General features: G+C 46.6%; 1 protein-coding gene and 2 non-coding genes across 6 annotated transcripts; all 3 read left to right on the plus strand.

The window, feature by feature from the left end:
* Positions 1-14,479: 14,479 nt before the first annotated feature.
* On the plus strand, positions 14,480-44,839 carry KANSL2 (KAT8 regulatory NSL complex subunit 2). Of its 4 annotated transcripts, XR_012227669.1 has the most exons (11): positions 14,480-14,618; positions 14,951-15,198; positions 28,395-28,573; positions 28,892-29,006; positions 31,929-32,092; positions 32,365-32,531; positions 33,956-34,052; positions 35,365-35,618; positions 35,695-35,880; positions 42,066-42,131; positions 43,115-44,839. XR_012227669.1 is itself a non-coding variant. In XM_073564981.1 (10 exons), exons 2-10 carry the CDS (start codon positions 14,951-14,953, stop codon positions 43,229-43,231), a joined length of 1,527 nt encoding a protein of 508 aa, XP_073421082.1. In that variant the 5' UTR covers positions 14,480-14,618; the 3' UTR covers positions 43,232-44,839. The 4 variants fall into 4 exon arrangements, 3 of the variants coding, with proteins under 3 accessions (XP_073421082.1, XP_073421083.1, XP_073421084.1); XM_073564981.1 differs by lacking the exon at positions 42,066-42,131; XM_073564982.1 differs by lacking the exon at positions 42,066-42,131 and having other exon boundaries at positions 43,120-44,839.
* Positions 33,710-33,846, plus strand: LOC141078156 (small nucleolar RNA SNORA2/SNORA34 family). Its single transcript, XR_012227672.1, has one exon. It is a non-coding gene; the product is annotated as a small nucleolar RNA SNORA2/SNORA34 family (small nucleolar RNA).
* On the plus strand, positions 42,911-43,045 carry LOC141078155 (small nucleolar RNA SNORA2/SNORA34 family). Its single transcript, XR_012227671.1, has one exon. It is a non-coding gene; the product is annotated as a small nucleolar RNA SNORA2/SNORA34 family (small nucleolar RNA).
* Positions 44,840-60,085: the final 15,246 nt, after the last annotated feature.

Below are 60,085 nucleotides of genomic sequence, written 5' to 3' on the forward strand. Positions count from 1 at the left end.
CACTACACCACAACATAGGGTGGAGATGAACTCAAGGCTCACCACTTAATATAAAAAGAGAGATCCTGTCAACAGGGCCCTTTGCTTCTGAATAATCAGTGTAGAAAATCCGTAGCAGAGTTCCATATAGATATGAAAAATCGTAACAGATATTTGTTTTCAGTTCGTTGCTGAAGAGAGAATATTGTATGAAAATGTAACTTTGCATGTGAATGTTAAATGCTACATTGAGGATTGTTGATGCAAGATGTTAAATTCATATATACTAAAAATCTGGCTTTTCCGTGCACTAAACTTTTATCATATATTTTTGAAGTCTAAAGTTCAGTGGTAAATAATTCCTTAATTTATCTTTGTATAGATCTGTACAAACATGATGCAGTGTTTTTTTTTTTTAATATCATACATTTTATATCAGCTCCTTGATATATATTTGGAATATAATAAAGGTTTTCCTCCCCACATTGCTCTGTTGGATGGTGTCGGCTACTTTACAAGCAGCAAGTGTTTATATCTAAAATAACTATGTTTAGACCTAAAAAGAATGTAATTATTTGGAACCTGTAAACAAATGTATATAAGACATGCATCATCACATAACTGGAACACATCATCAAGCTGTCATCAATAGTAACCAGTTTAATCAGAAATCTGAATTGTTGCCATGGGGATATTTTTATGTAGTTGGTGAAATTCTTGGTGTGGAGGATTCCGTGAGAAATGCATGTTTACAATAGTTTTTTACATATGTCCTTCATGCATATCGTTGATTTATTGTAGCAACGTCCATATCATTAAATGTAAATGAATTATCTAGTTTTGCCCCTGATAACTGCATAGTAAACATAAAAAGGTCTGACTTGATAATCTAGGAATAGCACTGATTAAACATTTTGTGCTTGTGTTTACTGTGAGCATTTGCTTTATTTTGAGTTTTTATATAATTTGTAATTAGTTGTACCTGTATTTATGGTTGTTTACTCAGTGACGTAAGTAGAGATTTCTGTACAAAAATGTTTGTTTTTACATTTGCCTTATGTGAGGGATGACTGAGTTGTCCCTACTGGAATGTGCCCCCACCTTGGCATTCCCCAGGCCATGAAAAGCCATGCAATGTTTATCTGAAATTAAAAACCAAGAACAAACCCTTTGAAGCTTGGTGACCACCAATTAGCACCAGGATGTGACCTCTCCTGCAGCTACAGGCAAACTGATTCAAGCACATGGGGACAGCGCGTACAACAAGTCACAGCAGGCTCTGAGGTATTGAATCTGGAAAATGACCTATAATAACAGAATGCAATATCGCTGAGCCTAGCCGAGCACATAATCTGAATTGGCATTCCTTTCATCACACGCCCATATCATTTAGCCACCTCCAGAACCCTGAATTATGGAGTTATAAAGCATAGCTAAGAGGATTTACATACAATAGGCATTTTCGGTCTCTATGCGCAGATAAAATCCAGCAGAATCCAGTGGCATTGCTGCCATTTCATTCAGAGCTTCAGGCTCCACAGTTCTGGACAGAAAATCATATGGGAGGAGAGAGGCTGCACAAGCCCAGGGGTGGGCACAAAGTGTGGGAGGGGACAGCCTAAAGGTACTGTCACACTTATCACTGGTTGGGATCGCTGGTGCATCGCTATGACGTGGTCAGGATCGCTGGTGCATCGCTAGGTGGTCGCTAGTGAGCTGCCACACAGGCAGATCTCACCAGCGACATCGCAGGGGTCGGGGGTCGTTACTTACCTGTCAGACGAGGCGATCCTGACGTCCTCCCGCCCACGTCCTCGCATCGCTCGTCTCCACAGCAGGAAGCGGACGACGAGAAACAGTCCAGGACGTTCTCACGCGATCAGCGATAACCAGTGGGGGAGCAGTCGGAGGAAATTATCAGACATAGCGATATCGCTAGCAATATCGCTATAACGTCACAAAAACCAGTGACATTATAGCGATATTGCTAGCGATATCGCTTAGTGTGACAGGCCCTTTAGGGATGAGACAGCTGCTCATTTTGAGCTGTTTTCCAATGGGCGAATATGTTAGCTGACACAGCCAGGAAAGCCTGTAACTAAGATTTGGATCTGTGATCCATCAGTGCCTCCCTGTGGTCACATGCTACATAACACGGTAATTGCAACCTATCTATACCATATCCTTGTGCTACATTTGTGACTGTATCTGTATATTGTTCTTGTAAATATATACCTGTATATTTCTAGTGCGTCTTTTCGGCGATTAAATATAAAATTAATCTTGAGCTGCTCTTTTCTCTCGATTCACGAATCCCCACGCTTGGTTGACCCAGCTTATGTCAAACAAGGAACTGGTGTCAGAATACCGTATTGTTTTAGTGAGGAAGAAACTCTGGCAGAGACGGCCGGGAGGTTTAAATATATATATCCCCAGGCTGGGCTGGTGATAACTATCCCCCCTCACTGGGAGCGCCTAACTCGTACCTATAAGGGAAGTCGCCCATAAGGCTATAACCCGGACAGAAAGGGACCTTCATCCACTATTTATAGTAGGAGGGTGAACGCTGGGCTCTGCAGAAGGAGACAGGCAGGGTTTGTCACACATAGACAATGTGTCTTACCTGGAGGTACCACAAACCAGGATTTTAAGGAAATGAGGGCTCCAGCGTCATTCTGTGCTCCTCCTCCCTCACACCCCCAGGGGGGAACCCCGAAAGGAACGCCCCAAAACATGGCCGCTGTCCCGGAGAACACCTGCTGGCCGCACATGCGTTCCAGCGTGGAACGTACCAGGAAGTAAGCCGCAAGCTCGGGTCGACGTCAACTACAGTGCCCGCGAACTCCTGGAATCAGCCGGTACAGAGAGAGGAGAATGCCGGGGAGCTGCAGGACCCCGGCCGCACATCATTGCCCCGCTTTACCTCCAGAGGAGGCGCAGGAGAGGGGTCCCAAGTCGCATGCCTCATGGAGACTGGAGCAGCCTTTAGAGGAGGAGAGCGGAGCCCCCGACCTCGGCTGCCCGGCATATAGTAGATAAGCTTCTAAGATGCTCCCAATTGCCGGCCACTGCAGCATCATCTAGGACCTCTTCATGCCCCTTAGGGTACAGGAAAAACACTGGTGGTTGTAGGAATGGGAGGGGTATTTACCCTCTTTGTGTTTCCTGTCCCCCATTAGGGCAGGGAGTCATCCTCCGATGCTGCTGTCATGGAAAGTGACTGGAGAAAACTTGTTGCATCATTCCCAAGAAAACGCACGGCTGTACTAGCTGAAAGGGAGCTTCTATGCAATACTGAGCAAAGGGTCTTAACACTTATGACCATGTGATATCAGGTTTTTTTCAGTCAAGATGGGGTGCACAATGTACATTACTGAGGAAAAAAATGAACTTTTTTGAATTAGCAAAATTGCTGCAATGAAACAAAGAGTGAAAAATTTTAAGGGGTCTGAATAAAGCTGCTTATGAAAAGCTGGATGTGCTGAGTTTTTATCAAGTACATTTGTCTCTTGTGCATGATGATAAAGTTTAGTGCTAAAAAAAAAAATGATGCAAATTCCTGAGTTTTCTGCACCAAATATGTAGCAAAACCTGATACTCATTGCTTTCATGGGTGAAAAAATGCTGAAAGAAGTGACATGCTTCAATTTTCAAAAACGCAGCGGTTTTCCAATTCAGTCAGGAAAAAAAAACGTGTACAGGTTTCTGAACTCCCTTCGCTTTTGCTGGTACTGTAAAACACAGCTTAAAATTTGCAAAAAACGCAACATGAACATAGCCTAAGGTCTCATTCAGACCTCCGTTTTTGTGTATAAGTGCTATCTGTGATTTTCATGGATAGCACTCGTACATATGATAGCCTATGGGGCCATTCACAAGTTCGATTTTTTTTTTTCCCTCGGATCAAGAGTTCTGTGGTAAATTACCAGTTTTAATCCGAGGGTCAGATCAAAAGAGGAAATGTAACTCAATGGGTCTGTGGAGAAAAAAAAAAAAATTGGACAGCACTTGGTTTACATACGAGTGCACTCTGATTTTCAAGTACTGTCAGAATGGAGATTTTCTTTTCCCCCTCCACATGAGAAAATCAGACAACACTCTTACCACACTCTGATTAATCTGATCAATCCGATTTTCCTGTATACAAAAAAAAAACCAAAAAAAACCCTGGTCTGAATAAGAAACTAGGTCTGAGCTGAAAAAGTAAAATAATGTGTATGCAAAATGTAACATTGTTAGTAAGGCCGAAAAAAGACAGTCCATCCAGATCAGCATATAAAATTCTGTCAGAATAAATCCCCAGATCTACGTCCTTCTAACAATAACTGTAAGATACAATATTGTTACGCTCCAGAAAGACATCCAGGCCTCTCTTGAACCCTTCGACTGAGTTCGCCATCACCACCTCCTCAGGCAGAGAATTCCAGATTCTCACTGCCCTAACTGTAAAGAATCCTCTTCTATGTTGGTGGAAAAACCTTTTCTCCTCCAGACGCAGAGAATGCCCCCTTGTGACCGTCACCTTCCTTGGTATAAACAGAAAATGTAAATGCATATAAAATAGAATTAGACTTACCGGTAATTCGGTTTCTAGGAACCTTCCACGACAGCCACCTTGGAGGTTGTCTCCCCGCCCTAATAGGGGTTAGGAACACAAAGAGGTTAAATAACCCTCCCCTTCCTGCTACCTCAGTGTTTTTTCTGAACATAGTAGCATGAATAGTTATTGCCAGGAATCATCAGGTAAATATCATATCGGGAGGGAAATTAGTGCCGTCGTGGAAGGTTCCTAGAAACCGAATTACCGGTAAGTCTAATTCTATTTTCTCTAGTCACCTTCCACGACAGCCACCTTGGAGTCATGCCAACGTTAATTTATTAGGGAGCGACTATGGCTTGCAAGACGTGTCTGCCGAATGTCAGATCCCTATTGAAATCCAGTCTATAGTGTCTAGTAAAGGTGTGCACAGAGGACCAGGTGGCCACTCTGCATATCTGCTCTGAAGACGTATTTCCTCTTGCTGCCCAGGACGTAGCGACTGATCGAGTGGAGTGGACTTTTAACGACTCGGGAGGAGAGAGATGTCTTGAAGAATATGTCAGAGAGATGGACTGCTTGATCCAGCCCGCTATCGTGTTCTTTGACGCTTTCTTCCCCTTATTTCTGCCTGAATACTGAAGGAACAGGTTCTGATCGATTCTCCAATCCTTGGTTGCTTCGAGGTAACGGAGAACTACCCTGCGGACATCCAGGGTATGAAACTTTCCTTCCTTCGGGTTAGAAGGATTTGGGCAAAATGAGGGCAACACGATATCCTGACTTCTATGAAAGTCTGACACCACCTTGGGCATAAAGGAGGGGTCTAGGCGTAGTACTATACTGTCTAAATTGAGTAGGAGGTAAAGTTCCTGTACCGTAAGGGCCTGTAGCTCCCCCACCTGTCTAGCTGATGTGATTGCCACAAGAAACACTGTTTTGATTGTAAGCATTTTTAATGGGATTTCTGACAGGGGCTCAAACGGGGCCTGTGTTAGTCTATTGAGTACTAAATTAAGATCCCAGGGAAGAACCCGATTAAGGAGCGAAGGGCGAATTCTGCCTGCCGCTGTCATGAACCGCTTGACCCAGCGGTGTTTGGCTAGGTCTTGGTCAAAAAAGGAACTAAGAGCAGATACCTGTACTTTCAACGTTCTTGGAGTAAGCCCTAGATCTAACCCTTTCTGCAGGAAATCTAGTATTTGGGCAATATTTGGGTGGGTGGCGTCAGGGGCCCCTGGAAGGCACCAGGAGGAAAATTTTTTCCATACTTTGCCGTAAATTGCATTTGTTACCGGCTTTCTGCTTTTTTGAAGGGTCCGGATTACCTAATCCGACAACCCTTTGGCTCTCAGAATGTTGGCCTCAATAACCAAGCTGCTAGACATAACTTGGTTGGGTTCGGGTGTAGTAATGGACCCTGAAAAAGGAGGTCGGTCTTCTGGGGTAGAAGCAAGGGACCTTCCTGGGCCATGTCCAACAGAGCGCTGTACCAGCTTCGTCCTGGCCACATGGGAGCCACCAGGATTGTCGTGACCCTGTCCGCTCTGATCTTTTGTAATGTTTTTTGCCAGCATCGGGATTGGTGGAAAGGTGTAGGCCAGTCTGAAGAGCCATGGATGGGCAAAAGCATCCATCCCCTGGGCTCTGTACGTGGGACTGAGGGAGAAATAGATCACTGCTTTTGTATTTTGCGCATTCGCAAACAGGTCGACCTCTGGGTCTCCCCATCGCGAGGCTAGAACCTGGAAGACCTCTTGGTTTAGACACCATTCTCCTGGATGGACGTCCTTCCTGCTCAGGAAGTCTGCCTGGATGTTTTCCGACCCCTTCAAGTGTACTGCAGAAATGGATAACAGGTGCTTCTCTGCCCAGAGGAAGATCCTTGCTGTTACCTTCTTTAGACTGGCGTACCTTGTGCCCCCCTGGTGTGTGAGATATGCCACCGTGGTCACGTTGTCGGAGTATATCCGAACATGATGGTTCTTGACAAGGGTTGATGCGGCCTTCAGTGACTCTTCCACCGCCGTCAACTCCCTTTGGTTCGAAGATCCGGATCTTATGTTCTGGGGCCACTGCCCCTGGAAGTATAAATCCTCGACCACGGCTCCCCAGCCTCTCAGACTGGCGTCGGTACATAATATTCTTAGAGGAAGCTGATCCCAGCTTACTCCTCGCTTCAGGTTTCGGTAGTTCAGCCACCACCAGAGGGTCGATTTTACATGTCCCGGAAGTAGAACCCTTTTTGACAGTTTGTTTGGATATTTCTTCATGTTTATCAGGACATACGACTGGAGGACTCACATGTGAGCTTGTGCCCAGGACACCGCCTGAATGCACGCTGTCAGGGAACTCAGGATGGACATGGCGCCCCTCAGTGTCGGCACCCTTTGGTCTCTGAACCGGATTATTTTCTGCCGAAGGTCTTTTTGACGATCTTCGGGAAGAAAGGACATCCTCTTCTCTGAATCCAAGAGAATCCCCAAGAAGTTTTTCCTCGGGGAAGGATAGAGGGCCGACTTCTGGAGATTTGGTATCCACCCTAGGTTTTCGAGTATTTGTAGGGTTCTTGATACGTCCTGGTTCAGTCGGTTCACTGATGGGGCGACGATCAGATCGTCTAGATACGGTACAATGCATATCCCCTGAAGCCGAATAGAGATGACTGCTTCCTTCATGATCTTCGTGAACACCCTTGGTGCTGGGGATACCCCACACAGCAGGGCATTGAACTAAAGGTGGCTGATTCCTCGGGTCGTGGGCGACCGCAAACCTCAGAAACTTCCGGTGGTCCGGATGAATGGGAACGTGATAATACGCGTCCCTTAGATCTACTGTCGCCATCTGCCAGCCTCGTCCAATAAGAGGAATCGCTGATCTCACCGACTCCATCTTGAACCTTCGGTACTTGATGAAGTGGTTCAGGGGCTTTAGATTTATTTATGAGCCTGTGTTTTCCTGAGGGTTTCTTTATCAGGAACAGGCGAGAATAACGTCCCCTGCCCTCTTCTTGTGGAGGTCCATACGAGACCACTTCTTCCCGTAGCAGTTCTATCTGAAGCCACAGAACTTTTTGCAGACTTGGGGATTGCGTTGGGGCGATCCTTAGGGCATGCGGGGGGGGGTGCTCAAACTCCAGTTTCAGCCCAAATTGTATAGCGTGCAGGACCCACTGGTTCGAGGTCGTGGCCTGCCATTGGGCGAAAAACTGTGTCGACCCCCTACCCAGGAGTCACTGCTTATCTGGGGGCTGCTGCTGTTGGGGCACAAGGATGTTTCTTCCTTTACCCCCTTTCGGGTAGCTCCAACGACCCGTTTTGTCCTTTCCTCTGAATGTCCTTTGGGAGGTCTGTTCCCTTGAGGGACGAAAAAAACGCCTTTTGGTGGGTTTCTGTTCCGGTAGTGACTTATTCTTGTCGGAAGCCTTCTCAAGGATATCATCCAGGACCGGCCCGAACACGTGGTGTCCCTGGAAGGGGATGGCACATAGTTTCGTCTTGGAGATGGTCGCCTCCCCATGACTTCAGTCATAAGGCTCTCCTGGCCGAGTTTGAAAGGACTAGGGACCTTGCTGCCACCCGTACCGTTTCTCCTGAAGCGTCAGCTAAATAGCCTGTTGCCTTCTGGAGGATTGACAGGGAGTCTAAGATTTCCTCTCTAGGGGTACCTCCCGAGAGGTGGTCTTCCAATGTACGTTGCCAGAGAAACAAAGATCTGGCTACGCAGGTGGATGCAATATTTGCTTTGAGCAGGTTCGTAGAAGCTTCCCAGGATATTTTAAGATGGCTTTCTATTTTGCAATCCATCGGATCCTTCAATTGGGAGGCATCCTCAAAGGGCAAGGACGTCTTCTTAGTGACTTTAGACGTCTATCTTAGGGATCTCCCAAATGGAACTATCACCTTCTAGGGGAAATCGATTTTTTTAGCTCAGAGGGCACCGTGCTCTCTCGGGGGAGGACCACTCCTGAGCTATTAAATCCTGTATAACCTCATGAACCAGAAAACCATTTCTACCTCTGGGTTTCAACCCTCCAAACATCTCATCCTGGACTGAGAGCCTGACCTCCTCCTCCTCCAATCCCATGGTATTTCTTACCATGGAGACCAACTCCTCCATATCCTCAGAGGAGAAATAGTATTCTTTTTGCATCATGACTGGAGGTGGCCGTGGAGCCCTCATTTTCCCAAATATCCTCCGACCCCGAGGAACGGGCTTCTCCCGAGTCGAGTCAGCTTCCATAGGTGCCCTTTTCCTCTTTTTTGGGGCAGAGCCCTGGGCCGGGGTTTGGGCTGCTATGGAGGTCTGAACCTCCTGTCTAATGAGAGTCTTTATGCTGTCAAACAGAGAGGGTTGCTCGGTACACAGGATATTTTGCGTACAAGGCTGGCATAACTTCTTTCTGTAGTCAGAAGGAAACCTGGCACCACATATACCACACTTTCGGGGGTTTTTAGGGGCAGAGGCCTTGTCTTCCTGCAAGAAGAAGAGAAGGCTTACTCAGACCTGTGCCACCAATTTGTTTGGACAGGCAAGGGACCAGCCCTGCTACTCACTGTAGGAGGGGGAACGCTGGGCTCCGCAGATGCTGCAGTTGAGGGCTTCTCACCGTCCATATCGGCACACACCACAGACACTCTGCGCTTACCTGAAGCTGCTGCACCCTTTTAAGGGTGATGGGGCATTCATTCACTGGGTGCTCCTCCCTGGGGAGGATGTTGCTCGACCCCCGCCGCCATTGTATTAATTTCCCGAGTCTCGCCGGGTGCCGGCGCACGTTTCCCCTATACAGGACGCCGGAGGCCGCAAATCGGAAGTGCTCGTCACCGCTACTTCCGGTCGACTGCCCGCCCCCTCTGGCGCGCGCGGCTCCAATGAAGCGCTGGGAGGAAGGAGGAAGCCGGGGAGCTGTGCAGGACCCCAGCAGGCACGATACCTCCCCGCTTTACCCGGGATGGCACAGGAGGGGCGGCCATGTCCCGAGTCACATCAGCGGTGGAGACGGGAGCAGCACATGGAGGAGGCGAACCCCCGCAACCTCAGCTGCCCAGCTTCTGTGAGTACATAGGGGCTCCGCTCGCTGGCCACGGCAGCCCCTTGTGACCTCTTCATGCCCCGATAGGGGACAGGAAAAACACTGAGGTAGCAGGAAGGGGAGGGTTATTTAACCTCTTTGTGTTCCTTGTCCCCTATTAGGGCGGGGAGACAACCTCCAAGGTGGCTGTCGTGGAAGGTGACTAGAGAAACACATGATCTTTACACAGAGAAAACCAAAACCAAAAATCCTAAAATAACAGTAAAAAATAAATTGCAAAAATGCATGAAGGTAGTAATAATAATAAGGGTATTTAGTAAACATAATTTTGATCAAAAGAATGTACAAGCCATCCCGCCACATCAAGGCAGCCCTTGTGGGACAGTCCTAACTCTTGTATTTAAAACCTTTCTACTTGCCGAGTGATGTAAATGTGAACAAGGACAGAGGGCCTGAACCACCAGTAAAAGCTTAGGCCAGACGGGATGAATTTCCCAACTCAGAAACAGGGCAGTCACACCCTTATATGCATAGAATGCACACTGCACTAAATGAGAAACTAGGTCTGAGCTGGAAAAGTAAATTAAAAAGTGTATGCAAAATGTAAATGCATATAAACATATGACCTTTACACAGACGACCCTGTTTCTGTCCTTGTTCACATTTATGTCACTTGACAAGTTGAAATGTTTAAAATACAAGAGTTAGGACTGTCCCACAAGGGTTGCCTTGACGTGGCTGGATGGCTTGTACATTCTTTTGATCAAAATTATGTATACCCTTATTACTACCTTCATGCAATTTTTTATTTTTTTTTATTTTAGGGTATTTGTTTTTGGTGAAGTCTGAATAAGGCCCAACACTGAGCAGTGTTCCACTGAGGGCAACGCACCAATTCCTAGCTAAGACATAACGGACGGTGTCTTTTAGGGCTCATACTCACTTGTGAGACCCTGGCCCTGCCGCCGGCACTCGGACCGGAGTGTGCGGCTGCATAGAAATACATGTAGCCACACGCTCCGGCCCAAGTGCCAGCAGTAGTGCCAGGTTTTCCGTCGCAATGGTTGTCTGCCTGTATCTTTGCACAAACTTCACCTGGATGTGTGCCCTTGGATGCACATTCAGCTGAAGTGTATTGTGGTTCAAAGATCTGTCAGTTTTGTGCGCGGCAAGACATACTGTCGGCCAATCAGGAGCCAGCAGCGGCGTGCATGACTGGAAAGGCATACTTACTCCACCTGCTGGCTTCAGGAGAGGATGTCGCACGGCCGGAAGGCATTTTTATGAATTATGCTACAGCAGCAGCAGAACAGGGGAAATACCGGCTACGGCTCAGGATGACAGATAGGGCAGTCAGATGGCTGCATTTCTCTTGCGAGAATTGCATAGTAAACCTCATCCTGTTGGCTCTCCTGAGCTTGACAGCTGCATACAAATACAAGGCAGGACTGTGGAGTCGGAGTCGTGGAGTTGGAGTTAGTTTTGGTTGGAGTCGGAAGAAATGTACCGACTCCGACTCCAGCTTTAAAAAAAAATGTATTAATATTTCATAATTGAACTTTCATATGAATTTTATAAATGTTACTCAAATATATATGTTCTATCAAACTATGAACAACAGTGATAAGCAGTTCTGCTGGAGATAGAGACATTTCTTACTTCTTGTGTGTCACTGTTCTCCACTGCCCTTATCTAATCTTATACTTGGTTAACCTCATGCTGCCCCAACCCCCCTACTTACAATGTATGAAACGGAAAGTGAAAATGTGTTGCAAATTCTTAGTAGTAAAGCTCCTCCTCTAGACTAGATCATACTAGGTGTGCGTCTTCCAAGCATCTCACAGCTGCCTGCTACTCAGAAGAGGAAGACTGTAAGAAGTATTATCCTTTCAACAAACTTTGCATCAGTTAACTGTGAGTACATGAGGAATAATAACAGTATTACTGACCACTATATCAGTTGTACGACCTGGCAATAATTTTGTACAATTGTTTTTAGGAAAAACAATTGTCATTTGGATTGTGAATGCAGAATTAAAAACCTGAGAATGTCAAAGAAGCATCACATTAAATCAGCTGTATTTGAACATTTCACCATCACTCAAGATAGAAAACATTATGTCTGTCAGTGTATGACAAATGATCCAGACGAAAACAAATGCTGTGAAGCCAAGATGAGTGCATATTCAGGCAAAGATAAAAATGCTCCTACCAGAGCTTCTAATCTAAAGAGACATTTACAGCGCTTTCATCCAGAAGTACTGAAAGCAGTGGATGAGAAAGACTGCATCCAAACCAATGAACCAGTGCCCAGCTCTTCCAGCCAAAGGAGCAGAGAACTTTGCAGCCATCAGTTGCAAGATATTTTGTCAGTGACAATGACAGTAGATACATTTAAAAAACAGATCATAGAGCTTGTTGTAAAGGATAGTGTGCCTATTTCATTATTTTCACGACCAGCTTTTATGTGTCTGAATGGGGAAATGGCCTGCAAGCTTGGTGTTTCTCTGGAGAGAGAGAGTATTAGAAAATTAGTAATCGAAGAAGCTTTTAAACAAAAGGAAGAACTTAAAAAAACTCTCAAGGGACGCTTTCTGTTTCTTAAAATGGATGCCTGCACACGTCACAGAGTGAACTATTTTGCCATCAATGTCCGATTTGTTTGTGACAAAAATGAAATAGTTACCAAGACATTGGCAGTAAAAGACACCAAAGCTCATCACACCAGTGAGTTTCTCCAGGTCTTGGTGGAAAAGGTTCTGCAAGACTATGAACTTAAAAAAGAGCAAGTTCTTTCTGTCGTAACTGACAATGCTTCAAATATGATAAGTACTATTAAGCTAATGAATGAGAGTAATGATGGTGACCAGCAGCTAGAAGAACATTCTGGGTCCACAGACGCAGAAATGTTTGAAATAGAGGAACACAGTATTGTAACTGAGGAGCAAACTGAAGTTGCTTCAGATGAACAGCAACATGATAGTTTAATGATCTTGTTGAAACTGTGTCAATATGTTCTTTCATTCATCACATGCGCTGTGTTGTGCATACGCTACAGCTGGCTATAAGAGACAGTCTGCAAGAAGGACATGCTGCTGCACTGATTGGCAAGGTGAGAAAATTGGCTACTGTTGCCAGAACCCCTAAAGTTGACTCAATTTTGAAGAGACGTGCTGGAAAAGGGGCAATTATTGATCAAGCCACACGATGGGGCAGTACTTACTTAATGATTCAGTGCTTGGTTGAACTGAAAACCTTTCTTGTAGACATGGCTAACCCTCAACTGACGCTAAATGAAAGTCAGTGGAATCAGGTGACTGAGCTGGAAAAATTGCTAGAGCACCCATTTACAGTGACTAAAAAATTACAAGCAGAGGACTTAACTCCAGGTATTTTCTTAAAGGAGTGGAAGAACCTGATGTTTCGCCTGTCCCAAAGAGGAGGGTTAATTGCAAGTGGCATTGCTACATCAATGAAACGGAGAGAGGAGCTACTATTACAAAATAACATTCTTTTGGCAGCTGTTTATGTAGACCCAATGCATCAGATTCTTCTAGATGATCAACAGCTAAGTAAAGGAAAAGAAGCTCTGTTTGAAATAGCAGTAAGGATGAAAGGGTTGCAGAACAGTCAGGAGGAACAAGAAGAATTTGGTCTTCCTGCCACATCTTCACCCTCATCATCAACTGATGAAGAATTTAGAAAAATATTTGGATCACAAGGACCGTGCAAAGCGTTCCCGCATAGAAGAAGAGTCATCCCCATCAAGGAACACAGCCAGTACATTTCAGCAGAATTTTTCATGTGCACTAAAAGAAATTGAGAAATTTGATCGTTCATCAAAAATAACAGTGCAACAAGCGATTCCTCTGTATCCTGACATTGTCAGAGATGTTGCCCGAGTGGTTACTGCTTTGCCACCAACACAAGTTAGTGTAGAGAGGTTGTTCTCTGCTCTCAAAATAATTAGATCAGATTTGAGGGCATCCATGAAGGAGGATCTGACAGAGGCAATACTTTTTCTGAGGACAAATTTATAGATTTCTTCTTATTAACTGCATAAAAGTGTTTATTGCATATTTATTTACAGTTTAGAAAAGTTTATAAAAGTTATTTGCTATATTCTAATTGTATTCTAATAAATGTAGTTTTTGCTCTAAGTGGTCTGATACTTATATGATGGTGAGAAACTGAATAAGCACGATGTTTAATATTTTACAACAGTAAATTTGTTGTTATGAATTGGCCATTTATGAAGGAGTCGGAGCCTGATAAAATCCAGGAGTCGGAGTCACAACTGTGGCTTACCGACTCCACAGCCCTGATACAAGGTGCTGTTTGCTCCGGTCAGGAGAGGTGGCGGCCAGTCCATGCAGTGCAATTCGATTCTCACATGCGTTCTACGGCCGTCTGACTCTGCCCATAGATATAACAGGATGGGCCTGGTCCAAATCTTTCATGGGTCCCACTGGACCGTAGTTACACCGCTGTTTACAAGTTTCTCAGCACAGGGACTTTTTCTTTAAACACATTCCTGATCACCCGAGAGCGGGCCTGCCCCCCACACAGGACGCCGGCTCTGCACGCCCTACAGCTCCCCTCATAGCTCTATACACAGCTGAGGCGGCAGAGTGATTCTGAGGTAAAAAATAGAGCCATCATGTAAATGGCACAAAAGCCAGTCAATATGGCGCCATTAGCGCAGAGCTGTCCGTCCTGAAGCACAGCCTTTCCCTCTGCTGCCGAGACCGATGATCACACGCTCCCCATTCTCCTCCTCGTCACCCTGCCGCGCACATCTTCCTAGGATCGCGGCTATAGTACTATAACAAACATGGCGGCCGTCCCGCCTTATCAGCGTAGCGTTTCTACTTTCTCCTTTGTGATTGGTCACAGTAATCTCGAGAGATTTGGCGTCGCCTATCAGAGAGCGAGAGGGCGCGGACAGTGGCGTCGTCTTGTGTGGCTGTAGCCAATCACGGCGGGAAGTTGGGTGCACTGCGAGCGATCCCGGCTCAGCCTCTGTCTCCTGCCTCAGTGTGAGGACTCGGAGCAGCGACCGCGCAGGTAAGATGGCGTCTGAGGCGGGAGCGCTGAGTCATGTGCTGCGCCCATGGGTGATGCCTGTGGTGGATATCGCGGGCGGAGAGGCGGCATTTAGCCCCACAGTGAAGCCGCACTTGCAGTTTCTGGAAAGTCCCTTCGCCTCCGGCTTTCTCCCGCCTGGTGCCTCTGTACTGTGTGCGGCTTGTTTGTGGGCTAGTGTGTCTTCAGGGCTACACGTGCAGTCCTCACCTGTGTGGCCCTACAGAGCGCCCTCCATGACAGTGTAGCCCACCTGCCTGGAGTCCCTCCTGGCTCCTGCTTCCTTCACTTCTGCCATTTTCTTCTTTCATCAGATGAACAGAATTCGGATCCACGTCCTGCCGAGCAGAAGCCGCCTGACTCCGGTGCCCCGGACCTACGAGGCCTTGTCCTGCGCCTACACGCACCGGCCGTGCTCTCAGCCTCGCCTGGAAGGCTACGAGTTCTGCATCAAACACATCCTAGAAGACCGGAATGCCCCATACAAGCAGTGCAGCTACGTCTCCAGCAAGAACAGCCGGCGCTGCGGCAGCGCCGCTCCCAAGCCTGACAAGAAGGACGGGTGAGTGGCGCTGGTGGGGTCGGGACATATTGGGGCTTTTGCTTTGGCACAGATTGAACAATACAAGAAGTTTTGTATCGGGTGTGTCCACATGGGACAATATCGTAGCAGGTTTTTGTCTATAATCTGCACGTTTTACATCAAGACTTCAACCTTTGGCCTGTTTAATGCTTTTATTTGACATCAGTCAAAATCCGCCGTTTTGCAAAACAAACGGATCTGCCTTTTTTTTTTTTTCTGCGGATCCGTTTTTTCCCATTGAATTGCATTAGCGGTGGATTTCGACGGATGGTCATCCATCGGATCTGTTTTTTGACGGATCCGCCAAAATTTTGGCATCCGCTGACTTTAGTGGACGGACAATGAAACTTTTTTTGCTTCAAAATAGCGGATAGCAACGGGTCCGCCGCTATCCGCCATTCGTTATAATGGTCGCCTATGAGCAGCTGATCCGTTGCCAGCCGGTTTTTGACGGAATCCGGCAACGGATCCACTTTTTCACACTGAGCATGCCCAGAAGAATTTCCTTGCGAGAAATTTAATCCCAAATTCCGTTCTGGCGGAAGTCTTTCTCTTTTTTTTTTTTTTTCTCTTTCTCTCGCTCTCTTTCTCTCGCTCTCTTTCTCTCGCTCTCTTTCTCTCGCTCTCTTTCTCTCGCTCTCTTTCTCTCGCTCTCTTTCTCTCGCTCTCTTTCGCTCGCTCTCTTTCGCTCGCTCTCTTTCGCTCGCTCTCGTTCGCTCGCTCTCGTTCGCTCGCTCTCGTTCGCTCGCTCTCGTTCGCTCGCTCTCGTTCGCTCGCTCTCGTTCGCTCGCTCTCGTTCGCTCGCTCTCGTTCGCTCGCTCTCGTTCGCTCGCTCTCGTTCGCTCGCTCTCTTTCGCTCGCTTTCTCTCGCGCTCGCTCTCTCGCGCTCGCTCTCTCTCGCGCTCGCTCGCTTTCTCTCTCGCTCGCTCTCTCTCTCGCGCTCGCTCGCTTTCTCTCTCGCGCTCGCTCTCTCGCGCTCGCTCTCTCTCTCTCGCGCTCGCTCTCTCTCTCTCGCGCTCGCTCTCTCTCTCTCGCGCTCGCTCGCTCTCTCTCTCTCTCTCGCGCTCGCTCGCTCTCTCTCTCGCGCTCGCTCGCTCTCTCTCTCGCGCTCGCTCGCTCTCGCGCTCGCTCTCGCTCTCGCGCTCGCTCGCTCGCTCTCTCTCTCGCGCTCGCTCGCTCTCTCTCTCGCGCTCGCTCGCTCGCTCGCGCTCGCTCGCTCTCTCTCGCGCTCGCTTTCTCTCTCTCGCGCTCGCTCGCTTTCTCTCTCGCGAGCAGTGTGAAACAGGCCTTAAGGGTGAAACTTGTGGTAACAATCTGGAGAAACAATTGGCTGTGTATTATGCATGTGAATCTGTAAATACATATTTTTAACAAGTTTTGTAAAGATCTCACCCACTTTGAGGGCACTGCGCTATACTGCGGCATATCTGCCCACAGGTAGGGATGGGAGAACGGGTTTGCGGGACTTCAGTCCAGCAGCCAGCTCTTTAGTCTGAGGCTGGGTTCACAAGTAGCGGAACTCTTGCGGAAATTACCTCGAGAATTCCGGAATTCCATTCCGCGGGAAAATCGCATTTTAAATTCCCGCGATTTTACCGCGGAAAAACTAGCATTTTGCAAGCGTAATTAGCTTGCAAAATGCTAGCGTTTTCCAAGCGATCTGTAGCATCGCTTGGAGAACTGATTGACAGGTTGGTCACACTCGCCAAAAATAGTGTTTGACAAGTGTGACCAACTTTTTACTACTGAGGCCGCCTATGCAGCATCAGTAGTAAAAGATAAAATGTAAAAAAAAAATAATAAAAAAAAAAATGGTGTTGTTCTTACCTTCCGACGTCCCACGCAGCCTTCCCGCCTCTCCAAGCTCCCGTTCCCAGTAATCCTTTGCTAAAATGCCCGCGATGACGTACGTTCTCGTGGGATCGCGAGACTTCGCGATCCCGCGAGAACAGACGTCATCGCCCACATTTTCGCAAAGCAGTACTGGGAGCGTGGAGAGAGGCGGGAAGGCTGCGCGGGACGTCGGAAGGTGAGATTAACAATATTTTTTATTTTAAATTCTATTTTTTACAGGGATATGGTACCCAAAGCCCGGAGGACAGTCTCCTCTCCTCCGGACCGTGGGTACCATCCGCAATTTTTCTGCTTACTTTTCGCATTGGTGTGCACAGCCACATGCGGGAAGGAAGCGGAACAATGCATTCCTATGGGTGCGGGATCACCGCGATTCCGCAAAATTAGTTAGCATGCTGCGTTTTTTACCGCAAAGCGATTCCGCCGCGGTAAAAACCGCAGCATTAGCACAGCATTGCGGAATCCCATAGGAATGCATGGGATGCTTATTTTTCACGTTTTCGCGGCAAAATCGCGTGGTTAAAACCGCCGCAGAAACGCGAAAAAAACGCCACTTGTGAACTCAGCCTGACAACTGGACGGGAGGACAGCAAACCTGTCTGGCACTATCATGTGTGTCATGCTGCAAAGATATGACCCAGGGTAAATAAAATCTCCTTTCAAGAAGATTTGCAGTCCGTCCCATCTGTCGAACACAGCTTGCTGATCATGCCGATGAACCAAAGACTATTGTCACATTTTTCACAACCTAAGGCTTTTTGACAAACTGACTAAAATAGCCTTAGGTAGTCAGTTTGTCAAAAAGTTTGCTGGAACATTTGTTTAATCATTGAAGTCTATGGACAACAATGTGTTAATTAGCCATCCATGGTTCTTCCCATTTCTGTCAGATCATTTTTTGCTTGCTGCATCTGTTAGCCATCAGTTGTTTTCCATTCCCAATAAATCCGTTCTCCAGAAATTTCAATGTTTGTCTTTTTTAAAAAAAAAAAAATTCAGAGTTTTTTTTTTTTTTTTTTTTTTTTTTGGAAAACAGACTAAAAAGTTGTCGTCACAGCTTTTTTTGCCAACGGTTTTCTGTTGGAACCCTTTTAACTGATCGTTGGACACATGAACATGGGATTTGCAGAACAGAGGCTTTCTTTATCTCTATCCACAAGGCCAGTTGAAATCTGCAGTCATTCTACTACATGTAAATGTGCCTTCAGGCTAGATTCACACATACACTTTTCATAATCCAAGGACCTCAATGTACATAATGGTGGCAGGATTCTTGACCTGAACTCATTGTGGTTCACATCCGGGCGAGGCATTGCTGTGCAGTTGGAGGTTTGACTTATCGACTCCACAGCCCTGGTTCACACTTGTTCTGTGAAAGATTGATGTGGGAAGCCAGCCTAAGGCTTTGGGTCTACTTACACAGCAAAATTATCATGATTGAGCGCTCCTAGGGACTCTCGTTTTGTAATAATATTTCAGTCTAAATGGGCAAATCACTCATTCATCGAGTGAAATGATCTGTTGTGCTTAAGAAAAGACCTCCATTTTTGACAGAATATCATGTATAAACAGGACTTTTTATACTGAGAACAGTAGGAGCCTACGCTCCTTGAAATATCTATTTTAGATCGTTCAGTGCGCATCTGAAGAGCGGTCTTCCTGTGCAATTGAGCTTTTAAACTATTACATTACTGAACGGATGTTTAATGCTGCATCTCAAATGGTGTGAACCCACCTATCATAGTTTTACTTGGTATACATTGGCAGACATATGGGCAGTTTTTATTGGGGCTGTGAGTCTGGGTCCATTTTGTTTGCGTTGGTATAAAGTAGACCAACTGCTAAAATGTATAATTTAGATACAGTATTTAAACTCAGTATGCACTGTAAACATTTTGATAAGAATTTGGGAAAGTTATGAAATGTCCTATAAATGTCTGTTCTGTGCCTGATTTAATGATCTCTGCTTTTAGCTGAGATGAATCTGTGCTGCACTTTATGTACATGCTCAGTAGTGAGGCAGGGCTGTGAAGTCGGAAGTTTGGCTTACAGACTCCACAGCCCTGATTTTTAGTTGTGATCCTAAGAGGTTTTGCTTATTAAAATTGGTAAAATTACAAGGTCTTTAAGAAACCCTAAATTATTTTTTGTTAAATAGGATTTTATGCTTGTATAGCTTTGCACTTATTGCCTCTGTTAGATTCACCTCTGCAATTTGAGGTGGCCAGTTTCCTATCGAAGGTGCCTAGCGCTTTCAAGCTCTTTGCTACAGTGTTCCTCTGAAGCCGACTGGATCTTTTTAGGTTGTGCCCCTGCTTCTTCTGATGCTGCAGAAACACAGGTGCCTCTGATAGCAGCATGGAAGTGTGCACAAATCATGCCAGCGGAACAGTGATGCTGCTGGTCTAAACTGTCAATCATTCAGGTGCGCACAGATTCCCGGGAAGATGAGGCAAAGGAGCGGTACATTGCTTAACCCCTTCACCCCCAAGGGTGGTTTGCACGTTCATAACCGGGCCAATTTTTACAATTCTGACTACTGTACCTTTATGAGGTCATAACTCTGGAACGCTTCCATGGATCCCGGTGATTCTGACATTGTTTTCTCGTGACATATTGTACTTCATGTTAGTGGTAAAATTTAATTCAAATAACTTGCGTTTATTTGTGAGAAAAACGGAAATTTGGTGAAAATTTTGAAAATTTCGCAATTTTCCAACTTTGAATTTTTATGCCCTTAAATCACAGAGATACGGCACACAAAAAACTTGATAACTAACATTTCCCACATGTTTACTTTACATCAGCACAATTTTGGAACCAAAATTTTTTTTTTGTTAGGAAGTTATAAGGGTTAAAAGTTGACCAGCGGTTTCTCATTTTTACAACACCATTTTATTTTTAGGACCACATCACATTTGAAGCCACTTTGAGGGGTCTATATGATAGAAAATACCCAAAAGTGACACCATTCTAAAAACTGCACCCCTTAAAGTGCTCAAAACCACATTCAAGAAGTTTATTAACCCTTTAGGTGCGTCACAGGAATTTTTTTGAATATTTAAAAAAAAAAAATGAACATCTAACTTTTTTTCATAAAAAAAATACTTCAGGTTCATTTTTTTTTATTTTACCAAGGGTAACAGGAGAAATTGGACTGCAAAAGTTATTGTGCAATTTGTCCTGAGTACGCAGATACCTGATATGTGGGGGGGAACCACTGTTTCGGTGCATGGCAGAGCTCAGAATGGAAGGAGCGCCGTTTGACTTTTTCAATGCAAAATTGGCTGGAATTCAGATTGGACGCCATGTCACGTTTGGAGAGTCCCTGATGTACCTAAACAGTGGAAACCCCCTACAAGTGACCCCATTTTGGAAACTAGACCCCCAAAGGAACTTATCTAGATATGTGGTGAGAACTTTGAACCCCCATGGGCTTCACAGAAGTTTATAACATAAAGCCATACAATTAAAAAATCATATTTTTTCCACAAAAATGATCTTTTCACCCTCAATTCTTATTTTTCCAAGGGTAACAGGACCCTAAAAGTTATTGTGCAATTTGTCCTGAGTACGCTGATACCCCACATGTGGGGGTAAACCACTATTTGGGCGCATGGCAGAGCTCGGAAGGGAAGCAGCGCCATTTGACGTTTTTGGCTGGAATTGAGATCGGACACCATGTCGCGTTTGGAAAACCCCTGATGTACCAAAACAGTGGAAACCCCCCACAAATGACCCCATTTTGAAAACTAGACCCACTAAGGAACTTATCTAGATGTGAGGTGAGCACTTTGAACCCCCAAGAGCTTCACAGAAGTTTATAATGCCAGGGCATGAAAATAAAAAAATCGTATTTTTTCCAGAAACATGATCAATTAGTCCCCAATTTTTTCATTTTCCCAAGGGTAACAGGAGAAATTGGACCCCCAAAAGTTGTTGTCCAATTTGGCCTGAGTACGCTGACACCCCATATGTGGGAGAAAACTACTGTATGGACACACGTCGGGGCTCGGAAGGGAAGCAGTGACGTTTTGGAATGCAGACTTTGATGGAATGGTCTGCGGGTGTCATGTGCGTTTGGAGAGCCCCTGATGTACCTGAACTATTGAAACTCCCCACAAGTGACCCCATTTTGGACACTAGACCCCCCACGGAACTTATCTAGATGTGTGGTGAGCACTTTGAACCCCCAAGTGCTTCACAGAAGTTTATAACACTCGGACGTGAAAATAAAAAAATCATTTTTTTCCACAAAAATGCTATTTTTGCCCCCAATTTTTATTTTCCTAAGGGTAACAGGATATATTGGACCCCAAAAATTGTTCTGCAATTTGTCCTGAGTAGGTTGATACCCTACATGTGGGGGTAAAACACTGTTTGGGCGCATGGCAGAGCTTGGAAGGGAAGGAGCAACATTTGACTTTTTCAACTCAGAATTGGCTGGAATTGAGATCAGACGCCATGTTGCATTTGGAGAGCCCCTGATGTGCCCAAACAGTGGAAACCCCCCAATTATAACTCCAACCCTAACCCCAACACACCCCTAACGCTAGCCCTAACGCGAAAATGGAGATAAATACTTTTTTTTTTTTTAATTTTATTATTTTTCCATAACTAAGGGGGTGATGACGGGGGGTTTGAGTTACTACTTATGGCGGTTTTTATATTTGGCAGCTGTCGCACGCTAAGACGCTTTTTATTGTAAAAATAGTTTTTGCATCACCACATATTGAGAGCTATAATTTTTCCGTATTTTGACCCACCGAGTCATGTGAGGTCTTATTTTTTGCGGGACGAGTTGACGTTTTTATTGGTACCATTTTCGGGCACGTGACATTTTTTGATCGCTTTTTATTCCTATTTTTGGGACACAGAATGAACAAAAACTAGCGTTTCATGAATTTCTTTTGGGGGGGTGCGTTTACACCATTCCGTGAGCGGTAAAATTGATAAAGCGGTTTTATTCTTCGGGTCAGTACGGTTACAGCGATACCTCATTTATGTCATTTTTTTATGTTTTTGTCGGTTTTATGCAATGAAAACTATTTTATATAAAAAATAATTATTTTTGCATCGCTTTATTCTGCGAGCTATAACTTTTTTATTTTTTTGCTGATGATGCTGTGTGGCGGCTCGTTTTTTGCGGGACAAGATGACGTTTTCAGCGGTACCATGGATATTTATATGCGTCTTTTTGATCGCGTGTTATTACACTTTTTGTTTGGCGGTATGATAATAAATCATTTTTTGCTTCGTTTTTTATTTTTTAAGGGATTCGCTAAAGGGGTTAACTAATTGGGCAGTTTTATAGGGCGGGTCATTACGGACACGGCGATACCTAATATGTGTACTTTTATTGTTTTTTTTTTTATTATTATTTCCAAAAAATTGATTTATTGGGGGAATATTTTTTTTTTCTAATTTATTTGGCGATTTTTTTTTTTTTTTTTTTTTTTTTTTTTTTTTATTATTTTAACACTTTTTTTTTATTTTTTTTTTTTTTACTTTATTAAATAGTCCCAGGTGGGACATCACTGTCCTGTGACAGATCGCTGATCTGTCACATCACAGATCACTGTGACAGATCAGCAATCTGACACAGGCACTGCAGAAGGCTTCCTCATGCCTGCGCTTTGCAGGCACTGAGGAAGCCAGCTTCCTCAGGCCCCCGAAGGCCCCCGTCGCCATCTTGGATTCGGGGGCCTGGAGGAAAGGAGCCCCCCGCAGATCGCGGTGTGCAAGGGGTTAACGTGTCGGGGGCGGTCCGTGACCGCCCCTGACACATTGTGCCGGGTGTCAGCTGTGATAATCAGCTGACACCCGGCCGCGATCAGCGGCGCTCACCACGTGGGCGCCGCTGATCGCGCTAGACGTACTATCCCGTCCATGGGCATAGGGGCCCGGGTCCCATGGACGGGATAGTACGTCTCATGTCAGGAAGGGGTTAAAGGGAATCTGTCACCCCATTTTTCGAGTATCAGCTGCCGGCACCGCCATCAGGGATTTATCTACAGGATTGATGGATTTTGGGTGACAATGTAGTACCCAGTGTCAGAAAGCTGGATTTGCTTCCCTAGGTCATGGATCTTTCAGCAGGACAATGACCCCAAACTTCAAGAAGCACCCAGAAATGGATTTAATAATGCGCTGGCGAGTTCTGTAGACAGCAATGATTCTGGATATAAATCCCATTGAACACCCGTGGAGAGATCCTAAAATTGCTGTTGGGAGAAGGCTCTCTTCAGATATGAGACCTAGAGCAGTTTGCAAAAGAAATGTGGCCCAGAATTCCAGTTGAGGTGTAAAGCCCCCGTCACACACCGATCTCGCTAGCGAGATCGCTGCTGAGTCACAAGTTTTGTGACGCAACAGTGATCTCACCAGTGAGATCGCTGTGACACTTAGGGTACCGTTACACTTAGCGATGCACCAGCGATCCCGGCAACGATATGGATCTCTGGTGCATCGCTAAGTGGTCGCTAGTGAGCTGCCACACAGGCAGATCTCACCAGCGAGAAAGCAGGGGTCGGGGGTCGCTACTTACCTGTCAGACGCGGCGATCCTGACGTCCTCCCGCCCGCGTCCATGCGTTGCTCGTCGGCACCACAGGAAGCCCAGCAGGAAGCGCCCGACGAGAAGTGGTCCAGGACCTTCTCGTGCGATCAGCGATAACCAGCGGGGGAGCCGGTTGGAGGTAAGTATCACATGTAGCGATATCGCTAGCAATATCACTGCTACGTCACAAAATCGGTGACGTTACAGCGATATTGCTAGCGATATCGCTATGTGTAACGGGCACTTTACCAGTGACCGACCCCTCTGTCGGGTATCGCTGATCGTCCTGGAATGGCCAGGACTTTTTTTTTTTTTTATCGCTGGTCTCCCACTGGCCAGCACGCATCGCTGCGTGTGGCAGGCGGGAGATCAGTGAGCTGGCGCTGGTAACCAAGGTACACATCGTGTTTCTAGGTGCCGCTTAGAAACCTGATGTGTACCTTGGTTACCAGCGCGCTGGTAAGTGAGGTACACAGTGGGTAACTAAGCGACGTGCGTCGCTTGTTACCCGCGTGGTGCTGATCGCTGGTGAGGCTGCCTATTTGGCAGCTCACCAGCGATCATGTAGCGACACACCAGTGATCCTGACAAGTTCATATCATTGTCTGGATCGCTGATGCGTCGCTATGTGTGACGGTGCCCTTAGAAGCTTGTTGATGGCTAGAGGAAGCGAGTGATTGCAGTTATTTATTCCAACCAAATATTAAGTTGAGGATGACAACAATTTTTTTTCTGGACCATCTTGGGTTTTTTGTGTGAAATTTACCGTATATACTTGTGTATAAGCCGGCCCCTGTTCCATCGCCGTCCACCGCTGTGTCTCCGGGTCTCTGCATTGACAGCAGATGGCGCACACTGACTACATCGCGCCCTCTGCCGTCACAGCAGGAGGACCCGGAGACACAGCGGTGCATGGCGATGGAACCGGGACAGGTGAATATTACTCTGCCCCTGTCATACTCACCCCTCCTGGCGCACGGTCTTCTCTGCAGCCCCTGCTTCTCCCTCTGTCGTCTGCTTCCTCCTGCATTCAGCGGTCACGTGGTACCGCTCATTAAACTCATAAATATGCGCAAATTCATGAGTTTTGTGAGCGGTACCAGTTGACCGCTGAGTGCAGGAAGCAGGGGCTGCAGAGATGTGCCAGGAGTTGATTATGGTCTCTGACCCCCCCCCCCCCCCCCCGGGTATATGTCTTGCGTACAAGCCGAGAGGGGGGACTTTCAGCCCCCAAAAATGGGCTGAAAATCTCGGCTTATACACGAGTATATAAGGTATGTCCAATTGATCGGAAATAAGGTTATAGGGATTGGTTTTTCTGGTCCATGATCACCGTTATTCAGCGAATAATGGCAATCATAAAAAATGTGCTGGCTATCAAAAACTTTTCTCTTCTGACATATGCATGTTAGAGAGAGAAATGAGGTCCCTCTCGGTACCTTGACTGCCGACCTTCTGCCTCCTTCCTGGGAAAAAAAAAAAAGGCGGCCACATACCCAGTGCACCCGCTGAGATTGGAAGGCCCGGCACATGGCAACAGCAGGTAGTTTTCATATTGTTTCATTTTGATCACTGTGATAGGGTCTGTCACAGGGATTAAAAGGCAATAATTAGTATGTCATCCTCTTAGTTAAATTACATTTACCGTATTTTTCGGACTATAAGATGAACCCCAAATTTTCAGAAGCAAAATAGGGAAAAAAATAATGTGTCAAATGGGGGTCCGTCTTACAGTTCGAATTCAGCTTACCTGGGAAGGGATCCAGCACATGTGGAGGAGTGGTCACAGGTCATTCAGTGGTCCAGGCTGGTGCGGTGGCGGCAGCTCTGTCCTGGGGCAGGTGGGCTGTGCTCGGGCAGGTGGGCTCTGTGGTGTGGTGGCGGGCTGTGCTCCGGTGCAGGGGCGGCGGCTCTGATGCAGGATGCACTGCCGGCATTTCCTCGAAGCCCAGAGGCCCCCGCACATCCGTTGCTGGCTGCTGCCATGTTGCGGTGGCCTCCGGGAACATGGACGCCAGGAAGATGGCCGCCGATCCGGGGACGGCGCATGCTCTGGTTCAGCTCTCGTCCCGAGATCTCAGGAGATGAGATTCAAATCTCGGCAGCGAGATCTGAACCTGAAATGCGCCGTTCCCGGAGGCCATCGCAACATGGCGGCAGCCAGCAACGGATGTGCGGGGGCCTCCGGGATTCGAGGAAATGCCGGCGGAGCCCCCCGCCGAGCACAGAGCTGCCACCACAGAGCCCTGCGGCACCAGCCATGGTCGCAAGTAAGTATATTGCGACCATAAGACGCACCCCCCACTTTTCCCCATAATTTTGGGGGGAAAAAAGTGCGTCTTATGGTCCAAAAAATATGGTATTTTCATTGTTGGGTTAAGGGTTTTTTCAAAAGTTAAAGAAATGACGATATGACAACCAGTGTTGAGCGCAAGTGCTCGCTGCTGAAGCACCTGCGATACTGTGCATATCGAGCACCTGATGCATATCGAGCACCTGATGCATACCCAAGCACTTGCTCTCAACACTAATGATGACATATTCAATATGACTACTGTAGTGCAGCGGGATTGGTGCAGTGTGATAGACAATGACCACAGAAAAGTTCTAAAACAAAAGTCTCTTTAATGTTCAGAGTACTCACAAAGTAGACAAAGGGATGTCCTCCGGATCGCAGCCGGGAAACAAGATAAGTCTGTCAGATTGCAGCCAAATAAACACGCCAGTCCACCTCCAAGACCTGTTGCTGTGGGTGACTGCACAGCTGTGTCCACTGTGGTGCCAGGCCTTTCAGCTACCTTGGCTGTTTGACTCCGCTTGCCTGTGTTGCCTCACACAGGTGGAGCTCTGCAGACCCTTCTGCTCTGCACTCTTGCAAAAACAAAACTGACCCTGACACCTAAGGCTATGTGCACACAGAGTTTTTTGGCTCTGTGGATTATGTAGTAAAAACCGCAGATAAATCCGCAGGACTAAAGTCCTGCTGTTTTGTCTGCGGCTTTACAGCTCATAATGGATGAGATGTGAAACTGCAGCGGTTCTGCACTAAAGAATTGACATGCTGCGGATTGTAAACCGCAGCAAAACCGCGCGGAAAAATCCGCAGCATATGGACAGCGTTTTCCAGTTTACCATTGAAAACAATGGTACTATACAACGCACCTAAATCTGCTGCGGACCCGCAGCTGCAGAAACGCTGCGGATCCACAGCAGAATCCGCACCGTGTGCACATACCCTTAACCCTTTACTGCAGGGTTTTTACCTGGAATCTGTGGCCGTGGGCCACATGGAAAACCCGGTCCGGGAATGAAACGGACTGCACCAATACCATCTGTAGCCTGTTTCAAAACACAAGCCCAGAGCAGGTTTTCCCTAAATCTGCCTTGGACAACCAGCATGTCCAAGATCTATACTCTCTTTTATCCTGCATTGTAGTCACGGCTACGCCTGTGACTTCAAGGCACTCCCATGGCCTCAATACGCCTCCGTGTGCATCCTGGGGGGGAACACGGAGCCCCCTACATGTGACACTGGTCACTGCCTCACACTACCTAATGTTACCAAATTCTGTGAAATACCTTTGGGTTACAAATCCTCACTATACCCCTGGATAAAATCTTTGGGTTTAGTTTCCAAAATAGGGTCATGGTCACTTGTGAGGAGTTTACAATTTTGTGTGTGGTATAAGTATGATTTAAGGTCAAACAATTAAAAGTTTGAAAATTGTGAAATTCTCAATTTTTTCATAATTTCATAAATATACCCAAATCATACTGACATATTACCCCTACCATGAAGTACAATATGTCACGAAAAAAGATCCTTTCAGAATTCGTGAGATCAGTTCAAGCGTTCCAGAGTTATTACCACATAAAGTGACACTTGTCAGAATTGGAGAATTTGGCCTAGTCATTAAGGTTCAAATTAGCTCTGTCACTAAGAGGTTAAAGGGACTTGTCATTGAGACAAGGTCATGTAGCTTAATGAGAAAATGTCTGGTTTCCTGCAAAAATATGGCTTAATTTTAGTGCAGCTTTAACTAACAGAACTAGGACCTCTTTCAGAATTCATGTTTGGTAGAAAAACAGAACATTTGGGTGTTGTAATTATTATTTAGGCCCTTACTCGTTTTTTTCCACTACTGGACCACCCATGCTTAATCAAAGTATGCTCTCCTACAATGGCGCGTTTTTGGCAAAGCTAGCACTGCTGTTCCCAGCTGGTGACTATTGTCAAGTGACCTGCAGCCTTTGCAGTTTCGCCAGAGTGGACGTCTACTTCAAGAGAATATTGATGCTTAACCATGGTTAACCTGTAATCAGCGGCTAACAAAAGACAATCATTTCAAGCACCTCCCTCCTTTTAAAGCAACCAGTCTGCTCTTATTTCCGTCATGCTTATTGAATTGTATCAGCTGCCTTGTCCTTAACTTTTTGTTTTGAGATGGCAAGATAATTGCTGAAATGATATCCGGTTAATTTTCATGGCAAGGAATGGGCTTAATTATTAAGTGATTATATTAATTTCCAAAAAATGTTGCGTTAATACAAACTGTCAATGTAAAAACCAGTGGCAAGCTTTGTGGAAAAAGAAAATGTCAGCCTCCACTTCTGGCCATGACTATACACAATCCTTAAATTACACTGGATCAGTTAGTTTTGTACATCACGTTACTATTCACTGCCTGGTGAAAGAATGACTTGCCAAAATGTAATTATGTAAAATGATTTCTATATCTCTAATTTTATTTTAATCTTTGCAGTGTTTCCTACTGTGCTGAGCATGCACGAAGAAATGCCCTAGCTATCCAGGCTCAAATCAAGAAGTCAAACCCAGGGCCAACCAGCGAATCTTTGTTATATCAACTTAGCTCATATTCTCGAGGAGATCTTGGCACTCAGGCCCAAGAAAGCAATAGAAGCGAAGCAAGTCGAATTCTTGGTAAGTATTGTTTTCTCTGTACATTCCCTTCACATTGTTTGCAACTAATACATAAAAGGATTTCTGTGCTTCTGTACAAAAGTGTTAGAATATTTCTAAAAACTCACCATTATTAGCAGTTTACAATTATGTGAAAGCATCCACAAGGTCAGTTCCACAAGGTCAGTTTCTCGTTAAGTCACGTTAAGCTTTTTAATGCTCATCAGTATCTCTTTGTTATTCCTAAGATGTAGCTGAATTGTTGAACCTTCATCAAAAAAGTTATCCACTCATTATATTTTCACGGTGATCCATTACTTTACTGTAATTTGTATTCAGATGAGGACAGCTACAGTGATGGTGAACATGAGGCAGTAACAGTGGACCAGACCTGGATGGGAGATCTTGATAGTGAAGCAGACAGTCTGGATAGTGATCAGGAGGACCCTCTGAAGTAAGTCTTGGATATTTAATTTTTACTGTATTTGCAAAAATATGGTGATATTGTCAGAGATTTAAAAATTTTTTATGTCCTTGCTCCAATTTAATACACCATTTTAGCCTTTTGAAATGCCTTTAGTTACAGGCACCTACATCTTCTCCATGTCCTTTTTGTCTTTGACAAAACTAAAGGGATTGTCCATTCGATGCATTCTTACTGATGGCATAGAACTTGTAAATATACTTCAAAGATGTTCTGATCTGGAGATATCCGCATCAAGTTCAGCGGTGACAGTGAGAGAGTATGGCTTAAGGACTAAAATGAGTTAGCAGGCCTTCACACACAACACCAAATATGTTTTCCCCTTGAGTGCTCTGAAAGAATAACTTCTGAACCCAGGACCACTTCTGATGACCAGAAATTATATTTCCAGAGCCTTCATATGGCTCATATTTAGTGCTAGGTGTGTTTTTGTTCTACAGGTGAAAAAATTAATAATGTTAAGATGTTGCTATCTTCTGAGACCCATCATTTTTTAAGTTGGTGGAACTGTGAGGTTTTTAAGTTGTAATACAATGACTTTGGTAGCATTTTGGGATAGACATGGCACTTTGATCCCTGTATTGCTGTGATTAAAATAAACCCCACTGTTTGGGCTTTTTTTTTTTTCTCTTTACACTGTGTTTAAACTTTACACAGTAGCCTAATTTTATATTTTAATTGGACTTTTATGCACCCAGCTATACTTTGTTTTTTTTTTTTTGTTTGTTTTTTTTTTACCGTATTTGTCAGTTCCCTTAAAAGACATGAAGCTGCGATTGTCTGATCGCTTGTACTACGTATTCAGCAAGAGCACAGTATTGCTTGCATATTGCGAAAATCGCTGTCTCATTTGATTCCCAGCCACAGACTGTTTCAATGGAGCTTCGTGATGACTGGCATGAGGGTCTTCAACAGAACCCAGTCTGTCATATGATCGCAGGGCACTGATGGATTACTGTCGTGGAGCAGCCAGTGGGCACAAAGAATGGTGTGCCCCCAGAGATTGATGACTTACATCATACTTGTACAGTGGATTTTGAGAAGGGGATGAAGGGAATCTGTCAGGATCAAACCTCCTAAGCCGTCCACATGAGCCTGTAGGTCATAGGAAGCTGGATAAAATAATATCTTTATTTTTGTGATCTGGTGTCTTATTCCATAGAAATCTCATGTTTTTCTTACATGTAAATGAGCTGTTCAGGACTATAGGCCCGGACACTGATCTGCACGAGACTCTGCCTCCAGAGCTTATTTTACATGAAGGGGAGTTCCCAGTGTGAGACAACACATCTTTTGTGTCTGTGAGTTCCGCTGTATTGTAACAATGTTACAACACTGGCTTCCTGAATGGAAACTGAGAGGAATTTAGAGATGTGTCAGGTATAATCACACACAGATCTGCAGTGAGATCGTATAAAATTCCTGGAGGCAGATTCTCTTGCATCTGTGTCTGACCCATAAATCTTAACAGCTCATTTGCATATGCCCATATAGCCAGCTTTGGAGGGACTATTATACTGACAGATTCGCTTTATATGCAGCAGAAGTGTTATGAGGGGCTTAGTCTTTTAGTTCCACCACACACAAGTTGCAGCACCTTAGAATCCATATATGCAGTTCCTTTGAAATTGCTTGTATCAGGGCTGAATTTTACCTTTTGAATAAATCGGTGGTCTCTGCAGATTATATGTTGAATGCATCCATAACACCAATGGTTGAAATCCTAGCTTTACTGCAAAAATATGGATAGTCAAACGTTCACTTTTTGCAGCATGCCATAAAATGCGTAGAAATGAATAGAGTTAAGTTAAAAAAAAAAATACATACTATATATTTGGTGTGTGTGTGGGGGGGGGTTTAACATCGAAGTTACCAGGCCCAATTTTTAAAATCTTTCCGGTGTCAACAATGCTAAAATGTTTCAACATATCCCAGTGATTTTTTTTTTTTCGTGTTGGTAAAATTAAGTATTTTGTTTTGCGCCTATTTATAAAAATGTAAAAAATTTTATATTTATAAAAACTTGCAATTTTCAATCTTTGACTATCCCTTTAATCCAGACAGTCTTGTCACACAAAATAGTTAATAAATAACATTTACCTAATATCTGCGTTATATCAGCACCATCTGTAAACCTTTCTTTTAACTTTTAAAATCGTAGCAGAAATTGTTCATTTTTTCAAGGGGCTGTACAAAACTTTAGAGAGACCTATTCAGTTTTGAAGTGAATTTGAGGGATCTAAATGTTTGAAAACCCTCAAGTGATCCTATTTTAAAAGCTGCACCCCCTCTACATATTCAAAACTGCTGTCAGTCGTGTTAACCCTTCAGATGCTTTTCTGGAATTAATGCAAAGTGGCAAGACAGGAAAGAAAAATATTTTTAACGCCTAAATGTTAACTTCTGAACGTTTCACTGTAACCGGCAAGCTCGAAGGCTGTGAATTGCCATGGCAAGCATCAGGGCCACACAATCGTGATTTCAGGGTGCAGATGTGGTTAAAGAGGGAGCCCCCACATTCTGTTAACAATCTAGATGCAGTCATTATTGACAGCAGCATCTAAGGGCTTAAATGGTCCTGGTCGGTGCAAACATCGATCAAAACTGATGCAGCAAGTTGTCAGAATAGTGTTCAGCTATCGACTGCTGCATTTTCACCTGTTGGGTGATGCTATTTACTAATCTCAGGTTAGTTTTAAGTCGTATTGGTGGTGGTCAGGACTGGATATATCATGTCCATCGTATTGTACCTCTGAAGGATTCCATGAATGTATTCTTTATGCGATTTCTGCTTTTAAATAACCTTGCAGTTTCATTGAATAGTTAAATATGAATAAAAGTGCATGCTTTGTTCTAGGGCGTCGGGTGATTTAATATCTATTTAATTTGTAGGCATGCAGGTGTTTACACTGCTGAAGAAGTGACTCTTATCATGCGTGAGAAACTCATTAGACTCCAATCTCTGTACATCGATCAGTTCAAGAGATTGCAGCATTTGCTAAAGGAGAAGAAAAGAAATTACTTGCACAATTCAAGGACGGAACATGAAACCATTGGTATGTATTTTTACCTATACCTGGATGTGGAGATGCCATTAAATAACTGTTCATGTAAAATATACTATTCCTTTTTTATGTTGTGAAGTTTACCAGTAATCTTAATGTTTAACATTTACATGACTTGGAAACTCCTTTTTCTAAGAAAATTGTACATTTACAATCCAGCAAACCCTAACTCGGACTGCGTTTTTTGTTTTTTTTTACATTCTTGTTTACATTTATTTTTAGCTTATTCTGGTGGTCAGTATATTGTCTCTCCCTTACCCTAGGGAGTAGTCTTCTCACTGGACCAGAGGGACTCTCCTCCAAAGAGCGTGACAACCTGAGAAAATTAAAAGCATTACGACGTTATCGAAAACGATATGGCATAGAGGCGCTTTTACATCGACAACTGAAAGAACGTCGTATTTTGGCCACAGAGGGTGGATCCCAACAGGTATAGGTCTTGATTATGCTATTAAGCAGTCAGTAGTATTTTGGTTTGTGGGGTTTTTCTTTGTTTTAACTCTTGTAGCAACTAAAAAGATTTTAATTTTTTTTGACACTCCTATTTAGATTACATTTTGCAGAAAAGGTGCTCTATTACCTTGTTCTGGACAGAAATAAGGCTAAGAAGTGTTACACTGATTAAAATGATATCAGGGGTGAAGAAATCTGTCTTCTGGTTCTTGTATAATCAGTGTTTTAAGTTTTCAGTTTTTGAGATGCTTGTGCTCCGGGGCAGGACTGTAGGCAGTCTTATCTTCCTGCTAAGTAAAGGGGGTTTTACACATAGCGATATCGCTAAAGCGTCACCGATTTGGTGACGCAGCAGCGATATCGCTAGCGATATCGCTATGTGTGATACTTACCTCCGACCGGCTCCCCCGTTGTCGTTAATCGCGCAGCTCTATTTCTCGTCGGGCGCTTCCTGCTGGCGCCGACGAGCGACGTGTGGAGGCGGGCGGGAGGACGTCAGGATCGCCGCGTCTGAAAGGTAAGTATCGTCCGCTGTATCGCTGCTTCATCGCTGTGAGATCTGCCTGTGTGGCAGCTCACTACCGATCATTTAGCGATGCACCAGCGATCCTGACTGGGTCGTATCGTGGTCGGGATCGCTGGTGCATCGCTAAATGTAAAAGGGCCTTAAGAGAGACCAAGGGAGAGACCTGCCCACAGATCGCACTGAAGCACAAAGTCTCTCTCTCTGTCTCTATGATAAGGAATATGTTTGTGCTTTGGGACGACGGCCTGTGGTCAGGTTAGTAAGATGAGACTGTCTACAGTCCTGCCCCGAAGCACGAGCATCTTAACTGAAAACTTTTAACACTAATTACACAAGAACTTCAAGACTGGTTTCTTCAAAACAGGTATAATTTAATCAGTTTAACACTGCCAACCTGACGCTGTCTGTAGCTTTCTTGGCAAAATCCTGCTGACAGGTTTGCTTTAAAACTGGCTTATGAAATGAATAGTCTTCCCAATTAAGACACTTAATTCCAGCATCCAAAAACTCCTTTAAAAGTCCATATTTACTTCAAAAGTTGAAAAATATGTCCATAATGTCATCATGTAAAATTAGAAGAAACAGGTGGGTTTGTATGACAGCCTAAAACCTGAGGTATCATAGGTGATCAGGCCCTGAATCAAGGCTCGTGGCTTGTTTGTAGCTGTGAGTTTCAAGCAGGTGCCTATAAGAACTCTTCCTGTGGTCTGTTAGCTGTGCTGTTTACCCCATGTAGTTCCAGCTATTTCAGTCTGAAGAAACAAGTACGTTATGAGTCATAATGGTAATAATGCTGAACCTGTGTCCATATCCAATAGTGATAATGTACTGATGGTCACAACTTTGAAAGAAAAACTTTGTTCCTCTTAATACAGGCGCACACCACTAGATCCAGCCAACGCTGCCTTGCCTTTGTTGAAGATGTACGCTGCTCTAATCCAAGCCTTCCTTTGAGCAGACATTGCCTGTCCCGTATCCTTTGACTTGTGGGCAGCTTAATTACAAGTGCGTGTTTGTTCTGTGTTTTATGTAGTTAAAAAAATATCTTTAATCTTTTAAATAAAAGGGAACCTGTAACCCCCCTCCCCCCAGGGCGTTTTTCACTAAAAGAGCCACCTTCAGCAGCACTAAGGCCGAGATCACACACAGCGTAATACGGCCGAGTCTCGCAGGTTAAAACCAAGCTCTGGCGCCGGCACTCCGGAGCGGAGCGTGCAGCCGCACAGTAATACATGGAGCTGCACGCTCCGCTCTGGAGTGCCGGTGCCAGAGCTTGGGTTTTAACCTGCGAGACTCGGCCGTATCTCGTTGTAGTGTGACTCCGGCCTAAGGCTGCATTCTCTGAAGGTGGCTCTTGTGTTTCTGACCCCCATTAACGCCAAAAAGATAGACTTTTATAAATCGTTCCTCATACCTGCATCCTGTCACAGAGGTATGGAATGTTGCTGCCTCCAAGCTGTCCATCAACACCCCTCTTTAGCGTCCCTGCACCGCCTCCTTTTGTATTTGCCGCCGTTACAACAGTTCTCGGGCATGCGCAATGCGCGCTGCCCAGGAGCTGAAATCAGGCTATCCCGCCTGCGTGTTTGAGTCCCCAGATCCCGCCCCTAGTGTGTTATGAAGTATTCACACTGTGGGGCTGGGAATCTTGGGACGCAGAAACACGCAGGCGCAGTAGCTTGATGGCAGCTCCCGGGCAACGCGCAGTGCGCATGCCCGAGAACTGTTGTCACAGCACAGGTGCCCGACAACATGTAACGGCGGCAAATACAAAAGCAGGAGGCGATGCAGGGACTCTGTAGACAGGGTTGATGGACAGCTGGGAGGCGGTGACACTCCATACCTCTTCACAGATTGCTTAGTGCTGCTGAAGGTGGCTTTTTTAGTGAAAAACGCCCTGGGGGTTGACAGGTTCCCTTAAATGTCAGCTATTGCATTAATAATCAAAAATAAAGATCTCTCTAAAACTGTACTTGACAGTCATCCTAAATTGAGGTGTGCATTTCTTAGAAAATCTACATTCTGTTTAGATATGTAATTTTTCATTTTATAATGGTGAGGTGACCTATTAGAGATAAGATTTAATTGTTTAACATTCAATAGTTAATCTTTAACACCCTTCCCTCCACAGGATGTGATGCAACAAGGAGGGTGCAGATGTATGTAGCAGGCTCTGAATTTTAGCCTTCACTAGCTAGCAATTGCAGTAATCGGAGAACTTTGTTGTAAAGGTGTTTATTGTTTTTCACAACCTGTAAAACTATCCTTAATTCAGTATTATCAGACATTTGTCAAGACAGTAACCAAGTTCTTTTTAAGATGTGTGTGGGTTCTGAAGAAGTTCCTTGCAACAAGCCTCTTCCAGTGAGTCTATCTGAAGATCCCTGCTGCCCTCTTCACTACAGTTTACCATCACCAATGTACAAGTCTGAACCAGTTCTGCCTGTGCCAGAGCCCATGGATGTGGCTCCTGTGGAGCTGTACTTGAGCGCAGCCGAGCTACAGCCGACTGAGAACTTGCCTCTCGAGTTCAGTGATGTAAGTCCTTTGGGGAATAAATACAATTGTAGTTTAAAGGAAAAAACAGTTTGTCATACTTTCTTTCCATTCTTAGGACCTTGATGTTGTAGGTGATGGAATGCAGTGTCCTCCATCTCCTCTCCTCTTTGATCCCTCAGCTGATGCAGCTTTGAATGATGTTTCAAAAACCCCATTTGAAATGATTGCAGATGACGCTGACCAGACCCCTACAAGTGACACTCTTCTGACCGCTGACTCCCTGGTGGGATCAGTAGGTCAGGTATGTAAAGCTTCATTTTGCTCCTTCTACTTCTAGTCATGTGTTTAATGGATAATGTGTGTCTATTAGTCACCTGAGTGAGTCATTTAAAAATATTTTTTTTTTTCTCCTACACCTCATTGGGGGACACAGACAGTGGATGTTATGCTGCTTGCCACTAGGAAACATTAAATAAACCAGAAAAAAGTTAACTCCTCCCCTGCAGTATACACCCTCTCGCTGGATGAGAGATCTCCAGTTCATGCTTAGTGTCTGTAGGAGGCACTTGGGTCTGGTTTCAGACCCCACCGTTTTTATTTTATTTTTGACATTTTCTGTAAATGTTTATTTTTTAATTAACTGAGTGAAGGGGGTGACTGTTCCTTTCTACGTCCCGCTCTCCCCCGAACGAACAATAGGCAAGCATGCGGAGTATACCTCCCCGTACACTTTCCTGCGGCGTTTGGGGCCGATTCCTCTAGCACGATGATCCTTACGACCGGAGTCCGGTAATCCACGTATATGAGGGCAGGCGTACAGAATGGAGAAGACTGGACAGCGCTTACGTAGGCCCTGAATCGGCCTCATAGCTCTCCATCCCCCTATCATAGGGAGGAGTGATTGAGCATGGCCCTTTAAGAACTCCTCCAGCTCTGCTACATCAGCCCAGGAGGATGAGAGCCTGCATGGATGGCCGGACAGCGCTAAACACTGGAGTTGAGGTATGGGGACGGGTCCTGGCCCCCGGGAGAAGTGCTGATGTAGCGTCAGCGGCGGTGCACCGGCGCTACCGCGGGTAGCCCGCAAAATTTAGTCCCCGGCCTGCTAGGCCGCAATTTCAATAGCCCCGCCCACCGGCGCCTACCGCGGGTAGGGTCAAAAATTTAGCCTCCGGCCTACTAGGCCGCAATTTGAATAGCGCCGCCCCCTCTATTATCGCCGCCCCCTCGCCTTGGCGCCTCTCATCCCTGACGAGACACGCAATTCTATTCTCGAGGGCCATATCTTTTTACCTCAGCCTGCTCTGGACACGAGCTGTGAGGAGAGCTTTCTGCCAGATACCGGGTGACACCGCAGGGCTGTCTCACTCTAAGGAGGCTAGACGGGCTGCTAAAAAGCACACTGCGTTTTTTACCTTGTGTACCACTTGCAAGTCTGCCTTACCCAGTGCACGGACTGCGACCCGACCTGCGCTCAATCGCCCCTCACCGCCCCTGCTGACGGGCCTCCTGCGTTTAGCGCCCGAGTGGGCTGCGTCCCTGTTACGGTCGGTGGAGTCTCTGACCCAGGCTATATTCTCCCTCCGCGAGGACTCTTTAAGCCAGAAGGCGTCCTTACCCCCCAAGGAAGGCTCTGGCGTTGGCCGGGAACCGTCCACCATCAGGGGCCGTACTCGTTCAAGGGATGGTCAGGTCTCTAGAAAGCGGACCCATGATGCGTCCCCTAGTCCCGTTCGCGCCTCTGCATTTGCGACTCTTGTCTCGCTCTCCCTCTCCTGGAGTTCTCCGCGAACACGACTCTGAATTCAAATCTGACACGTCAGCCCCTCAGAATCCCCCTACTGATCAAAAGTCTCTTGATTCTCTTATAGAATCGGTCAACAGGATTCTGAAGTTGGATGAGGATAATGTTCCCGCTCCAGCACATCCTATCTCACTTAGGCCGGTTTCACATTAGCGCTTTTTAAGCGCACGCACGGCCGGGGGTAGCTCCGCCCCCGAGCCGGCTCTCTGCCCGGCGTGCCCGCCCCTTGCTTGTAGCGCCGCCTACTAGCGGACAGCGGCGCCTGCGATCGGCGCACCCTATCTTTAGCATAGGGTGCGCAGGCCGTGCGCTAGTTGCGCTTTGACCTGCGCTGCGCACTTTTGACGGTGTGCCGTGCGCGCCAAAATCCGAAAAGTTTGATTTTGGCGCGCACGGCGCACCGTCAAAAGTGCGCAGCGCAGGTCAAAGCGCAACTAGCGCACGGCCTGCGCACGATATGCGCACCCTATGCTAAAGATAGGGTGCGCCGATCGCAGGCGCCGCTGTCCGCTAGTAGGCGGCGCTACAAGCAAGGGGCGGGCACGCCGGGCAGAGAGTCGGCTCGGGGGCGGAGCTACCCCCGGCCGTGCGTGCGCTTAAAAAGCGCTAATGTGAAACCGGCCTTAAGAAAACCAAGCGTGTGCGCATGTTATTTACCAGCCATCCGGACTTCAAGGAAATTGTCCAGAAACATAGGGATCGTCCGCATAAGCGGTTCACAGGGCAGAAGTCTACTCAGGCTAAATACCCTTTTGATCCAGACCTAATGAAGGATTGGTTACAGTCCCCTCCGGTGGTCCCGCCTGTATCGCGACTTGCTTCAAAAACGCTTCTATCCGTTTCTGAGGGTTCCAAAATCAGAAACCCCTCCGATCGTCAGATTGACTACCTTGCCCGTTCAGTTTTTGAAGCTTCAGGAGCAGCGCTTTTTCCATCTTAAGCGGCAATTTGGGTCACTAAGGCAATGGCCGCTTGGGCAGAAGTCTTGATTACTTCCTTCCAGGGCACCAATCTTCCTCCGGAGGCAACCATGGTAGCCAGGCAGATAATTCACGCAGCGGACTTTGTAGTGGACGCCTCTTTTGATGCCGCCAATTGCGCTGCTCAAACAGCCGCTAATGCGATCTCCATTAGAAGTGCCCTATGGCTCCGCGACTGGCCACATCTAAAAGATCGCTGACTTTTCACTCCCCTTTCAAACGGGTCGTCTTTTTGGAGAGAAACTGGATCAGCTCATTTCTGATGCTACTGGGGGAAAAAGTAAATTCCTTCCTCAACAAAAGGCTGTCCGGCCGTTTCGCAGCCAACAGCCGATGCGCTTTCAATCTTTTTGCAAAAACTCCGGTTGGTCCTCCTCTGCCTTCTCTTCCGGATCAGGTCCATCTCCGCGGAGACAGAGGCTCCCAGGTCTCATACAGACCTAACCGCTCTTGGAAACCCAGGCCTAGGGCTTCTGGATCCAGGGGAGCCAGATCTCATAGATCTACCCAATGACTTGTTGCGGTATCTGGCGGACGCCGACAGAGTAGGCGGTCGCCTACTTTCCTTCAGCCACACCTGGCTCACGGTCGTCCACGACAAGTGAGTCAGGGAGCTGGTGTCCTCCGGATACAAGATGTCTTTCCCTTGGGGGAGAGGAAAACTAAGAGCCTTCCTTCGGGCTATTCAGGCTCTCTTACGGGACGGAGTCATCATTCCGGTCCCTCATCACGAAAGGTTCAGAGGATTTTATTCAAACCTTTTTGTGGTTCCAAAGAAAGACGGGACGATGCGATCCATTTCCGGATCTCAAACTGTTAAATCAGTTTGTCACGGTTCGGTGATTCCGAATGGAATCTCTCCGATCAGTTGTCGCTTCCATGAAAAAAGGGGAGTTCCTAGCATCCATCGACATCAAGGACGCTTACCTTCACATTCCGATCTGCCCATCTCACCAGCAGATCCTGCGTTTTGCAATTCACGAGGAACCCTTCCAGTTCATTACCTTGCACTTCGGACTCGCCACTGCCCCCAAGGTCTTTACCAAGGTCATGGCAGCTGTCGTGGCCATTCTCCACTCTCGGAGTAGTGGTGTTACCGTATCTGGACGACCTCATCAAGGGTCCGTCCCTTCCAACCTGCGAGGAATCCGTGGCGGTAACCGTAAATACACTTTCGCGCCTGGGGTGGAAGATAAACTTTGCAAAGTCTTCCCCGAAACCGGCTCAGCAGATTTCCTTTTTAGGAATGATCTTGGACACTTCCCGCAGGTTGGTCATTCTCCCTCCCGAAAAAATGCAAGCCTTACAACAGGCAGTGCGGACTCTTTCCCGTCCAGCTTCTCACTCCATTCGTTTCAGCATGAGAGTTCTCGGCAAGATGGTGGCTGCGATGGAAGCAATTCCATTTGCACAGTTCCATCTCTGTCCTTTACAACATGCGTTGCTGTTAGCTTGGGACAAGAACCCGTTCTCCCTGGACCGTCGGATCCTTCTGTCCCTGCGGGTCAGGCAAGCCCTCAGGTGGTGGACTCTGACGTCCTCCCTGAATCAAGGGAGGTCTTTTCTCCCAGTAAGATGGTTGATAGTAACCACCGACGCAAGTCTTCTCGGCTGTCGTGTGGTCTTTCGTCACCACACGGCACAGGGGTCGTTGGTCGACCCGAGAGTCACGTCTCCCCATCAACATTTTGGAGATACGTGCGATCAGATTTGCTCTATGGAGTTTCCACCATCTCGCAGGTCACCCCATCAGGATCCAATCTGACAACACCACGGCTGTAGCGTATATCAGCCGCCAGGGAGGTACCCGGAGCAGGATGGCCATGCACGAAGTGAGTCACATCCTCCATTGGCCCGAGAACAACCATTCACCCATCTCAGCAATTTACATCCCGGGCGTAGAAAATTGGGCAGCAGTTTTTTGTTTTTTTTTCAGTCGCCAAGGCATTGCCTCGGGAGAGTGGTCTCTTCATCCGGAAGTCTTTCCCCAGATTTGTCATCATTGGGTGACTGGATGTGGACCTCATGGCCTCCAAACTAAACAAGGTGTCTCGGTTCATTGCCCGATCCATGCGCCATCGGAGCGGACGCCCTAGTTCTGCCATGGGACCGCTTCCGGCTCCCGTACATCTTTCCCCCTCTTCCCTTGCTTCCGAGGGTCATCAAGAAGATCGAAGGGTGTACCAGTGATCCTAGTTGCACCAGATTGGCCGTGCCGAGCATGGTATGCAGAACTAATACAACTAGTTGCCGACGTCCCCTGGCGACTTCCAGATCGCACGGATCTGCTTTCTCAGGGCCCGATTTACCACCAGAACTCGGGGCCCTGTCTTTGACTGCATGGCCGTTGAATCCGGGATTTTAGCACAGGCTGGGTTCTCTCTCGACATGATTTCCACCATGATTAGTGCTAGGAAGCCTGTATCCAGGCGTATCACTGCACCTGGAAAACTTTCTTATCATGGTCGTTCCCCTCTGGTGTTCTCCATTCCGGCCATATTGGAGTTCCTTCAGTCCGGATTAAAATCAGGCCCCGCGCTTAGCTCGCTCAAGGGCCAAATTTCGGCCTTGTCAGTGCTTTTCCAACGCAAAATTGCCACCAAACCTCAGGTCAAGACGTTTATTCAAGGAGTTTCCCATGTGACGCTTCCTTATAGAAGGCCATTGGAATCATGGGACCTTAATCTGGTTCTCGGGGCCTTATAGGAGGCTCCTTTCGAACCGCTGCAGGACGTGTCATTGACCGTCCTCTCTTGGAAAGTGGTCTTTTCTAGTGGCAATTACGTCAGACGAGTTTCGGAATTGGCAGCCCTGTCCTGCCGTTCTCCGTTCCTGAATTTTCATCAGGACAAGGTAGTTCTCAGGACGTCCCCGTCCTTCCTGCCCAAGGTCGTTTCCTCTTTCCATCTCAGCGAGGAAATTGTTTTGTCTTCCTTTTGTTCGGCGCCAGTCCATTGCATTGAGAAGGTCCTCCACACCCTGGATGTGGTAGGGCTCTGAGAAGGTACATCTCGCGGATGGCTCCCTTCCGCAAGTCAGATGCCCTGTTCATACTTCAGAGGGGCATAGGAAGGGCCTAGCCGCTTCAAAAGCAACGCTAGCCAGGTGGATTTGCTCAGCGATTCAGGAATCCTATCGTGTCAGAAATGCGCCTGTCCCAGCGGGGATTAAGGCGCACTCTACCCAGTCAGTGGGTGCCTCTTGGGCCATTTGGCACCAGGCCTTGGCAGAACAGGTCTGCAAGGCTGCGACTTGGTCCAGTCTGCATACCTTTACAAAACATTACCAAATTCATTCTCAGGCCTCTGCAGATGCAGCTCTCGGCAGACGCATCCTGCAATCAGCAGTACCTCAGAGTTGACTCAGTGGTACATGGGGTATTAGCAGATGTATGCTCCCCACCCAGGGACTGCTTTAGGACGCCCCACTGTCTGTGTCCCCCAATGAGGCGTAGGAGAAATAGGGATTTTTGTGTACTCACCGTAAAATCCTTTTCTCCAAGCCATTCATTGGGGGGGACAGCACCCGCCCTGTTTAGCCTACTGGCTCATTTGTAGCATTCTTAAGTTTTGATATAGTTATGGTTGTTGACTGTTTAAGCTCCTACTGCTTTTTTCACTGAACTGGAGCTATCTCATCCAGCGAGAGGGTGTATACTGCAGGGGAGGAGTTGACTTTCTGGTTTACTTGGTGTCCTCCTAGTGGCAAGCAGCATAACACCCACTGTCTCTGTGTCCTCCAATGAATGACTCAGAGAAGGATTTTACGGTGAGTACACAAAAATCCCTATTTTTCTTCTATATAGTATGTGTATATTAATTTTTTAGTGTTATTCCTAAAATACTTTCTTTTCCATGCCTTTATCTGGAATAGGGGGTGGACGAGGGATCTTGTAGCTTGCACTCTGGCTTCTGAGCCTCACATGAAGATCTTATTAGACAATAGACCTAATTACAGGCAGGATTACAATGCAGTAGAATACCTATACAGATAATTCAGTGCGAAGACACACCATTTACAAACATCCCCGTGCATGATGACTTTTGTTCAAGTCATAGAGCATGCCTAGAAAAACCTCCAACGGAAGGTGAAGACCCTATTGTGTCTATTGTTTCCTTTGGTTCTCTGTGGCTGATATAAAATCTGTTGCTAATGGTAAATCACTCAAGCTTGCTGCCCTGTAATCATGTACAGAAATCTAATAACATTAATTTTAATAAAAGCTAATCTGTAGTACACAGGAGCAGCCACACTAAATAGTGTGACGGAGCAGTGACTTCCCACAACTCACAACCTTTAACAGGTGGAGCTGGTAACATTTGTTCAAAGGAGTACTCACTCATCTTTTATATCGATGGCCTAACCAGGATAAGTCATAAGTGTCTTTGCAGTGGAAAATCCCTTTAAGACTTGTGAAGTATAAATTTTTTGACTAGAGCTTATTAATTTTGGTTCTGAATCTTATTTTCAGAGTTTTTAGACAGGCACTGTGGAATATGTGTGATAAGATTGATTACAAATCTCTGTAAATTAGGGTAACCATAATCATTGCCCTGAATCAAGGCTGGTGGTTTGCTGTAGCCGCTGGTTTCAAACAGGAGCACACATGAACTACTTCCTGTGGTCTGTTGGTTGGGCAAGTTTCCTGTATGTCCAAGCCAATTCAGTTGGAAGAGACATGCTTGTGTGTTGTGTTCAATTTGAGCCTGAATACAGGTTTGTCTAAATTTGTTTTTCGTTCACTGTTTCAGCGTAGAATCCAGTCAGCGGGGATCTCTCCACAACGCATTGAACCAGCCATTGATAATGTATTGGCATCAGAGCTGTCCACGGCCAATGGAAACACAGATGGTTCCTCTTGCAACTAAATTTGGCTTTTGAAGGTTAAAAGTTGGTCTCACCTGAAGACATTCCAGTCACTTTCATTTGAAGACAAAATTTGATCCTTTAGACATGCTATGTGACTTTACTAAGTTTGTTTAATTTCCTAGCAATAAGTTAAATGGGTGCTCCAAAAATGTGAATAAAATGGCCACCATCACATATTTCAAGCCGAATCTGTCCGATGCATATCAGGATGGGGAAAGAAGAAACTCTGTTTGAGACACGTCTTGACTTTCAAAGGAGCAGAATTATGAACAAATATATACCTTTTTTTATTTTTCTAATACTATGGAAATAGTATTGGAAAAATAAAGGCGTTCCACAAAACCGGAAGTCACGGTGCACCACAAAAAAAAACTTCCATTTGTTTTTGCAGCCCCATTGTTTTTCAATGGAGGCCATGTCCGTACGCCGTATAAAAGATCGAGCAAGCTCAATCTTTTTTTCATGGCTGCAAATACGGTGCACCGTGGAATTTTTGCGGGTCAATGTTGCGGTCCCATAGGAATCTATTAGGCTGCTTTTACACTTACCGTGTTTTTGCGGGCCGATTTTGCGACCCTGACAGTTTTACAGCAACACAGAGTGAGCACCAGAGGAAAAAAAAACATGTTGTGCTCAGTCAGCCATGTTGTTTCTGCTCCTTGGTTAAGTAACCAAATTGAGTATGTTCACAATGCTCACAGTTGAGAACATATCTCGAACAGAGAATAGGAATACCTGAAATGTGATCATCATTTTGATTATTCTTGGAGAAGCCCCTTCTAATATGTACTATATAGTCTGATATATGAAAGCATTGACTATAGAAAATGTAAACACTTAATGTATTTGGAGATTAAAAAAGCTTAATGTAAAGTTTCTTCTGTTTTAAACTTTTCTCCTAAACGTCCAAAAAAAAAAATTGCTCATGTAAATGCATGTTTAAAGATTGCAGTTGTTGCAGTTATGTTTGCACATCACATTCCTTTGGCCATGGCATTGACCTGTTGCAGCTGCACATGAACTGGAATGTTGCCCCTTACAAGTCGGCATCCATGGATCTACTTATGATTAGCCGGCCTGGCACGTGACGTCAGACCGGCTAATAAAGAAGCACATGCTGGCAGAGAAGAGGCTGCACGCTCGCTCCCATACATCAGCCACAGATCACGGTCATGAAGAATGTAATGTGCAAATCTGTTACCACCAATTCTTTTTAATCTACCTTTTTTTTTTTTTTAACACCTTACAGTTATGATTTATTTAGATTATCTCTATATAGTTTTTGGATTTTCTAATTATTTATGAATCTCGACAAAAAATATTAGATACTTTGTTTAGCACTGTATGGCATCACACTGCATCCAGTCTTGTAGTATGAAGCTACAGCAACTTCCATGCAAGCTTTGTCTTGGTGATAAGCCCTAAAACCTCAGTTGGACAAGATAGACTACTGACTTCAAAGTGGATCGATCACCAAATTTCATAAAACTATATACAGCAATAGATCTCCTAAGTCTGAAGCTGATGTATTACTTTGAAAATCCATGTCAGTGACTGTATAATTCTTGTTGAAAACTTTCCTACCAGATATTAAAATTGGCATTGTATGAGTCCATATTCATTGAAAACAAGGATTCCAGCGTCATGGATCTGCAAAAAAAAAAATCTATTCTATTATTTCTAAACGCTGTTTTTTGGTGATTCCTTTGTATCTTCGTTTATACTGCACCCACACACAAATGATACACCATTTGAAAGGTAAACTTGCCCCCTTCAGCAAGAAAATAGCCAATCAAACCACACATCCATGATTTTTATCACTAAATACAGTTTAAACATTCATTTTCATAAACCTGCAGAAAGACACAATGACCTACAGGTGCCACCTCAACTGGAAAACTTTTTGGCCTCTACTTATCAAAACAATTTATTGTATTACCAAACTACATATATAAATACCTGTCTGTGTTCATAATCTCATGAAATACATTTACATTTCACCAGCTTTGCTTTTTTTTTTTTTTAAATTACCTGAACCCCCGACGACCAATGTGCCCCACGGAGCTGCCTGGTATTCCCCGAGGTGAAGGGGTACGCCCCTGTGGTGAGCTGACTGGTGTGATAGTCCGCGGGGTTTACGCCAAATCTTCTATACCACCGAAGAAGCCGCCCTCCTGGTCGCTTGGAGGAAGGCGACCAGTGAGTGTATATTTCATCCATATTCCTGTCCCCTTCTCCTCCAGGTGTGTGCAGCAGGTGCGCTGCGGGGGAGTAGGGACAAGTCTCTACCCTCGCCATTGACCAACCCTGGGAGGCGTAGACCTCATGGTAAAGAGGGTTGGAAGGTGGTGTCCCGTGGTGAATAGCGGGGGTGTGAGTGTGGTGACTCAGGGGGACGCCTCTGTTAGAGTCCAGAATGAGTTCACCAAATTTATGACAAACGAATGTGTGCATTAAACGTTCAGGTCCGGACCTGTGTGTGAATGAGCATGTATGTGTGCCACCAAAAAACATCTTGTGGAAGTGTGTTGTGGAGCCTGATCAGCTCATAACAAACAAACATACACATACATAAACTCGTTCCCCAGGTCGGCGCTGTGGAGATGAGTGGTGCCTCCAAAATGAACTTTATTGCCAATATCAGCGGTGTGTTTGTCATAAACCTGAAGTGTCAGGTAGTGGTGGGGTGAACTCAGGATCTGGGCGTCCCCGCTGTAGGTGTTTCCCTAATGAGGGGTGGTCTTGAGGGTCCAGAGGCCCCTAAATAAGGAGGGGGTACTGTCATGATCTGACAGTTTTAAATTGCACTGGGTGAACTTTTTTTACTTTGGAAAGTTCCAAGGTGTCTTGACTGTCCCCGGTGGTGGTTAGTGGTATTGCACTTTAGGTTTTTGTGCATGTAATTATGGATCAGGTGTGACACCCTATAAAGGTGTGCTAGGGGTGTGCAATCACTGCCTGTGATATTGTGAGTTTGTGTTGACTCTGTTTTTGAGAGCCTGGTGGAAGGATGGAGCTGAAGAGGAGTCCTGCGCAGCTTAGCCAGGGGGGAAGAGTGTCAGCTATGGTGTCTGGACGAAGGGCTGGCATGGCGTGGTGGGGTCGCAGTGATGGTGTCAGCGGGAAGTGTCTGCATGGTCTGGTGGAGTGGCTACTATGGAGAGTGGCACTCACCATGTGGGACTTGGCTGCTGAGCTGGACTCAAGCATGCTTGACTTCGTGTCAGAAGCTGAACTCATCCTTGGGACTCTGTTACTAAGCTGCAGCAACTGGTGGTGGACTCTGCTCGTAGGCAGCACTATGGTGCAGGATCCTGTTATGGTGATGGATCCGGGTAGAGGAGAAGATGCCCGCAGGTGGAGGGCTCTGTTGCAGGAGCATAAGCACAGAGCATAAAGCTAAGTGTGTCCCCCTGTATTGTCTCTTTCCCTCATGTGTGTTATTAGTGCAGTGGTGGGATTAGTTTCCGCACCGACCTATTCCCTAGTGAGGGTTTAGGGTTAGGGCGAGCTAGGGCATAGAGGTACGCGTGCGGCGCCCGGTGCGAAACCGGCATAGGGAACGTTAGGAGTGCAGGGACACTGGCTCAGGGGAGCTCAGGAGGTCTCCAATTCCTTTTCCCTATCGCAGGGCCCACCACTGTTAATGTTTCCCAGGTCCCCCTTTATTATTTAAATTTGCCTTACTGGAGGCGGGGTTTCCAGAATTATTGTATAACGTGTAATACCTAAATTCGCCAGGTGGAGGCGGTGTATCCATCTGCACGTTTTATTTAAATTCGCCCCACTGGAGGTGCTGTATCCAGGGTCACGTGTGTTATGGGTTCGCCTTGCGGTAACACCTGCGCCCAGACACAGTGACCGTGACAGCTTTTTTCCCTTATCAGTCTGTTGGCTCTTGTTTTGATAGGGTTTTGGCGGATTGCAGACAGCAGCTTTTCTATCCTTTCCTATTTAGTTAGCTTGGGCCCCATCATTTGCTCAGCCTATCTTTCTATCTGTGTGAGTGTTTTTTCATCTTGCTTCACCGTCATATGTTGGGGGCTGCCTATTGCTTTGGGGTCTGCTCTGGGGCAGTTTAGATTTCCCTTTCTGTCTTTAGGCTATTTAGTTCTCCGGCTGTGATCGAGGGGGTCTAGGGCACCGTAGGATCCCCCCACGGCTACTGCTAGTTGTTGTAGGTTCAGGGGTCTGCAATCCGATAGCTGCCAACTTCTCTGGTTTTCTGAACTTAGCTAGTATTTCTGTTTTTGCCTCCTACGGTGACTCATAACAGAATCACCAGCCATACCGCAGATCCTAGGGTACTCAATAGCAGGAAAGTATTGTAAAAAAAAAGTGTATATTCTTTCCTCTATATATCTGAGGCCGTAGGGGGAAATTTTTTTTCTCTCAATGGAGATAAAGCAATTGTCTGATCGTGTGGAGCAGCTCGCTGCGGAAGTGCGGGGACTTTCCGCCTACCTTGCTCATTCACATGCTGCTGAACCAAAGATCCCTACTCCTGATGTGTTTTTTGGGGATCGGTCTGAATTTTTGAATTTCAAAAATAATTGTAAATTATTTTTTGCCTTGAAGCCTATCTCATCAGGGAGCTCCGCTCAGCAGGTTAAAATTGTCATCTCTTTGCTGCGTCACGATCCCCAGGATTGGGTGTTTTCTTTGAAACCAGATGATCCTATTCTGACTAATGTGAATGCATTTTTTCAAGCCTTGGGGTTGTTGTATGACGAACCTAATGCTATTGATCAGGCTGAAAAGACCCTGTTGGCATTGAGCCAGGGTCGAGATTCTGCAGAATTGTACTGTCAAAAATTCCGAAAGTGGGCAGTCCTTACTACCTGGAATGATAATGCCTTGGCAGCTCTCTTTCGGAAGGGTTTGTCAGAAGCCGTAAAAGATACTATGGTGGGATTTCCTGTTCCCTCTGGTCTTGACGATTCTATGTCATTAGTAGTGTTGAGCGACTTTTGGTTTTTTAGGGCGAGTTTCGTTTCACGAAACCCGACTTTTCCAAAAGTCAGGTCGAGCAAAATCAGCCGACTATAGGGAAAAGTCGGGGTCGTCCCGAAACACGAAACCCAATGTAAGTCAATGGAGAATTAAAGTCGGCAGTGAGAGGAGGACAGGAAACACACCAACAGTGCCCATTTGAATGCCAAAAGCATAAATTCTTGTTACTGAAGCTTGTCAGTACGGTCGCCACTGTGGCATTGCCTTCCTCCTAGGGAGTGTGTTGTCAAGCTTGGGAGCAACGAAGGATCTCTAGCAGTGAAACCAACACAACACATTTCCCACTCCAGGCCAGCAGGGAGACCTCTGAACCTGACTGCTGAGGAGCTGCTCTCTGTTGTCGGGAGGAGGTAAGTTAGGGCACTCTGTGCAGGGAAGGGGAAGTGTGTGGACGTGAGAAGGGGAGCTGGAGGATGAGCAGAGTTAAGGCTCACTCCTAACTGAAGCGCATGGTCTGGATTCCTGTCTCCGAGTTTGTAGGGACACTGACGTTCCTGCAGCAGAAACTGGGGGAAGTAGCAGCTATAAATGCTCTGTACCCAACTAAGGCTCGGAGGCCCCAGCATCGACGTGTGCTAGGCAGAAGGAAAAGGCTACAGCTGTCTGCCATACAAGTAAAGTCTGAGGAACATCTGTTAGGAGGCGTTTCAGTGAACCACGGTCCTGTGAGTGCTTCCCCCACAAGCGCTAGAAAGGAGACGTTCAGGAAGGTACATGTTGGCGGAGTGTTGGAAGGGAGCTTTCCATTCTGGTCCCGGAGGTTGGCAGAGGTCCTGACCCTGAGGACACAGCACGGAGGCAGGCATCTGTGTAACCTGCAGACTGTGAGTAAAGCTTTGGAACTGCACGCTCTGGTGTCCTACAGTTATTCCAGCACCGCTACATCTGGGTACAAGCACCTACACCGCCTGTGCCTTTCCCCCATCACTACATCTACACTTCCCTGGGACTCCAGCTCCACCTGTGGGGAGCTTCACCATCTTTGCTGCACAACACCATCAGTCCCAGAGGATCTGCATGCAGCGTCGGCCTAACATCTATGTTGCCGAACACCACAGGTGGCGTCAAACTATCTAAACTCTTTGCCATTTACATGGGTTCCCAGGGCCACCGTCCGGGTCACCGCTGCTGTGACACATCCCACTGACACCGGCCCGGTACTGAGTACCCCACAGCCCTGGGAGGGCGACCCATATGCCGACTGCTGATCGGGCGGCGTTATTCCCACGAACCTCCAAACAGCACCCCTGAAGGCAAAGTTTTTGGTTTCCGGGGGCAGTATGATTGCAAAGCTGAACCTTAAAGGAATGTCCAAAAGGGCACCACCAGGAGTGGAGCCTGTGGCTTAATTGGACTGCACCCGGGAAACCACTACCATACAAGCTACAGAAAAGATGGACAGATTGTAAGCTTTGTCGATTCTGTGTGTGGTGTGGTATGTCCATTTGTAGTTGTGCTAGCGATTTCTCAGCTTTATTCCGTTAACGACCGAGACTCCGGCATGGCCCCGCAGTACGCGTCAAGCTTACTAGAGGGATACGCGAGGCTGTGGCATGTGAGATCGAGCAATAACAGGTCTAGCATTCCAGTACATGTCCGGGGCTGCATGCACGCTACACTGAAAGGACTAGCTTTTGTCGCTTACAGGTGCAGATAACCTGCTGAACTCCGTTAGTGATGGGGATCTGGGATTCAGATTATTCCCCACGAACGATGATTTCCCAGTAAGTTCAGGTCAACCGCAATTCCGGAGTTAGGCCTAACCGTCATTCCTGAAAAAATTACGTGTCCAAACCACAGGTGCTGTAGCTTGCTTAACAGCTCGGCAGCCGTTCTCAGGCCCAGTATGGATTCAACAACATTGTAGAAAGTTGATAAAGGGTACAGGTTCACCGGATGAAACGTATATATGTAGCCTAGTTTACACATTAAAAATATATGTCTATAGATCAGGAGGCAGACTCAGATGTTCTCAGGCCCAGTATGGATTTGACCAGATTGTACAAAGTTGAGAAAGGGTACTTTATCACCGGATAGCAGGTATATATAGCATAGTTTAAACATGTAAAATCTCCGTGTCCCCAGTATGGATTACACAGCAATCTAAAAAGTGGAAAAAAGGAAATGCATTTGAGGCGTACACAGCTATATACTTCTGGTGTTATTTTTAAGTCTTCATATATATTTCTGTCTCAGTAATACAGTCCAGCCTCTCCGCAATAGGAAATGAGATGCATACAATTAGTGACATAAAGGCTATTGATTGCAGAAATCTAGGAATTATTATTCACGGGAAAAACTCCCGTCACAATTCTCATAGGCGATGCTGACCCTCAATTAATTTGTGTTGAGACAGTGAAAACACTTTTTTGTGAATAAAGTCTTGCTGTATCGCACTTCCGTTGATTCCATCACTGTTACTCATCTCAATCCAATTTTTATCACAGGGAGCGATGTAAACATGGTGCTCACTGGCTATCATGATCTGTGACGTAACTTTGGAGTGCAAAAGACAGAAGCCACAGGCCGTAGGCGATTCTATTTGATTGGCATGAGAGGGCACATTTTGAAATGTGCACCGGAATGTCTCACGTTTGTGAGTAGGAAAACTGTGAAAGCTGATGATAAACCACCACTGCATGTAATTGTGATTCGACGTCCATAAGAAATGGAAGCCACTGATCATCTGGAGCTAGAGCCCGGCCAGCAGGACAGGGCATAGCTACATCTTAACCATTGCAAATGCTGGGGCCCTGCCCAAGCAAGGGGGGCACACTTGTGGGCGTCGGTACTGGCACTGGGCCCCTCATAGTACGGCGGTGTGTCTGACGGCGGGTGTGCACCACCACTGTCAGAGACACTTGATTGCACTATGAGGGACCCTATGCCAGTGCCCGCGCCCAAGAGTCGGCCTACCCACCTGTCCAGGGCAACGGCACTCGCACGGTTTTGTGCGCTACGTGGTGACCCCGGCCATGGGGGGGGGCGCCCACTTAGGGAGGTTTACAAAGTGGCATATGTAGATGTGGGTCATTCAGCTGCTGCAAAAGGCGAAATAGGTCAAGTTCGCGGAATAGGAGGAGGACCAAAGAAAGCCATTTTTCTGGCAACCTATGTGTCATCAAGGGAAGGTGGGACAAAATCCTTGGAAACCCATGCATGGTTCATTTTAATGAAGGTTAGATCATCCACATTTTGGGTTGACAGATGGGTCCTTTTTTCTGTCAGGATTGATCCAGCTGCACTGAAGACTCTTTCCGATAGCACACTTGCAGCTGGGCAAGCGAGCTCCTGTAAGGCATATTGTGCCAATTCAGGCCAGGTGTCCAGTTTAGCGGCCCAATAGTCAAATGGGAATGACCTGTGCGGGAGAACATCGATATGGGAGGAAAAGTAGTTGTTAACCATAGTTGACAACTGCTGTCTCCTGTCACTTTCCATCGATGCAGTATTACCAGTTGTGTGAGCGGTCCGTGAAAAATCAGTCCACAACATTGTCATGAAACCCCTGTCTCCAACGCCACTTCTGCTTTGCGCACCACGAACACCTCTGCCAAGCTGCCCCCGGCCCGTACGGGTCGTGTGAGAACCATCACCGCTGCTGTGTGCTGGGAATGCCTCAACCAACCGGTTAACCAGAGTTGCTTATTTAGTAGCCAATATTAGGTCAAGGTTCTCCTGTGGCATGATGTTTTGTAATTTGCCTTTATAGCGTGGATCCAGGATGCTGGCCAACCAGTAGTCGTCATCGTTCATCATTTTGGCAATGCGTGGGTCCCTTTTTAGGATCTGCAAGGCATAATCTGACATGTGGGCCAATGTTCCCGGTGTCAATGATGCACTGCGAGTGCTGGGTGGAGGAGCACTTTCTGGCAAATCCACATCCCTCCAGTCACGCACAAACCCTGTACCAGTCCTTGCCACGCCAACATTTTCACTTGCCCCACGAGATGCATCCTCCTCCCCTAAGTAATCATCCCCATCATCATCCTCCTCCTCCACCTCGTCCAGGAGAGGTCCCTGAGCAGACAATTGTCAACATTGGCTGCAGACGCCTGCTCCTTAAGGTGCGTCAAAGTTTGCATGAGCAGATGCATAAGTGGGATGCTCTTGCTTAGGATGGCGTCGTCTGCGCTTACCAGCCATGTGCATTCCTCAAAACACTGAAGGACTTTACAGAGGTCTTTCAGCTTTGACCACTGCACACCTATCAACTCCATGTCTGCTCTCAAAGTGCCTGGCCGTGTAACCTCCCACAAATGCATTATGGCCTGCCTCTGCTCGCACAGCCGCTCAACCATGTGCAGGGTGGAGTTCCACCTTGTTGCAATGTCGATAATGAGGCGGTGGTTGGGAAGGTGGAGCAATCGCTGCAGCTTCTGCATACGAATGGAGTGTACAGGCGACCGGCGGATGTGCGCGCACAGTCTTCGCACCTTCTGGAGCAGGGCTGTTAACTCCGGATAATTATTGAGGAAGCACTGCACCACCAGGTTCAAGGTGTGAGCCAAGCAAGGTATGTGGCTGAGTTTTGAAAGGGCTATGGCTGCCACAAAATTACGGCCGTTAACACTAACTACCTTGCCTGCCTCAAGATGTACACTGCCCAGCCATGACTCAGTTTGTCGCTGAAAGTACTCGGCCAGCACCTCGGCAGTGTGTCTGTCGCCCAAACACATCATCTGCAACACAGCCTGCTGACGCTTTCCACTAGCTGCTCGATAGGGGGACACTGCGTGTGCAACAGTGGCATCTGCAGATGGAGTGCTCGTACGACTGCGCTCTGTGGACGAGCTTTCGCTTCTGGAGGAGGAGGAGGGTCGAACGCCTACAGCCAACTGTTTCCTATACCGTGGGCTAGGCAGCACTGTCCCACCACCACTGTCCCCTGTGAACCCTGCATCCACCACATTAACGCAGTGCGCAGTGATGGACACGTAACGGCCCTGGCCATGCCGACTGGACCATGCATCAGTTGTGAGGTGCACCTTTCCACTCACTGACTGCTTGAGTGCATGGACAATGCGGTCTTTCATATGATGGTGGGGGGCTGGGATGGCTTTGCGAGAGAAGAAGTGGCGACTGGGTAGGTCATAGCGTGGTACTGCATAGGCCATGAGTTTGCGGAAAGCTGCGCTTTCCACCAACCGATAGGGCATCATCTCAAACGAGATTAGTTTGGCAATGTGGGCGTTCAAACGCAGTGTATGCGGATGAGAGACTGAGTACTTTCTTGACCTACTCATAGTGTCTGGGAGGGTGAGCTGGACTTGAGAGCTGCATATGGTGGAAGTAGCGGTGGACAGGGCGGACTGAGAGAGGGTTGATGATGGTGATGGAGTTGGTGTTCTTTGTGATTGCCTAGATTCAGTCTTTTGTTGATATAACATTGGGATTCCCTGACTGCTGTGGCCTTGCAATGACACCTCAACATTTGCTGCTGTGCTAACCGGTGGACTTACAGTGGGGGAAACAATGCAGCGTTGCTGACTACCTTCTTTGTGATCAGTTGCACATGTGGTACTTGAGGTTTGGTGTTGTGTCCACGCTTGCAAGTGCATGATTGGTTAAATGTCTAAGCATGCAACTGGTATTCAAATTTTTCAGATTTTTCCCTCGGGTAAAGGTCTTTGCGCACTTCTTACAGATAACCTTGGCCTGATCATGAGGATTTTGTTCAAAAAATTGCCACACTGCACTCTTCCTACTTTGGCAGACATTTTGCGGCCTAGCACGCTGTGATATTTTGACCCTCTGGACAAGCTGTCCAGCAACTCTTTTGATTTTTGGAACCTGTCTTTGGAGTGCTCCGGGCCTGCCAGATAACAGCTGTTGCGATGTCGATGTCTGCTGTGGATGCTGCTCCTCCTCATCTGAGCTATTGGAAGCAGCACCCTCTTCCCCCAATGGATGCCAATCTGGGTCAACAACTGGGTCATCCATCACCTCCTCTTCAATGTCATGTGAACCTTCCTCTGTGTCACCGTGTATGGTGGTATAGTGTGCGGGAAGGGGCACCTGAGTCTCATCAGGGTCAGAATCTGGCTCTGTACACTGCAAGGACAATGTAGTGCTCTGAGTGAATGTACCAGCAGAATCATCTATCAGTGGCTGTGCATCAGTGCACTCCATGTCAGATTCATCTTGGCCTGGGTAATTCACCATTTCACTTGATAATCCAGGCATGGTATGTGAAAACAGCTCCATGGAGTAATCATTAGTATGGCCTGCGTCATCCTTCAATCTTGGTTGGGGTGAAGGACACAAGGAAAGGTGTGGTTCATGAACATGAGCCTCCAATGACGACTCAGTGCTTTTATTTTTTACAACTTCAGAAGAGGAGGTGATAGAGCTGGAGGCTGAGTCAGCAATGTAAGACAAAACTTTTTCCTGAAGCTCTGGCTTTAAAAGCGGTTTGCCAACTCCTAGAAAACTAAGCCTTCGAGGCCTTGTGGAGCCAGAAAATGACGCAGGCTCAACACCTCCTGCATTCGGTCCTATTTTGCTTTTGCCACTACCATCAGATCCACCACCAACACCATCATTACCAGCTGCCAACCCCCGCCCAATTCCACAGCCTCTTCCACCAGCCTTCCTCATTTTTGGTAGAAATGTAGACAAAATCCAACAAACTATATAGTAATGTAAAACAAGGTACAAGGTGTCTATAGGACAGGGGAGATTTTGAATTTCTGCACACACTTGTGGACATTGGACACTTTTGGATTGTGTGATGCCCACTGAATATCACAGCGCTATGTCACAGGCTCGATGTCACAGGTGTGAAAAATGTCACTAGAGGATAACGGAGATTTTGAATTTCTGCACACACTTGTGGACACTGGACACTTTTGGATTGTGTGAGGCCCACTGAATATCACAGCGCTATGTCACAGGCTCGATGTCGCAGGTGTGAAAAATGTCACTAGAGGATAACGGAGATTTTGAATTTCTGCACACACTTGTGGACACTGGACACTTTTGGATTGTGTGAGGCCCACTGAATATCACAGCGCTATGTCACAGGCTCGATGTCGCAGGTGTGAAAAATGTCACTAGAGGATAACGGAGATTTTGAATTTCTGCACACACTTGTGGACACTGGACACTTTTGGATTGTGTGAGGCCCACTGAATATCACAGCGCTATGTCACAGGCTCGATGTCGCAGGTGTGAAAAATGTCACTAGAGGATAACGGAGATTTTGAGTTTCTGCACACACTTGTGGACACTGGACACTTTTGGATTGTGTGAGGCCCACTGAATATCACAGCGCTATGTCACAGGCTCTGTGAAGATCTAGAGTTGTGGGTGTTAGTAATCACCTAGGCAGGTTAACGATGCAACAAGTTTTATTTGTATCCATACAAGCATTTCAATAAGTCCAGGTAGATGACCCCAATGTAATGCCCCAGTCCACGGGATCAGCAACAAGTTAGTAAACATAGTCCATGGGATAATTCCTAGGGGAATATAGATCTCACAACCGAAGCCCGAGAAAACTTAGTTCCAAGTTCGATAGTCCATTCATGGGTTCCAGGAGCGGCCTTAACTCTGCTCCTTTCGCTTCAGATCCCCAGACACAACTGCACTCCCCCATCAAGTCTCTCAACTCTACTCCCAACCCCCTAACCAATGTACATTGAATTCACAGCCAGTGAAGTCTCCAGCCAGTCTGGAGTGGTGTGAACCCAAGTGGCCCCCCTGCCGAGAGAAAGAAAGGCACATATTCCCCCACCAGATAAGGTCATTGCATGTAAATACAACATAAATTGAGGTAACTAGTCATCTGTGCTGGGAAAGTATATCAGTTCCTCACATTCCTCCCCCACTTTTCCAGCACGGCAAGTATTGGGCTCCAATTCATGAAATTGACTATCCTTCTTTTGACGTCAATTTCCAGAGTTCGTGGCTTCCTCAGTCTGTCTCAATAGTCCATCAGCATTGCCGTGGTCTCTCCCCACTGGCGGGAGGTTATTTGGCATGTCGAGGTCTTCTGATGCAGCGGGAATGAGTCCTTGGCTTCGGGTTGCGACACTGGTCCAGTGGCACACCAACCCTGCTCCTAAGTTGTTGCCCAGCAACACATCCACAGGTAGGTGTCGCACTACCCCCACATCCACCATTCCCTTGCTGTGTCCCCAGTCTAAATGTAGTCGGGCTGTCCGAATGTTCAGAGATTCTCCTCCAGCTACGTGGACTCCAATGTGCCTGGCATTCCCTGGCGAAGTGTCCCCTGCGTCCGCAGATATGGCAGCTTAATCCACCTCGCCCTGATGTGGGCCATACTTGGGGTTTTGGGGGACCTCCCCCTCTTTTCTCGCCCCCAGCATTCCAGCCCCATTGCAGTACACTGATCACAGGTTGGAAATGCGGATGACGTGGACCCGAATGGGCCCAGCATTCCCTAGCGAAGTGTCCCATGCGTCCACAGCTATGGCAGCTTAATCCCCCTCGCCCTGATGCTGGCCGTACTTGGGGTTTTTGGAGACCTCCTCCTCTTTGTAGAGTACGAAATCCTCGCAGTTCCTCCTCTCGCTGGACTATGGGTCTCGCTGGCTTCTCGGGAAGCCCCTGTTCCCGACTTGCCGAAGCTGTTCTCCCACACTGCCCTGGACGATTGGCAGACCAATCATCAGCCAATCTTGCAGCCTCCTCCAGACTCCGTGGTTTTCTATCCGCCACACATTCCTTTATGTCACGTGGGAGCTTGGACATAAATTGCTCCCGCATGAATATATCCAAGACATGTTCAGCTTCCCGAGCTCCCAGTCCTTCAATCCACCGAGCACATGCTGTACGTAATGTGTTGGCAAACTCCCGGTGCGTATGTGCAGTGGGCTTTTCAGTCTCCCGAAACCTCCTCCGGTAGGTTTCAGGTGTGACGGCATACCTCTCCGGTAATGCGCTGCAAATGGTAGCGTAACACCTCTGATCCCCAGAAGACAAGTTATTAAAAGCTTCTCTGGCTTTCCCGGTCAGGCCAACACTCAAAAATCTCGGCCAGTCCTCAATGGACACCTCATGAAACAGGCAGAGGTTCTCAAATAATCGAAGATGGTCATCAATACCCGTGGTGTCTTCATTAAACTGTGGTATGTCCCGGTACCTCAAAAATGCGGGTCCCTCTCTCCAGTTATCCACTGTCATCTGCGCAGCGGGTGGTGGGGTTACGGCTACATGGACACCAAGATATTTGCTTATCACAGCCGCCCGTTCTCTTTCTGTGGCCCGCTCTCCTAGCACAGCCAGCACCCGCCTCAACTGGGTCAATCGATCCTCTGCAATCGGAATGATTGCCCATGGCTGTTGTCCGTCCACTGTACTGTCCTCTTCAACATCTGGACTGATCTCCTCCTGTGGGTGTTCTCGATCCCACTCGTCCAAGCATTGTATTAGGGCCATCCGGTTGTCCGCCATCGACCACTCCAGCTCTCTCCCAGAGCACAGGGCTCTCAGCTGCTCCTACTTGAGTCTCTTGTAGATGGAGTCTGCCATCTCTTCTGCCAAGTCACCATCAGTAACTTTCTCTGCTACGCTGTTCAGAGATAGGTGATCCCACCGCTGCCACCACTTGTGAAGATCTAGAGTTGTGGGTGTTAGTAATCGCCTAGGCAGGTTAACGATGCAACAAGTTTTATTTGTATCCATACAAGCATTTCAGTAAGTCCAGGTAGATGACCCCAACGTAATGCCCCAGTCCACGGGATCAGCAACAAGTCAGTAAAAATAGTCCATGGGATAATTCCTAGGGGAATATAGATCTCACGACCGAAGCCCGAGAAAACTTAGTTCCAAGTTCGATAGTCCATTCATGGGTTCTAGGAGCGGCCTTAACTCTGCTCCTTTCGCTTCAGATCCTCAGACACAACTGCACTCCCCCATCAAGTCTCTCAACTCTACTCCCAACCCCCTAACCAATGTACATTGAATTCACAGCCAGTGAAGTCTCCAGCCAGTCTGGAGTGGTGTGAACCCAAGTGGCCCCCCTGCCGAGAGAAAGAAAGGCACATATTCCCCCACCAGATAAGGTCATTGCATGTAAATACAACATAAATTGAGGTAACTAGTCATCTGTGCTGGGAAAGTATATCAGTTCCTCACAGGCTGGATGTCGCAGGTGTGAAAAATGTCACTAGAGGATAACGGAGATTTTGAATTTCTGCACACACTTGTGGACACTGGACACTTTTGGATTGTGTGAGGCCCACTGAATATCACAGCACTATGTCACAGGCTTGATGTCGCAGGTGTGAAAAATGTGACTAGAGGATAACGGAGATTTTGAATTTCAGCACACACTTGTGGACACTGGACACTTTTGGATTGTGTGAGGCCCAGTGAATATCACAGCACTATGTCACAGGCAGAAATTGGCTAGTGTATGACAAACTACAAGGTGTATATAGAATTGGGCAGAATAGGAATCTCCCTAGAGTGTAGGTCTTTAAGAACGGAACAAGTCCTCAACTTATCCTTACAGAGCGACACGCAGATAGCTTCACTGTGGCCGTGATAACAGCCGTTACACGGTACTGAGAGAGGAGCGTGCACGTACACGGCTGTCCGGTGTACGTAAAATTGTCAAGCTCCGTGTTTTTTAAGTATACGGACTGACACACGCTGTCTCTCTATAGTTTTGAATGTGATCAAACAGCAAATATATTTAACTGTTTGAAAACTAGACAAAACTAGAAGGTGCAGATCTGTAAGAACGGAACATGTCCTCGACTTATCCTTACAGAGCGACACACAGATAGCTTCACTGTGGCCGTGATAACAGCCATTACACGGTACTGAGAGAGGAGCGTGCACGTACACGGCTGTCCGGTGTACGTAAAATTGTCAAGCTCCGTGTTTTTTAAGTATACGGACTGACACACGCTGTCTCTCTATAGTTTTGAATGTGATCAAACAGCAAATATATTTAACTGTTTGAAAGCTAGACAAAACTAGAAGGTGCAGGTCTGTAAGAACGGAACATGTCCTCGACTTATCCTTACAGAGTGACACACAGATAGCTTCACTGTGGCTGTGATAACAGCCTTTACACGGTACTGTGTGAGGAGTGTGCACCGCTGTATGGTGTGAAAAAATGCACTCTCAGTACCTCACCAGGACAAAAAAAAAAATTGGGATTGCTTTTAAAAAAGCAGATTGCAGAGCAGTGGGTAAACAGCAATGCAGCCGTCAGGAAGCCTTAGAAGGCAGCCTAACAACCAACACCGCTGATCCAGCAAAATATAGCCTCCACTTGCACTGCACACACAGTGACTGGTGTGTTGTACAGGCAAAATCGCTAGCAGCAGAAGCAGTTTTTGGTGTCTTCTTCCCTGCCTAACGCTCTCCCTACAAAATCATCATCAGCAGCAGCTCTCCCTATTCTGAGATCAGCATGAGTAACATGGCGGTCGGCGTGCACGCCCTTTTATACCCCCTGTGACGCCCACCAAAGCAAGCCAATCACTTGCATGCCCTTCTGAAAGATGGTGGTGACCCCTGCCTATGTCATCACGTTGCCCACAGCGTCCGTGGATCCTGATTGGCTGAAAAAGAGCGCAAAACAAACTTTTGAAACGCGACTTTGGCGCTTAAGTCGCCGACCTCGTGGCTGACCTCATCCTAGGGTCGGGTTTCGTTTCATGAAACCCGACTTTGCCAAAAGTCGGCGACTTTTGAAATTTTTCGACCCGTTTCGCTCAACTCTAGTCATTAGCCATTCAGGTTGATCGGCGTTTACGTGAACGCAGGACTGCACGAGAGGTGTTGCCACCTGTTGAATAAGTGTCTGAACCTATGCAATGTGATAGAGTTTTGTCCAGGGAGCAACGTCAGGAGTT

The sequence above is a fragment of the Dendrobates tinctorius genome, unplaced genomic scaffold (genome assembly GCF_039654945.1).
Source record: "Dendrobates tinctorius isolate UK_male_01 unplaced genomic scaffold, ASM3965494v1 ptg000513l, whole genome shotgun sequence".
In the NCBI taxonomy this organism is placed as follows: domain Eukaryota; kingdom Metazoa; phylum Chordata; class Amphibia; order Anura; family Dendrobatidae; genus Dendrobates; species Dendrobates tinctorius.

Bases quoted from the DNA above. Each gene is read 5' to 3' on its own strand.
- KANSL2 (XM_073564981.1), top strand. From the start codon at position 14,951: ATGAACAGAATTCGGATCCACGTCCTGCCGAGCAGAAGCCGCCTGACT. The intron at 28,574-28,891 runs GTAAGTATTGTT...ATTTGTATTCAG, and splicing joins CGAAGCAAGTCGAATTCTTG to ATGAGGACAGCTACAGTGAT. The intron at 32,093-32,364 runs GTATGTATTTTT...CCCTTACCCTAG, and splicing joins GACGGAACATGAAACCATTG to GGAGTAGTCTTCTCACTGGA.